Source organism: Salvelinus namaycush, unplaced genomic scaffold, assembly GCF_016432855.1.
Source record: "Salvelinus namaycush isolate Seneca unplaced genomic scaffold, SaNama_1.0 Scaffold364, whole genome shotgun sequence".
In the NCBI taxonomy this organism is placed as follows: domain Eukaryota; kingdom Metazoa; phylum Chordata; class Actinopteri; order Salmoniformes; family Salmonidae; genus Salvelinus; species Salvelinus namaycush.
Window position 1 is genome coordinate 4,185 of NW_024060608.1, and position 72,089 is coordinate 76,273.

At 40.7% G+C, this 72,089-nt stretch overlaps 2 protein-coding genes across 4 annotated transcripts; one reads left to right on the forward strand and one right to left on the reverse strand.

Annotated features, from left to right (window-relative positions):
• Window positions 1–12,613: 12,613 nt before the first annotated feature.
• Window positions 12,614–30,518, reverse strand: LOC120040576 (gastrula zinc finger protein XlCGF7.1-like). Of its 3 annotated transcripts, none has more exons than XM_038985670.1 (3): window positions 30,348–30,518; window positions 29,825–29,930; window positions 12,614–13,493 (listed from the first exon to the last, which is right to left on the reverse strand). In XM_038985670.1, exons 1-3 carry the CDS (start codon window positions 30,510–30,512, stop codon window positions 12,808–12,810), a joined length of 957 nt encoding a protein of 318 aa, XP_038841598.1. In that variant the 5' UTR covers window positions 30,513–30,518; the 3' UTR covers window positions 12,614–12,807. The 3 variants fall into 3 exon arrangements, with proteins under 3 accessions (XP_038841598.1, XP_038841596.1, XP_038841597.1); XM_038985668.1 differs by having other exon boundaries at window positions 29,825–30,170; window positions 30,417–30,478; XM_038985669.1 differs by lacking the exon at window positions 30,348–30,518 and having other exon boundaries at window positions 29,825–30,230.
• Window positions 30,519–30,861: 343 nt separating this feature from the next.
• LOC120040579 (zinc finger protein 658B-like) lies at window positions 30,862–56,860 on the forward strand (the record flags this gene model as incomplete). Its single annotated transcript, XM_038985672.1, has 3 exons — window positions 30,862–30,910; window positions 55,443–55,922; window positions 56,025–56,860. Coding segments are annotated over exons 1-3 (1,365 nt in total), but the record flags the coding sequence as incomplete, so codon positions are not given.
• Window positions 56,861–72,089: the final 15,229 nt, after the last annotated feature.

The window sequence follows — 72,089 nt, forward strand, 5'->3', positions numbered from 1 at the left end:
CGGAGCCTTATTCTACTATAATGTATTAGCTACCATGGTGCCTTATTATAATGTATTAGCTACCACGGAGCCTTATTCTACTATAATGTATTAGCTACCATGGTGCCTTATTCTATTCTAATGTTTTAGCTACCATGGAGCCTTATTCTATTATAATGTATTAGCTACCATGGTGCCTTATTCTAATGTATTAGCTACCATGGTGCCTTATTCTACTCTAACGTATTAGCTACCATGGAGCCTTATTCTATTCTAATGTATTAGCTACCATGGTGCCTTATTCTACTCTAACGTATTAGCTACCATGGAGCCTTATTCTATTCTAATGTATTAGCTACCATGGAGCCTTATTCTATTCTGAGATATTATCTACCATGGAGCCTTATTCTAATGTATTAGCTACCATGGAGCCTTATTCTATTCTAATGTATTAGCTACCATGGAGCCTTATTATGTTACAATGTATTAGCTACCATGGAGCCTTATTCTATTCTAATGTATTAGCTACCATGGAGCCTTATTCTATTATAATGTATTAGCTACCATGGAGCCTTATTCTATTATAATGTATTAGCTACCATGGAGCCTAATTCTATTCTAATGTATTAGCTACCATGGAGCCTTATTCTAATGTATTAGCTACCATGGAGCCTTATTCTATTATAATGTATGAGCTACCATGGAGCCTTATTCTATTATAATGTATTAGCTACCATGGTGTCTAATTATATTCTAATGTTTTATCTACCATGGTGCCTTATTCTATTCTAATGTTTTAGCTACCATGGAGCCTTATTCTATTATAATGTATTAGCTACCATGGTGCCTTATTCTAATGTATTAGCTACCATGTTGCCTTATTATAATGTATTAGCTACTATGGAGTCCTATTCTATTATAATGTATTAGCTACCATGGAGCCCTATTCTATTATAATGTATTAGCTACCATGGAGCCTTATTTTAATGTATTAGCTACCATGGTGCCTTATTCTAATGTATTAGCCACCATGGAGCCTTATTCTATTATAATGTATTAGCTACCATGGTGCCTTATTCTATTCTAATGTATTAGCTACCATGGAGCCTTATTCTATTATAATGTATTAGCTACCATGGAGCCTTATTCTATTATAATGTATTAGCTACCATGGAGCCTTATTCTATTATAATGTATTAGCTACCATGGAGCCTTATTCTATTATAATGTATTAGCTACCATGGTGCCTTATTCTATTATAATGTATTAGCTACCATGGTGCCTTATTCTATTATAATGTATTAGCTACCATGGAGCCTAATTCTATTCTAATGTGTTAGTTACCATGGAGCCTTATTCTAATGTATTAGCTACCATGGAGCCTTATTCTATTATAATGTATGAGCTACCATGGAGCCTTATTCTATTATAATGTATTAGCTACCATGGTGTCTAATTATATTCTAATGTTTTATCTACCATGGTGCCTTATTCTATTCTAATGTTTTAGCTACAATGGAGCCTTATTCTATTATAATGTATTAGCTACCATGGTGCCTTATTCTAATGTATTAGCTACCATGGTGCCTTATTATAATGTATTAGCTACTATGGAGTCCTATTCTATTATAATGTATTAGCTACCATGGAGCCCTATTCTATTATAATGTATTAGCTACCATGGAGCCTTATTTTAATGTATTAGCTACCATGGTGCCTTATTCTAATGTATTAGCCACCATGGAGCCTTATTCTATTATAATGTATTAGCTACCTCTGTGCCTTATTCTATTCTAATGTATTAGCTACCATGGAGCCTTATTCTATTATAATGTATTAGCTACCATGGAGCCTTATTCTATTATAATGTATTAGCTACCATGGAGCCTTATTCTATTATAATGTATTAGCTACCATGGTGCCTTATTCTATTATAATGTATTAGCTACCATGGTGCCTTATTCTATTATAATGTATTAGCTACCATGGAGCCTTATTCTATTATAATGTATTAGCTACCATGGTGCCTTATTATATTATAATGTAGTAGCTACCATTGAGCCTTATTCTATTATAATGTATTATCTACCATGGTGCCTTATTATATTATAATGTATTAGCTACCATGGTGCCTTATTCTATTCTAATGTATTAGCTACCATGGAGCCTTATTATATTCTAATGTAGTAGCTACCATGGTCCCTTATTCTATTATAATGTATCAGCTACCATGGAGCCTTATTCTATTATAATGTATTAGCTACCATGGTGCCTTATTCTATTCTAATGTATTAGCTACCATGGAGCCTTATTCTAATGTATTAGCTACCATGGAGCCTTATTCTATTATAATGTATTAGCTACCATGGTGCCTTATTCTACTCTACTGTATTAGCTACCATGGTGCCTTATTCTATTATAATGTATTAGCTACCATGGAGCCTTATTATATTATAATGTATTAGCTACCATTGAGCCTTATTCTATTCTAATGTATTAGCTACCATGGTGCCTTATTCTACTCTAATGTATTAGCTACCATGGAGCCTTATTCTATTCTAATGTATTAGCTACCATGGAGCCTTATTATATTCTGATGTATTATCTACCATGGAGCCTTATTCTATTATAATGTATTAGTTACCATGGAGCCTTATTCTATTATAATGTATTAGCTACCATGGAGCCTTATTATATTCTGATGTATTATCTACCATGGAGCCTTATTCTAATGTTTTAGCTACTATGGAGCCTTATTCTATTCTAATGTATTAGCTACCATGGAGCCTTATTATGGTACAATGTATTAGCTACCATGGAGCCTTATTCTATTCTAATGTATTAGCTACCACGGCGCCTTATTCTATTATAATGTATTAGCTACCACGGAGCCTTATTCTACTATAATGTATTAGCTACCATGGTGCCTTATTATAATGTATTAGCTACCACGGAGCCTTATTCTACTATAATGTATTAGCTACCATGGTGCCTTATTCTATTCTAATGTTTTAGCTACCATGGAGCCTTATTCTATTATAATGTATTAGCTACCATGGTGCCTTATTCTAATGTATTAGCTACCATGGTGCCTTATTCTACTCTAACGTATTAGCTACCATGGAGCCTTATTCTATTCTAATGTATTAGCTACCATGGTGCCTTATTCTACTCTAACGTATTAGCTACCATGGAGCCTTATTCTATTCTAATGTATTAGCTACCATGGAGCCTTATTCTATTCTGAGATATTATCTACCATGGAGCCTTATTCTAATGTATTAGCTACCATGGAGCCTTATTCTATTCTAATGTATTAGCTACCATGGAGCCTTATTATGTTACAATGTATTAGCTACCATGGAGCCTTATTCTATTCTAATGTATTAGCTACCATGGAGCCTTATTCTATTATAATGTATTAGCTACCATGGAGCCTTATTCTATTATAATGTATTAGCTACCATGGAGCCTAATTCTATTCTAATGTATTAGCTACCATGGAGCCTTATTCTAATGTATTAGCTACCATGGAGCCTTATTCTATTATAATGTATGAGCTACCATGGAGCCTTATTCTATTATAATGTATTAGCTACCATGGTGTCTAATTATATTCTAATGTTTTATCTACCATGGTGCCTTATTCTATTCTAATGTTTTAGCTACCATGGAGCCTTATTCTATTATAATGTATTAGCTACCATGGTGCCTTATTCTAATGTATTAGCTACCATGTTGCCTTATTATAATGTATTAGCTACTATGGAGTCCTATTCTATTATAATGTATTAGCTACCATGGAGCCCTATTCTATTATAATGTATTAGCTACCATGGAGCCTTATTTTAATGTATTAGCTACCATGGTGCCTTATTCTAATGTATTAGCCACCATGGAGCCTTATTCTATTATAATGTATTAGCTACCATGGTGCCTTATTCTATTCTAATGTATTAGCTACCATGGAGCCTTATTCTATTATAATGTATTAGCTACCATGGAGCCTTATTCTATTATAATGTATTAGCTACCATGGAGCCTTATTCTATTATAATGTATTAGCTACCATGGAGCCTTATTCTATTATAATGTATTAGCTACCATGGTGCCTTATTCTATTATAATGTATTAGCTACCATGGTGCCTTATTCTATTATAATGTATTAGCTACCATGGAGCCTAATTCTATTCTAATGTGTTAGTTACCATGGAGCCTTATTCTAATGTATTAGCTACCATGGAGCCTTATTCTATTATAATGTATGAGCTACCATGGAGCCTTATTCTATTATAATGTATTAGCTACCATGGTGTCTAATTATATTCTAATGTTTTATCTACCATGGTGCCTTATTCTATTCTAATGTTTTAGCTACAATGGAGCCTTATTCTATTATAATGTATTAGCTACCATGGTGCCTTATTCTAATGTATTAGCTACCATGGTGCCTTATTATAATGTATTAGCTACTATGGAGTCCTATTCTATTATAATGTATTAGCTACCATGGAGCCCTATTCTATTATAATGTATTAGCTACCATGGAGCCTTATTTTAATGTATTAGCTACCATGGTGCCTTATTCTAATGTATTAGCCACCATGGAGCCTTATTCTATTATAATGTATTAGCTACCTCTGTGCCTTATTCTATTCTAATGTATTAGCTACCATGGAGCCTTATTCTATTATAATGTATTAGCTACCATGGAGCCTTATTCTATTATAATGTATTAGCTACCATGGAGCCTTATTCTATTATAATGTATTAGCTACCATGGTGCCTTATTCTATTATAATGTATTAGCTACCATGGTGCCTTATTCTATTATAATGTATTAGCTACCATGGAGCCTTATTCTATTATAATGTATTAGCTACCATGGTGCCTTATTATATTATAATGTAGTAGCTACCATTGAGCCTTATTCTATTATAATGTATTATCTACCATGGTGCCTTATTATATTATAATGTATTAGCTACCATGGTGCCTTATTCTATTCTAATGTATTAGCTACCATGGTGCCTTATTCTATTATAATGTAGTAGCTACCATGGAGCCTTATTCTATTATAATGTAGTAGCTACCATGGAGCCTTATTCTATTATAATGTATTAGCTACCATGGTGCCTTATTCTATTATAATGTATTAGCTACCATGGAGCCTTATTATATTATAATGTATTAGCTACCATGGTGCCTTATTCTATTCTAATGTATTAGCTACCATGGAGCCTTATTATATTCTAATGTATTAGCTACCATGGTCCCTTATTCTATTATAATGTATCAGCTACCATGGAGCCTTATTCTATTATAATGTATTAGCTACCATGGTGCCTTATTCTATTCTAATGTATTAGCTACCATGGAGCCTTATTCTAATGTATTAGCTACCATGGAGCCTTATTCTATTATAATGTATTAGCTACCATGGTGCCTTATTCTACTCTACTGTATTAGCTACCATGGAGCCTTATTATATTATAATGTATTAGCTACCATTGAGCCTTATTCTATTCTAATGTATTAGCTACCATGGTGCCTTATTCTACTCTAATGTATTAGCTACCATGGAGCCTTATTCTATTCTAATGTATTAGCTACCATGGAGCCTTATTATATTCTGATGTATTATCTACCATGGAGCCTTATTCTATTATAATGTATTAGTTACCATGGAGCCTTATTCTATTATAATGTATTAGCTACCATGGAGCCTTATTATATTCTGATGTATTATCTACCATGGAGCCTTATTCTAATGTTTTAGCTACTATGGAGCCTTATTCTATTCTAATGTATTAGCTACCATGGAGCCTTATTATGGTACAATGTATTAGCTACCATGGAGCCTTATTCTATTCTAATGTATTAGCTACCACGGCGCCTTATTCTATTATAATGTATTAGCTACCACGGAGCCTTATTCTACTATAATGTATTAGCTACCATGGTGCCTTATTATAATGTATTAGCTACCACGGAGCCTTATTCTACTATAATGTATTAGCTACCATGGTGCCTTATTATAATGTATTAGCTACCATGGAGCCTTATTCTACTCTAATGTATTAGCTACCATGGAGCCTTATTCTATTCTAATGTATTAGCTACCATGGTGCCTTATTCTACTCTAACGTATTAGCTACCATGGAGCCTTATTCTATTCTAATGTATTAGCTACCATGGTGCCTTATTCTACTCTAACGTATTAGCTACCATGGAGCCTTATTCTATTCTAATGTATTAGCTACCATGGAGCCTTATTCTATTCTGATGTATTATCTACCATGGAGCCTTATTCTAATGTATTAGCTACCATGGAGCCTTATTCTATTCTAATGTATTAGCTACCATGGAGCCTTATTATGTTACAATGTATTAGCTACCATGGAGCCTTATTCTATTCTAATGTATTAGCTACCATGGAGCCTTATTCTATTATAATGTATTAGCTACCATGGAGCCTTATTCTATTATAATGTATTAGCTACCATGGAGCCTAATTCTATTCTAATGTATTAGCTACCATGGAGCCTTATTCTAATGTATTAGCTACCATGGAGCCTTATTCTATTATAATGTATGAGCTACCATGGAGCCTTATTCTATTATAATGTATTAGCTACAATGGTGTCTAATTATATTCTAATGTTTTATCTACCATGGTGCCTTATTCTATTCTAATGTTTTAGCTAACATGGAACCTTATTCTATTATAATGTATTAGCTACCATGGTGCCTTATTCTAATGTATTAGCTACCATGGTGCCTTATTATAATGTATTAGCTACTATGGAGTCCTATTCTATTATAATGTATTAGCTACCATGGAGCCCTATTCTATTATAATGTATTAGCTACCATGGAGCCTTATTTTAATGTATTAGCCACCATGGAGCCTTATTCTATTATAATGTATTAGCTACCATGGAGCCTTATTCTAATATAATGTATTAGCTACCATGGAGCCTTATTCTATTATAATGTATTAGCTACCATGGAGCCTTATTCTATTATAATGTATTAGCTACCATGGAGCCTTATTCTAATGTATTAGCTACCATGGAGCCTTATTCTATTGTATTAGCTACCATGGAGCCTTATTCTATTCTAATGTATTAGCTACCATGGAGCCTTATTCTAATGTATTAGCTACCATGGAGCCTTATTCTATTATAATGTATTAGCTACCATGGAGCCTTATTCTATTATAATGTATTAGCTACCATGGAGCCTTTATTATAATGTATTAGCTACCATGGAGCCTATTCTATATAATGTATTAGCTACCATGGAGCCTTATTCTATTATAATGTATTAGCTACCATGGGCCTATTCTATTATAATGTATTAGCTACCATGGAGCCTTATTCTATTATAATGTATTAGCTACCATGGAGCCTTATTCTATTATAATGTATTAGCTACCATGGAGCCTTATTCTATTATAATGTATTAGCTACCATGGAGCCTTATTCTATTATAATGTATTAGCTACCATGGTGCCTTATTCTATTATAATGTATTAGCTACCATGGAGCCTTATTCTATTATAATGTATTAGCTACCATGGAGCCTTATTCTATTATAATGTATTAGCTACCATGGAGCCTTATTCTATTATAATGTATTAGCTACCATGGAGCCTTATTCTATTATAATGTATTAGCTACCATGGTGCCTTATTCTATTATAATGTATTAGCTACCATGGTGCCTTATTCTATTATAATGTATTAGCTACCATGGTGCTTTATTCTATTATAATGTAGTAGCTACCATGGAGCCTTATTCTATTATAATGTAGTAGCTACCATGGAGCCTTATTCTATTATAATGTATTAGCTACCATGGTGCCTTATTCTATTATAATGTATTAGCTACCATGGTGCCTTATTCTATTCTAATGTATTAGCTACCATGGAGCCTTATTATATTCCAATGTATTAGCTACCATGGTCCCTTATTCTATTATAATGTATCAGCTACCATGGAGCCTTATTCTATTATAATGTATTAGCTACCATGGTGCCTTATTCTATTCTAATGTATTAGCTACCATGGAGCCTTATTCTAATGTATTAGCTACCATGGAGCCTTATTCTATTATAATGTATTAGCTACCATGGTGCCTTATTCTACTCTACTGTATTAGCTACCATGGTGCCTTATTCTATTATAATGTATTAGCTACCATTGAGCCTTATTCTATTCTAATGTATTAGCTACCATGGTGCCTTATTCTACTCTAATGTATTAGCTACCATGGAGCCTTATTCTATTCTAATGTATTAGCTACCATGGTGCCTTATTCTATTATAATGTATCAGCTACCATGGTGCCTTATTCTATTGTAATGTATTAGCTACCATGGAGCCTTATTATATTCTGATGTATTATCTACAGTGGAGCCTTATTCTAATGTATTAGCTACTATGGAGCCTTATTCTATTCTAATGTATTAGCTACCATGGAGCCTTATTATGTTACAATGTATTAGCTACCATGGAGCCTTATTCTATTCTAATGTATTAGCTACGACGGCGCCTTATTCTATTATAATGTATTAGCTACCACGGAGCCTTATTCTACTATAATGTATTAGCTACCATGGTGCCTTATTATAATGTATTAGCTACCACGGAGCCTTATTCTACTATAATGTATTAGCTACCATGGTGCCTTATTATAATGTATTAGCTACCATGGAGCCTTATTCTACTCTAATGTATTAGCTACCATGGAGCCTTATTCTATTCTAATGTATTAGCTACCATGGTGCCTTATTCTACTCGAATGTATTATCTACCATGGAGCCTTATTCTAATGTATTAGCTACCATGGAGCCTTATTCTATTCTAATGTATTAGCTACCATGGAGCCTTATTATGTTACAATGTATTAGCTACCATGGAGCCTTATTCTATTCTAATGTATTAGCTACCATGGAGCCTTATTCTATTATAATGTATTAGCTACCATGGAGCCTTATTCTATTATAATGTATTAGCTACCATGGAGCCTAATTCTATTCTAATGTATTAGCTACCATGGAGCCTTATTCTAATGTATTAGCTACCATGGAGCCTTATTCTATTATAATGTATGAGCTACCATGGAGCCTTATTCTATTATAATGTATTAGCTACCATGGTGTCTAATTATATTCTAATGTTTTAGCTACCATGGTGCCTTATTCTAATGTATTAGCTACCATGGTGCCTTATTATAATGTATTAGCTACCATGGAGTCCTATTCTATTATAATGTATTAGCTACCATGGAGCCCTATTCTATTATAATGTATTAGCTACCATGGAGCCTTATTTTAATGTATTAGCTACCATGGTGCCTTATTCTAATGTATTAGCCACCATGGAGCCTTATTCTATTATAATGTATTAGCTACCATGGAGCCTTATTCTATTATAATGTATTAGCTACCATGGAGCATTATTCTATTATAATGTATTAGCTACCATGGAGCCTTATTCTATTATAATGTATTAGCTACCATGGTGCCTTATTCTAATGTATTAGCTACCATGGTGCCTTATTCTATTGTATTAGCTACCATGGAGCCTTATTCTATTCTAATGTATAAGCTACCATGGAGCCTTATTCTAATGTATTAGCTACCATGGAGCCCTATTCTATTATAATGTATTAGCTACCATGGAGCCTTATTCTATTATAATGTATTAGCTACCATTGAGCCTTATTCTATTATAATGTATTAGCTACCATGGAGCCTTATTCTATTATAATGTATTAGCTACCATGGAGCCTTATTCTATTATAATGTATTAGCTACCATGGTGCCTTATTCTATTCTAATGTATTAGCTACCATGGAGCCTTATTCTATTATAATGTATTAGCTACCATGGAGCCTTATTCTATTATAATGTATTAGCTACCATGGAGCCTTATTCTATTATAATGTAGTAGCTACCATGGAGCCTTATTCTATTATAATGTATTAGCTACCATGGTGCCTTATTCTATTATAATGTATTAGCTACCATGGTGCCTTATTATATTATAATGTATTAGCTACCATGGTGCCTTATTATATTCTAATGTATTAGCTACGATGGAGCCTTATTATATTCTAATGTATTAGCTACCATGGTGCCTTATTCTATTATAATGTATCAGCTACCATGGAGCCTTATTCTATTATAATGTATTAGCTACCATGGTGCCTTATTCTATTATAATGTATTAGCTACCATGGAGCCTAATTCTATTCTAATGTATTAGCTACCATGGAGCCTTATTCTAATGTATTAGCTACCATGGTGCCTTATTCTATTCTAATGTATTAGCTACCATGGAGCCTTATTATATTCTAATGTATTAGCTACCATGGTGCCTTATTCTATTATAATGTATCAGCTACCATGGAGCCTTATTCTATTATAATGTATTAGCTACCATGGTGCCTTATTCTATTCTAATGTATTAGCTACCATGGAGCCTTATTCTAATGTATTAGCTACCATGGAGCCTTATTCTATTATAATGTATTAGCTACCATGGAGCCTTATTAGATTCTAATGTATTAGCTACCATGGTGCCTTATTCTATTCTAATGTATTAGCTACCATGGTGCCTTATTCTATTATAATGTATTAGCTACCATGGAGCCTTATTCTAATGTATTAGCTCCCATGGAGCCTTATTCTATTATAATGTATTAGCTACCATGGAGCCTTATTCTATTATAATGTATTAGCTACCATGGTGCCTTATTCTATTATAATGTATTAGCTACCATGGAGCCTTATTCTACTCTAATGTATTAGCTACCATGGAGCCTTATTCTACTGTATTAGCTACCATGGAGCCTTATTATATTATAATGTATTGTCTACCATGGTGCCTTATTCTATTATAATGTATTAGCTACCATGGAGCCTTATTCTACTCTACTGTATTAGTTACTACGGAGCCTTATTCTACTTTTTATTTTTCATTTCTTTCAAAAGTTTAATATTATATTGAGACTGACAAAGACACGTTTTTGCTGATCGATTAGTGAGAATTTAAAATAAACTTCACATCTACTACACATCTGTATTCAATGCAAATTCTGATTCATTCAGTCAACAGATAATATCAAAATAAACAGCTGGCTCTATACTGCTTCTACATAGTGGAATAACATTGATGGGAACACTCATGTTTTTCATGTCAACCACTTTATTATAAAAACACCACCACATTTTCATAGTCCTTTAGCTTGACGACTAATACACAAATTAACTCAATGAAACAAAACGACTAAATTCAAGAAATGCACATTCTATTAATCTATTCAATATCTAAATCATGTATTCAAATTCATTTAGCGAAAAGCCAGATCAAATGAAATTCAAGAGGATAAACGTTAAAATCAAGAAATCCAAAACTCTATATAGTAATTAACATTTAGCAATATCCCAAATATATAATGAACAATATTAGAGGGTTTATACTTGTATGCAATGAATTAAAGTTCATAATCAAAACACATTGTATATTATTGTTATTATATTATTATTTTACACTGGGAACATTGCAGTGGTGGGCCGTCAGGGCCAGCAAGGCCTTCTCTGCTGGCCTAAACATCATCAGAATATAATTTTTTTTAAAATATATTTTCCCCCAAATATGTATTAAATTATTCCCCAGAGTAAGAGTTATACTCTTCATTTCATAGCTTTCCTCTTGGTTGCACTGCTTCCAGCCCCAGGTTGAGTTTTGGAGGGCTGGTCTTTATGTTAGATCTTTTATCCAATCATATTCAGCCATCATGTGTTGCCAGGGGTCTAAAATCTGCCCTCAGGCCTTCAGAATCAACAGTGCGGGCGCTTGTAGCTTAAAGTGAATGGAAATGAAAATTTTGTGTCAACCAATCAGCTTTAGAGTTGGCTATTGTACGCCTGCTGGCTGGCTCCAGTGTTACACAGGAGCCAGCTAGCAGGCGTAGTGCGTGCACGTCTTTTGATTGGATTACCAATATTGAGAGGCAGGTCCTATGGGCAGGTCTATGCAGAACTTCAGAACTAGGAAACTGAATTTGATAAACAAATTAATTTGCGTACTACTAAGCTGTTTTTTCAATCCACAATGGCGGAAGGAGGAGAAGATATCGATTTGGTCGAGGATATAATTATAACGCCATTCTCAAGACGAACTTTTCTAGAAAAGTTAGACATTGTAAGGAGAGGTCACCTGACGCCGACGCTACAAAGCCTGTCACAGGCGGGAAAGGGGTTCGTTCGCCACTTTCAAAGTTCCAACTACGAGCGCTATCAATGGCTCACAGGCTCCTTACAAGCAATGGTGCTTTTGAAAACTTTTGGGGACACCCGAGTGGATCTACAGCTCAACGAACAAGCGCGCAGGGCAACGGAGCTGCACAATGAAAAGGTGAAGAAAAATAGGGAAATATTGAAAAGACTCATTGATTGTGTTCTTGCCTATTAGTTGAACTGTACTGTATTGTACTCTTCCCCTGCAATTCTCTGAATAAAAATGTCAATTTCAAGGTGACGCAACGCCTGGTTATACTGCGTTTCTGTCTAAATGTACAGTGTCTAGAGCCATGGCATCATAATGATGGTAATAAGAGGTGGATTAATTCGGGTGGGACTGTGTAGGACCTCACTGAAGGCCCAGGCCCCAGGCCCACGGCACGCCACTGGAACATTGTATATTATTTATCATCTCCAGATGAAAACTAAAACAAAAGTAGGTCTAGTTTGTTAATGATTTCATATAAACTATATGATTTCATTTGGCATGAACAAAAACCTAAATTCTCAGGTCAAAAACATAAGTCAGAACACAGCCTCTCTATTCTCTCATGTGATTTCAGGTCCTCTGACTGGGAAAATGTCTTTCCACACTGAGAGCAGTGGTAAGTCTTCTCCTTCTGTGTATGTATTCTTGCGTGCTTATTCAGATGTCTTAAATTGATAAAACTCTTTCCACACTGGGAGCATTGGTAGAGCTTTTCTTGTGCGTGTGTTGTCTCATGCTCTTTTAGGGTCCCTAACTGGGTAAAACGCTTTCCACACTGGGAACATTGGAAAGGCTTTTCCCCTGTGTGTATCCTCTCATGCTCCTCCAGACTCCTTAAGCGGGCAAAATGCTTTCCACACTGGGAACATTGGAAAGGCTTTTCCCCTGTGTGTATCCTCTCATGCTGCTTTAGGCTCCCTGACCAGGCGAAACACTTTCCACACTGGGAACAGTTGTACGGTTTCTCTCCCGAGTGTATTCTCTTATGCTCCCTCAGGTTTCCTAACAAAGTAAAACTCTTTCCACACTGGGAACATTGGAAAGGCCTTTCTCCTGTGTGTGTCCTCTCATGCCGTTTTAGGGCCCATGATAGGGAAAATCTCTTTTCACATTGGGAGCAGTGGTGTTGTCTCGCTGGTTTGGGTGTCACTGGGTCTGGTCCCCCTGAAGGACTCTTTCCGCTGTCAGAGTGAGAGTCTGGTCCCTCTCCTGCCAAAGACAAACAGATTATTTAGTTAAATACTTAATAGAGACCTGAATAAAACTTCTACATGATAAAACTGGCTCCATGTTAGAGGAGGAGCCTGGTGAAGAGCTCCGGTCTGAGTAACTGACTGACGCTGCTCCCCTCTGTGACATCGCTGCTCCCCTCTGTGACATCGCTGCCCCCTCCTTTTAAACTACTGCCCAGCCTTTCTGAACTGCCTGGCTGAACAACACCTTATCATCTGAAGCTGTGGTAGACCATCACCAAGACCTGCCAGATCGCTACATGTGTTTTGTTAGTTTTGACAGTTTTTAGTCTGAGATTGTCTTTGTAATGAAAAGTGTTGTATAAAATACATCATTATTATTATTACTACTATTGTTATACTATCAGGTTTAGTCCCCCAATCACATCATGAATTTAAAGTATTACTCTGCCATTTTTTTATTCATGCCCCCCTTCAGTCCTTGATTTTCCCTCAAGTCTAAATAATGATCTATATACACTGCTCAAAAAAATAAAGGGAACACTTAAACAACACAATGTAACTCCAAGTCAATCACACTTCTGTGAAATCAAACTGTCCACTTAGGAAGCAACACTGATTGACAATACATTTCACATGCTGTTGTGCAAATGGAATAGACAACAGGTGGAAATTATAGGCAATTAGCAAGACACCCCCAATAAAGGAGTGGTTCTGCAGGTGGTGACCACAGACCACTTCTCAGTTCCTATGCTTCCTGGCTGATGTTTTGGTCACTTTTGAATGCTGGCGGTGCTTTCACTCTAGTGGTAGCATGAGACGGAGTCTACAACCCACACAAGTGGCTCAGGTAGTGCAGTTCATCCAGGATGGCACATCAATGCGAGCTGTGGCAAAAAGGTTTGCTGTGTCTGTCAGCGTAGTGTCCAGAGCATGGAGGCGCTACCAGGAGACAGGCCAGTACATCAGGAGACGTTGCCCTCCTACGGCCTCCTCCACAACTCAGCAGCAGGACCGCTACCTCCGCCTTTGTGCAAGGAGGTGCACTGCCAGAGCCCTGCAAAATGACCTCCAGCAGGCCACAATGTGCATGTGTCTGCTCAAACGGTCAGAAACAGACTCCATGAGGGTGGTATGAGGGCCCGACGTCCACAGGTGGGGGTTGTGCTTACAGCCCAACACTGTGCAGGACGTTTGGCATTTGCCAGAGAACACCAAGATTGGCAAATTCGCCACTGGCGCCCTCTGCTCTTCACAGATGAAAGCAGGTTCACACTGAGCACATGTGACAGACGTGACAGAGTCTGGAGACGTCGTGGAGAACGTTCTGCTGCCTGCAACATCCTCCAGCATGACCGGTTTGGCGGTGGGTCAGTCATGGTGTGGGGTGGCATTTCTTTGGGGGGCCGCACAGCCCTCCATGTGCTCGCCAGAGGTAGCCTGACTGCCATTAGGTACCGAGATGAGATCCTCAGACCCCTTGTGAGACCATATGCTGGTGCGGTTGGCCCTGGGTTCCTCCTAATGCAAGACAATGCTAGACCTCATGTGGCTGGAGTGTGTCAGCAGTTCCTGCAAGAGGAAGGCATTGATGGAATGGACTGGCCCGCCCGTTCCCCAGACCTGAATCCAATTGAGCACATCTGGGACATCATGTCTCGCTCCATCCACCAACGCCATGTTGCACCACAGACTGTCCAGGAGTTGGCGGATGCTTTAGTCCAGGTCTGGGAGGAGATCCCTCAGGAGACCATCCGCCACCTCATCAGGAGCATGCCCAGGCGTTGTAGGGAGGTCATACAGGCACGTGGAGGCCACACGCACTACTGAGCCTCATTTTGACTTGTTTTAAGGACATTACATCAAAGTTGGATCAGCCTGTAGTGTGGTTTTCCACTTTCATTTTGAGTGTGACTCCAAATCCAGACCTCCATGGGTTGATACATTTGATTTCCATTGATATTTTTTGTGTGATTTTGTTGTCAGCACATTCAACTATGTAAAGAAAAAAGTATTTAATAAGAATATTTCATTCATTCAGATCTAGGATGTGTTATTTTAGTGTTCCCTTTATTTTTTTGAGCAGTGTATAATTGAGATAAACTTTTGTTATTGACCAAATACTTATTTTCCACCATAATTTGCAAATAAATTCATTAAAAATCCTACAATGTGATTTTCTGGATTTTTTTTCTAATTTTGTCTGTCATAGTTGAAGTGTACCTATGATGAAAATTACAGGCCTCTCTCATCTTTTTACGTGGGAGAACTTGCACAATTGGTGGCTGACTAAATACTTTTTTGCCCCACTGTATATATATATATATATATAAATAATGGACTGTCATTGTTACAATCTTAATTTCACCTACAGGACTGACGTTACCTACTTTTAGGAGGGCATGTCATTTTATTGAATGGTTTCCCCCCCTGCCGTCTCCCGACAAATAGGGCCTGCTCCGCTACTTCTCCTGACAGGTTAAAACTTCTTTAGGGATAGGGGGTTTGGATGACTGAGGTGCCCAAAGTAAACTGCCTGTTACTCAGGCCCAGAAGCTAGGATATGCATATGCATGGTAGTATTGGATAGAAAAGTTTCTAAAACTGTTAAAATAATGTCTGTGAGTATAACAGAACTGATTTGGCAGGCGAAACCCCGAGGACAATCCATTCAGGAAATCTTTTTTTGAGGTCATTGTTTTTTCCAATGCTTTTCTATGGGAAGCCAAATTATTAGGACCCAGATTGCAGTTCCTATGGCTTCCACTAGATGTCAACAGTCTTTAGCAATTGTTCGATGTTGTCTTTTTGAAAAATGAAGAAGTAGTCGTATTCTTTCCAAGTGTCATTCAGGTGGACTCTAGTCTTTTGGTGCGCGTGAATGAGAGCGCACTCCGTTTCGTTTTTCACCGGTATTGGAAACAGTTTATTCCGTCTTAAATTTGATTGATTATTTACATTTTAGGGTACCTGAGGTTGGATTAGAAACATTGTTTGAAATGTTTGGACCAAGTTAACATGTAACTTATTAGATCCTTTGTAGGCATGTTGGGCGAGTTGGAACCGGTGTATTTCTGAATCAAACGCGCCAAATAAACAGACATTTTTGGGATAAAAAGAAGAACTTTATCAAACAAAACGACCATTCATTGTGTAACTGAGACCTTTGGGATTGCAAAAAGATGAAGATCTTCAAAGGTAAGCGATTTATTTCATCGCTATTTCTGACTTTCGTGATGCATCGGTTTGGTTGGAAAATGTTTTTCATGCTTTTGTAAGCGGGGCGCTGTCCTCAGATAATCGCATGGTATGTTTACGCCGTAAAGCCTTTTTGAAATCTGACAAAGCGACTGGATTAACAAGAAGTTAATCTTTAAACCAATGTATAACACTTGTATTTTTTATGAATGTTTATTATGACTCTTTATGTATTTTGAATTTGGCGCTCTGCAATTTCCCAGGATGTTGTCGAGGTGGGTCGCTAGCGGAACGCCTACGCCAGAAAGGTTAAAGTGCCATTTCGTCCATTAGAGGTTTCTGTTATTCAGATAGTACTCACTGGTGGTAATCAGATCTACCTACTCTTCCTCCTCCTCTTTCACTTTGAACTCCTTCCTCTTCTTTCACGGTAACAGCCTCGCCCTCTACTTATTTTGTTACTGTGATATCCTCCTTTTCATTCTCTTCTTCACGACAATGTTCAGCCCCAGACCCTCTTTCTCCGTCCAGCAGACCTGCTCTTCTTTAGCAGGGGAGTAGCTTAGTCGGGGATGTTAGCTAGCTAGTATTAGCCACTAACCTAGTGCTAGGCTAACTTATCAAGCCAGCTAGCTGAGTAACAATATAAATATAACATTAAATATGGTAAATAGCTATACAACAAAAATGTGTTTAAAACACAGAGGCACATATACACAGTCTAAAGAGCTTCAATGTTTCGGCTATGTTGACGAGCAAGCTACCGAGGTGACCGACTAGCTGTTGTTGTTGAAGAAACGTCCCGTCCACTAGATTATACGTCACACTGGCAGCATCACCTGAAAGACGCTCATCGCCATCTGCTGACTGGAGTTGGTAACGCAGTTGAGAGAAAAGTGCATTTTATTTCATTTAAAACATACTTTCCATCTGCTACATATCTGCCTGCATTTAAGGCGATGTCATATTAATTCAGTCAAACAAACGCTCTGCAGCCTCGTTTAACAGTGATCTACGTTCTATGAAAGCGTCTGGGAGCAAACTGGAGAATAGCTTGAGGAAAACAAAGCTAACTGCATCCCCAGGCCCTGGCGTATCACCAGACTGCATACAAAGAGGCACTGAACACTGCACACAAGTTATACTTTACCAATCTCATTGCAACTGTTGAGGGAAACCCCATAATTCTATTTTCTGTTGTAAAGAAATGAGTTGATCCACCAGATAGGTCCTCCCACTCCATTAAGTAAAGAAATGAGTTGATCCACCAGATAGCTCCTCCCACTCCATTAAGTAAAGAAATGAGTTCAACCACCAGATAGCTCCTCCTACTCCATTAAGTAAAGAAATGAGTTCAACCACCAGATAGCTCCTCCCACTCCATTAAGTAAAGAAATGAGTTGAACCACCAGATAGCTCCTCCCACTCCATTAAGTAAAGAAATGAGTTCAACCACCAGATAGCTCCTCCTACTCCATTAAGTAAAGAATGAGTTGATCCACCAGATAGCTCCTCCCACTCCATTAAGTAAAGAAATGAGTTGAACCACCAGATAGCTCCTCCCACTCCATTAAGTAAAGAAATGAGTTGATCCACCAGATAGCTCCTCCCACTCCATTAAGTAAAGAAATGAGTTCAACCACCAGATAGCTCCTCCCACTCCATTGAATACAGTAAAAGCCAATGGCCAGTATACAGTATCCCTTCTCTATGTTTGACAAGTTGTAGCTGTGGCTTGGAGTGTTAATTATTCATTATTAATATATCATTAATACAATGTAGTCACAGTGAATTTGGTGGTGTTTTTTCTCTCCAGATCATTTAGAAGTCGCTTGCATTTCCCCCCATAAATAAGTGTGAAAGTACCCAGTTTTGCCCTCTAGATGCCGCTGTTCCTGCTATTGCCACACAGTTTTTTAAAAATCAATTTTGCTGATGTGTTTATTAAATGGATGATAACAATTTCTTTCCAACTTTGGGTAGAAAACCAATAGCTTTTTTCTCACGATGAAAATATATTGTCCTCCGATTCAGTCCTCCATGAAAGCAATTCAGTCCTTCTCTTGGTCCCGTGTGGCTCAGTTGGTAGAGCATGGCGCTTGCAACGCCAGGGTTGTGGGTTCAATTCCCACGGGGGGACCAGGGTTCAATTCCCACGGGGGGACCAGGATGAATATGTATGAACTTTCCAATTTGTAAGTCGCTCTGGATAAGAGCGTCTGCTAAATGACTTAAATGTAAAATGTAAATGTTAGGCTTAATCTGTGTCCAGGAAATGGCGTGTGGTTTATTCCCTTCAAAGAAGGGATCTGGATTAGTTAAGACCATTCCTGGTCGGTGGGGGGTCCATGGGAAGCTTTTGACCATTTTATTGGATTCCTCATGTCTTACTCAAGTGTTGGAAGAAGTTTGATCCCAATCGGATGTTGGATACTATATTATATATATATACACTATATTTATTGAATATTATGAATCAAAAGGGCCAATTTGGGTGCAACCAATTAGCTTCATTTCTCAGATCAAATTAAATGTCAACAACATAATGTTGCTGAAATGACATGGAACGACTCAGCTGTTTTTCCATCCCTGTGATTGGGTAGGGTAACTCCTACAGGTTAGTAAAGAGGTCAGGTAATATGGGAGTGTTCCATGCCTGTGATTGGGTAGGGTAACTCCTACAGGTTAGTAAAGAGGTCAGGTAATATGGGAGTGTTCCATCCCTGTGATTGGGTAGGGTAACTCCTACAGGTTAGTAAAGAGGTCAGGTAATATGGGAGTGTTCCTTCCCTGTGATTGGGTAGGGTAACTCCTACAGGTTAGTAAAGAGGTCAGGTAATATGGGAGTGTTCCATCCCTGTGATTGGGTAGGGTAACTCCTACAGGTTAGTAAAGAGGTCAGGTAATATGGGAGTGTTCCATCCCTGTGATTGGGTAGGGTAACTCCTACAGGTTAGTAAAAAGGTCAGGTAATATGGGAGTGTTCCATCCCTGTGATTGGGTAGGGTAACTCCTACAGGTTAGTAAAGAGGTCAGGTAATATGGGAGTGTTCCATCCCTGTGATTGGGTAGGGTAACTCCTACAGGTTAGTAAAGAGGTCAGGTAATATGGGAGTGTTCCATCCTTGTGATTGGGTAGGGTAACTCCTACAGGTTAGTAAAGAGGTCAGGTAATATGGGAGTGTTCCATCCCTGTGATTGGGTAGGTAACTCCTACAGGTTAGTAAAGAGGTCAGGTAATATGGGAGTGTTCCATCCCTGTGATTGGGTAGGGTAACTCCTACAGGTTAGTAAAGAGGTCAGGTAATATGGGAGTGTTCCATCCCTGTGATTGGGTAGGGTAACTCCTACAGGTTAGTAAAGAGGTCAGGTAATATGGGAGTGTTCCATCCCTGTGATTGGGTAGGGTAACTCCTACAGGTTAGTAAAGAGGTCAGGTAATATGGGAGTGTTCCATCCCTGTGATTGGGTAGGGTAACTCCTACAGGTTAGTAAAGAGGTCAGGTAATTTGGGAGTGTTCCATCCTTGTGATTGGGTAGGGTAATTCCTACAGGTTAGTAAAGAGGTCAGGTAATATGGGAGTGTTCCATCCCTGTGATTGGGTAGGGTAACTCCTACAGGTTAGTAAAGAGGGCAGGTAATATGGGAGTGTTCCATCCCTGTGATTGGGTAGGGTAACTCCTACAGGTTAGTAAAGAGGTCAGGTAATATGGGAGTGTTCCATCCCTGTGATTGGGTAGGGTAACTCCTACAGGTTAGTAAAGAGGTCAGGTAATATGGGAGTGTTCCATCCCTGTGATTGGGTAGGGTAACTCCTACAGGTTAGTAAAAAGGTCAGGTAATATGGGAGTGTTCCATCCTTGTGATTGGGTAGGGTAACTCCTACAGGTTAGTAAAGAGGTCAGGTAATATGGGAGTGTTCCATCCCTGTGATTGGGTAGGGTAACTCCTACAGGTTAGTAAAGAGGTCAGGTAATATGGGAGTGTTCCATCCCTGTGATTGGGTAGGGTAACTCCTACAGGTTAGTAAAGAGGTCAGGTAATATGGGAGTGTTCCATCCCTGTGATTGGGTAGGGTAACTCCTACAGGTTAGTAAAGAGGTCAGTTAATATGGGAGTGTTCCATCCCTGTGATTGGGTAGGGTACCTCCTACAGGTTAGTAAAAAGGTCAGGTAATATGGGAGTGTTCCATCCCTGTGATTGGGTAGGTAACTCCTACAGGTTAGTAAAGAGGTCAGGTAATATGGGAGTGTTCCATCCCTGTGATTGGGTAGGGTAACTCCTACAGGTTAGTAAAGAGGTCAGGTAATATGGGAGTGTTCCATCCCTGTGATTGGGTAGGGTAACTCCTACAGGTTAGTAAAGAGGTCAGTTAATATGGGAGTGCTCCTTCCCTGTGATTGGGTAGGGTAACTCCTACAGGTTAGTAAAGAGGTCAGGTAATATGGGAGTGTTCCATCCCTGTGATTGGGTAGGGTAACTCCTACAGGTTAGTAAAGAGGTCAGGTAATATGGGAGTGTTCCATCCCTGTGATTGGGTAGGGTAACTCCTACAGGTTAGTAAAGAGGTCTGGTAATATGGGAGTGTTCCATCCCTGTGATTGGGTAGGGTAACTCCTACAGGTTAGTAAAGAGGTCAGGTAATATGGGAGTGTTCCATCCCTGTGATTGGGTAGGGTAACTCCTACAGGTTAGTAAAGAGGTCAGGTAATATGGGAGTGTTCCATCCCTGTGATTGGGTAGGGTACCTCCTACAGGTTAGTAAAAAGGTCAGGTAATATGGGAGTGTTCCATCCCTGTGATTGGGTAGGGTAACTCCTACAGGTTAGTAAAGATGTCAGGTAATATGGGAGTGTTCCATCCCTGTGATTGGGTAGGGTAACTCCTACAGGTTAGTAAAGAGGTCAGGTAATATGGGAGTGTTCCATCCCTGTGATTGGGTAGGGTAACTCCTACAGGTTAGTAAAGAGGTCAGGTAATATGGGAGTTTTTGCAATAGGGTTTTATAAGTGAATAAAATTCAGTGTGTTTCGACCTACGTGAGGTCAGAGGTCATCCTACTTCCTGATAGAGCAGTGGAGTGCACAACCTTTCACCCGATGAAACAAAGAGCGCTGTGATGAACTGCATCTAACGGCTTCAATGAAGTGGAAGCTGCATTCATGTAGATCAGGTTGTCATACCTGTGGTATACGGGCCTTATTGCTTAAATAAACTATATATACTCCCCTACGTATTTACTCAGACAGGGAAGATAACAGTTTAATGTGACTCTGTACTCCCCTACGTATTTACTCAGACAGGGAAGATAACAGTTTAATGTGACTCTGTATTCCCCTACGTATTTATCTGGACAGGGAAGATAACAGTTTAATGTGACTCTGTACCCCCCTACGTATTCATCTGGACAGGGAAGATAACAGTTTAATGTGTCTCTGTACTCCCCTACGTATTTACTCAGACAGGGAAGATAACAGTTTAATGTGGCTCTGTACTCCCCTACGTATTCATCTGGACAGGGAAGATAACAGTTTAATGTGACTGTACTCCCCTACGTATTTATCTGGACAGGGAAGATAACAGTTTAATGTGGCTCTGTACTCCCCTACGTATTTATCTGGACAGGGAAGATAACAGTTTAATGTGACTCTGTATTCCCCTACGTATTTATCTGGACAGGGAAGATAACAGTTTAATGTGACTCTGTACTCCCCTACGTATTTACTCAGACAGGGAAGATAACAGTTTAATGTGACTCTGTACTCCCCTACGTATTCATCTGGACAGGGAAGATAACAGTTTAATGTGGCTCTGTATACCCCTACGTATTTACTCAGACAGGGAAGATAACAGTTTAATGTGACTCTGTATTCCCCTACGTATTTACTCAGACAGGGAAGATAACAGTTTAATGTGACTCTGTACCCCCCTACGTATTTACTCAGACAGGGAAGATAACAGTTTAATGTGACTCTGTACTCCCCTACGTATTTATCTGGACAGGGAAGATAACAGTTTAATGTGACTCTGTACTCCCCTACGTATTTATCTGGACAGGGAAGATAACAGTTTAATGTGACTCTGTATTCCCCTACGTATTTACTCAGACAGGGAAGATAACAGTTTAATGTGACTCTGTACCCCCCTACGTATTTACTCAGACAGGGAAGATAACAGTTTAATGTGACTCTGTACTCCCCTACGTATTTATCTGGACAGGGAAGATAACAGTTTAATGTGACTCTGTACTCCCCTACGTATTTATCTGGACAGGGAAGATAACAGTTTAATGTGACTCTGTACTCCCCTACGTATTTACTCAGACAGGGAAGATAACAGTTTAATGTGACTCTGTACTCCCCTACGTATTTATCTGGACAGGGAAGATAACAGTTTAATGTGACTCTGTACTCCCCTACGTATTCATCTGGACAGGGAAGATAACAGTTTAATGTGACTCTGTACCCCCCTACGTATTTACTCAGACAGGGAAGATAACAGTTTAATGTGGCTCTGTACTCCCCTACGTATTTACTCAGACAGGGAAGATAACAGTTTAATGTGACTCTGTATTCCCCTACGTATTTATCTGGACAGGGAAGATAACAGTTTAATGTGACTCTGTACTCTCCTACGTATTTATCTGGACAGGGAAGATAACAGTTTAATGTGACTCTGTACTCCCCTACGTATTTACTCAGACAGGGAAGATAACAGTTTAATGTGACTCTGTATTCCCCTACGTATTTATCTGGACAGGGAAGATAACAGTTTAATGTGACTCTGTACCCCCTACGTATTCATCTGGACAGGGAAGATAACAGTTTAATGTGACTCTGTACTCCCCTACGTATTTACTCAGACAGGGAAGATAACAGTTTAATGTGGCTCTGTACTCCCCTACGTATTTACTCAGACAGGGAAGATAACAGTTTAATGTGACTCTGTATTCCCCTACGTATTTATCTGGACAGGGAAGATAACAGTTTAATGTGACTCTGTACTCCCCTACGTATTTATCTGGACAGGGAAGATAACAGTTTGATGTGGCTCTGAACTCCCCTACGTATTTATCTGAACAGGGTAGATAACAGTTTAATGTGGCTCTGTACTCCCCTACGTATTTATCTGGACAGGGAAGATAACAGTTTAATGTGGCTATGTACACCCCTACGTATTTATCTGGACAGGGAAGATAACAGTTTAATGTGACTCTGTATTCCCCTACGTATTTATCTGGACAGGGAAGATAACAGTTTAATGTGACTCTGTATCCCCCTACGTATTCATCTGGACAGGGAAGATAACAGTTTAATGTGACTCTGTATTCCCCTACGTATTTACTCAGACAGGGTAGATAACAGTTTAATGTCGCTCTGTACTCCCCTACGTATTCATCTGGACAGGGTAGATAACAGTTTAATGTGACTCTGTACTCCCCTACGTATTTATCTGGACAGGGAAGATAACAGTTTAATGTGACTCTGTACTCCCCTACGTATTTATCTGGACAGGGTAGATAACAGTTTAATGTGACTCTGTACTCCCCTACGTATTCATCTGGACAGGGAAGATAACAGTTTAATGTGACTCTGTACTCCCCTACGTATTTACTCAGACAGGGTAGATAACAGTTTAATGTGACTCTGTACTCCCCTACGTATTTATCTGGACAGGGAAGATAACAGTTTAATGTGACTCTGTACTCCCCTACGTATTTATCTGGACAGGGAAGATAACAGTTTAATATGGCTCTGTACCCCCCTACGTATTTACTCAGACAGGGAAGATAACAGTTTAATGTGACTCTGTACCCCCCTACGTATTCATCTGGACAGGGTAGATAACAGTTTAATGTGACTCTGTACTCCCCTACGTATTTATCTGGACAGGGAAGATAACAGTTTAATGTGACTCTGTACTCCAGCATTTTAGATTTGAGATCAAATGTTTCATATGAGACAAAGGAACAGAATGTCACCTTTTATTTGAGGGTATTTTCAGGGTATCTGTTCTACCATTTAGAAATAAAATCACTTCATGTATCTAGTCCCCCCATTTGAATGCGTCATAAGTATTTGGACAAATTCACTTACAGTGGGGCAAAAAAGTATTTAGTCAGCCACCAATTGTGCAAGTTCTCCCACTTAAAAAGATGAGAGAGGCCTGTAATTTTCATCATAGGTACACTTCAACTATGACAGACAAAATGAGAAAAAGAAATCCAGAAAATCACATTGTAGGATTTTTTATGAATTTATTTGCAAATTATGGTGGAAAATAAGTATTTGGTCAATAACAAAAGTTTATCTCAATACTTTGTTATATACCCTTTGTTGGCAATGACAGAGGTCAAACGTTTTCTGTAAGTCTTCACAAGGTTTTCACACACTGTTGCTGGTATTTTGGCCCATTCCTCCATGCAGATCTCCTCTAGAGCAGTGATGTGGGAGAACTTGCACAATTGGTGGCTGACTAAATACTTTTTTGCCCCACTGTATACGTGTATTAAAGTATTTGGTCCCATATTCCTAGAACGTAATAACTACATCAAGCCTGTGACTCTACAAACGTGTTGGATGCATTTTCAGTTTGTTTTGGTTGTGTTTCAGAGGATGTTGTACCCAATATAAATGAACGGTGTTGGGTTCTGAGAATATGAAATATACTTATTCATGAACATGAGGGAGATAATGAGGGGTAATGTATAACGTTTACATTATATCAGGGATCCTATTGAAAGCGATCACATGTGGCAGGCATTGATAAGGGGAGAGAGCCATGGATTAGTGATGACGGGGGGGTTGAGGTCAGGCATTGATAAAGGGGAGATCCATGGATTAGTGATGACGGGGGGGTTGAGGTCAGGCATTGATAAGGGGAGAGAGCCATGGATTAGTGATGAAGGGGGGGTCGAGGTCAGGTCAGGCATTGATAAGGGGAGAGAGCCATGGATTAGTGATGAAGGGGGGTTGAGGTCAGGGCAGGCATTGATAAGGGGAGAGAGCCATGGATTAGTGATGAAGGGGGGGTCGAGGTCAGGGCAGGCATTGATAAGGGGAGAGAGCCATGGATTAGTGATGAAGGGGGGTCGAGGTCAGGGCAGGCATTGATAAGGGGAGAGAGCCATGGATTAGTGATGAAGGGGGGTTGAGGTCAGGCATTGATAAGGGGAGAGAGCCATGGATTAGTGATGAAGGGGGGTCGAGGTCAGGTCAGGCATTGATAAGGGGAGAGAGCCATGGATTAGTGATGAAGGGGGGTTGAGGTCAGGCATTGATAAGTGGAGAGAGCCATGGATTAGTGATGAAGGGGGGTTGAGGTCAGGCATTGATAAGTGGAGAGAGCCATGGATTAGTGATGAAGGGGGGTCGAGGTCAGGCATTGATAAGGGGAGAGAGCCATGGATTAGTGATGAAGGGGGGTTGAGGTCAGGCATTGATAAGGGGAGAGAGCCATGGATTAGTGATGAAGGGGGGTTGAGGTCAGGCATTGATAAGGGGAGAGAGCCATGGATTAGTGATGAAGGGGGGTCGAGGTCAGGCATTGATAAGGGGAGAGAGCCATGGATTAGTGATGAAGGGGGGTCGAGGTCAGGTCAGGCATTGATAAGGGGAGAGAGCCATGGATTAGTGATGAAGGGGGGTTGAGGTCAGGCATTGATAAGGGGAGAGAGCCATGGATTAGTGATGAAGGGGGGTCGAGGTCAGGTCAGGCATTGATAAGGGGAGAGAGCCATGGATTAGTGATGAAGGGGGGTCGAGGTCAGGCATTGATAAGGGGAGAGAGCCATGGATTAGTGATGAAGGGGGGTTGAGGTCAGGGCAGGCATTGATAAGGGGAGAGAGCCATGGATTAGTGATGAAGGGGGGGTCGAGGTCAGGTCAGGCATTGATAAGGGGAGAGAGCCATGGATTAGTGATGAAGGGGGGTTGAGGTCAGGTCAGGCATTGATAAGGGGAGAGAGCCATGGATTAGTGATGACGGGGGGTCGAGGTCAGGTCAGGCATTGATAAGGGGAGAGAGCCATGGATTAGTGATGAAGGGGGGGTCGAGGTCAGGTCAGGCATTGATAAGGGGAGAGAGCCATGGATTAGTGATGAAGGGGGGTTGAGGTCAGGCATTGATAAGGGGAGAGAGCCATGGATTAGTGATGAAGGGGGGTCGAGGTCAGGCATTGATAAGGGGAGAGAGCCATGGATTAGTGATGACGGGGGGTCGAGGTCAGGCATTGATAAGGGGAGAGAGCCATGGATTAGTGATGAAGGGGGGTTGAGGTCAGGCATTGATAAGGGGAGAGAGCCATGGATTAGTGATGAAGGGGGGTCGAGGTCAGGTCAGGCATTGATAAGGGGAGAGAGCCATGGATTAGTGATGAAGAGGGGTCGAGGTCAGGGCAGGCATTGATAAGGGGAGAGAGCCATGGATTAGTGATGAAGGGGGGTTGAGGTCAGGGCAGGCATTGATAAGGGGAGAGAGCCATGGATTAGTGATGAAGGGGGGTTGAGGTCAGGCATTGATAAGAGGAGAGAGCCATGGATTAGTGATGAAGGGGGGGGTCGAGGTCAGGTCAGGCATTGATAAGGGGAGAGAGCCATGGATTAGTGATGAAGGGGGGTTGAGGTCAGGCATTGATAAGAGGAGAGAGCCATGGATTAGTGATGAAGGGGGGTTGAGGTCAGGTCTAGCATTGATAAGGGGAGAGAGCCATGGATTAGTGATGAAGGGGGGGTCGAGGTCAGGCATTGATAAAGGGAGAAAGCCATGGATTAGTGATGAAGGGGGGTTGAGGTCAGGCATTGATAAGGGGAGAGAGCCATGGATTAGTGATGAAGGGGGGTCGAGGTCAGGCATTGATAAGGGGAGAGAGCCATGGATTAGTGATGACGGGGGGGTTGAGGTCAGGCATTGATAAGGGGAGAGAGCCATGGATTAGTGATGAAGGGGGGGTCGAGGTCAGGCATTGATAAGGGGAGAGAGCCATGGATTAGTGATGACGGGGGGGTTGAGGTCAGGGCAGGCATTGATAAGGGAGAGAGCCATGGATTAGTGATGAAGGGGGGGTCGAGGTCAGGTCAGGCATTGATAAGGGGAGAGAGCCATGGATTAGTGATGAAGGGGGGGTCGAGGTCAGGCATTGATAAAGGGAGAGAGCCATGGATTAGTGATGAAGGGGGGGTCGAGGTCAGGCATTGATAAGGGGAGAGAGCCATGGATTAGTGATGAAGGGGGGTCGAGGTCAGGCATTGATAAGGGGAGAGAGCCATGGATTAGTGATGAAGGGGGGTCGAGGTCACGTCACGTTAACTTCTACTTCATCACAATCCCGGATCCGGGAGCACCCCCATCAGTAAAAAAGCTGACTAGCATAGCCTAGCATAGCGTCACAAGTAAATACTAGCATCTAAATATCATTAAATCACAAGTCCAAGACACCAGATGAAAGATACACATCTTGTGAATCCAGCCATCATTTCTGATTTTTAAAATGTTTTACAGGGAAGACACAATATGTATTTCTATTAGCTAACCACGATAGCAAAAGACACAACTTTTTTTTCTCCACCATTTTTTTCCTGCATAGATAGCTATCACAATTTCGACCAAATAAAGATATAAATAGTCACTAACCAAGAAACAACTTCATCAGATGACAGTCTGATAACATATTTATTGTATAGCATATGTTTTGTTAGAAAAATGTGCATATTTCAGGTATAAATCATAGTTTTACATTGCAGCCACCATCACAACTCTCACCAAAGCAACTAGAATAACTACAGAGACCAACGTGAATTACCTAAATACTCATCATAAAACATTTATGAAAAATACACAGCGTACAGCAAATGAAAGACAAAGATCTTGTGAATCCAGCCAATATTTCAGATTTTTTAAGTGTTTTACAGCGAAAACACAATATAGCATTATATTAGCTTACTACAATAGCCAACCACACAACAGCATTGATTCAAGCCAACAAAAGCGATAACGAATAAACCAGCAAAAGATATTAATTTTTTCACTAACCTTCTCAAACTTCTTCAGATGACAGTCCTATAACATCATATTACACAATACATATAGAGTTTGTTCGAAAATGTGCATATTTAGCGGCACAAATCGTGGTTATACAATATGAATAGTAGCCAAAATGCAAACAAAATGTCGGGAGAAATCTTGGGAGAGGCACCTAATCTAATCAGTAACTAATCATAAACTTGACTAAAAAATACAGGTTGGACAGCAAATGAAAGATACAGTGAGAATTGGAATGGGGTGTCTAGGTAGATCTGAGGCCGTATAAAAGCTCTTGGAACCGGGGATGCAGTCTTTTCAATGTTCGTCATGACGCGAGACAGACCTCAGGATCTGAAATTTCTGAAAAATCAGAAATGATGGCTGGATTCACAAGATGTGTATCTTTCATCTGGTGTCTTGGACTTGTGATTTCATGATATTTAGATGCTAGTATTTACTTGTGGCGCTATGCTAGGCTATGCTAAGTCAGCTTTTTTACTGATCAGGGTGCTCCCGGATCCGGGATTGTGACCAAGTAAAAGTTAACTGACTTGCCTGGTTAAATAAAATAATTTTGGGGGGGATAATCATGAATGGATCATGAATAATAATGAGTGAGAAAGGTAGAGCCATAAATATCATACCCCTTATTGGTAATTAAATGTTGTATATCTCCACTGTCCTAATGAACAGATAGGGGAGAGTAGCGGAGGGCTTGAAGGAATGGAACAACTCTAATTCAGTCTCCACTGTCCTAATGAACAGATAGGGGAGAGTAGCGGAGGGCTTGAAGGAATGGAACAACTCTAATTCAGTCTCCACTGTCCTAATGAACAGATAGGGGAGAGTAGCGGAGGGTCTGAACAAATGGAACAGCTCTAATTCATAGACAGAGCTGTGGATGCAAGGACCGACCATGAGATCAAAATGATTGTTTTAAACACGTTTTGAGTTAAATACAGTGTTTGTTTATATTTGCATTGTTTACACCCAACAGAGTTTTACAACTTATATTTGGGGTTCTGGTGAGGAGCACATTTCAGTGCAAATGCCCCTTTGGCTTTAACACCACACATTAGTTCAACAACTACAGAGTTTCTGGCTGTGTTTTTAAGACAGTACTCACTGGTGTTAATCAGATCTTCAGTCTCCTCATCCTCTCCTTCATCTCCCAAAACATCCTCCTCTTCTTTGTTCAATGTTACATCCTCCTCTTCTTTCGAGGTGATAGCCTCCTCTCCCATTCTGAAAGCTTCTACCTCCTCTTCTTCCACTATGACAGCCTCTATCCCCTCTTCCTCTTTCACTCTAAAATGTTCTTTCTCTTCTTTCACTGTAACATCCTTCTCTTCTTCTTTCAATGATATGGCCTCCTCTTCATCATTTTTCATTCTGAAAACTTCTATCCCCTCATCCTCTTTCACTCTAAAATGTTCCTTCTCTTCTTCTTTCAATGTTATGGCCTCCTCTTCCTCATTTTTCATTCTGAAAACTTCTATCCCCTCTTCCTCTTTCACTCTAAAATGTTCCTTCTCTTCTTCTTTCAATATTATGGCCTCCTCTTCCTCCTTTTTCATTCTGAAAACTTCTATCCCCTCTTCCTCTTTCACTCTAAAATGTTCCTTCTCTTCTTCTTTCAATGTTATGGCCTCCTCTTCCTCCTTTTTCATTCTGAAAGCGTCTACCTCTTCTTCCACTCTAAAATGTTCTTTCTCTTCTTCCAATGTGATACTGATAGCCTCCTCTTCCTCCTCTTTCATTCTGAAAGCTTCTTCCTCTCCTTTTACTGTAATATCCCCCTCCTCTTCTTTCATGACAATGTTCAGTGTCAGAGCTTCTTTCTCCGTCCAGCAGACCAGCTCTTCTTTAGAAGGAGGAGAGTAGCTTAGTGAGTTCATAGTCGGGCTAGCTAGCATTAGCGATAAGCTTGGTGCTAGACTCAGTATAATCAACACATTTGTACATTTAACAAGCAAATTACTTTAAGTTAAATAGTAGATACGTAAAGAGGATTGTGTTTAAAAACACCGAGATCAATATACACAAAAATGGTCCAAAGAGCTTGTTTTCGGTTGTATGTTGGCTACCAGGCTACGGAGGTGGTTGAATGAATCAGTATCCGTGTTGTTGAAACAGCTTCCGGTGTCGTGTGGTCCACTAGATATGACGTCACCATCTGAAGACGCATATCGCTGTCAGCTGACTGGAATGGGTAACGCAGTTTAGAAAAATGTATTTGTTTATTAATTTAAAGATGAGCAAATATGTTTTGTCTGACTTCTTACAGCCAATACTTTCGTCTATGCAGACCTGTAGTTACATGTGAACATGTACATTATGAATATATACTGGTAGAATAGTTTAATGCACACCTATAGCTACATGTGAATATGTACATTATGAATATATATTGGTAGAATAGTTTAATGCAGACCTATAGCTACATGTGAATATGTACATTATGAATATATACTGGTAGAATAGTTTAATGCAGACCTATAGCTACATGTGAATATGTACATTATGAATATATATTGGTAGAATAGTTCCGTGTAGCTCAGTTGGTAAAGCATGGCGCTTGCAACGCCAGGGTTGTTGGTTTGATACCCGCTACCAGTACGAAAATGTATGCACACACACATGTAAGTAGATCTGCGTCTGCTTTAATGAATAACATGTTAAACAAAATTAAGACCTAGTTAAGACTTAACTCCAGTCTTGACAACATAATAATGTCAGTTGCAAGCTACGGAGGTGGCTGACTAGCTGCTGTTGTTGAAGAAGCGTCCCGTCCTCTAGATTACACGTCACGCTGGTAGCGTCGCCTCAAAGAAGCACATCGTCATCTGCCGACTGGTGTCATACGTTTATTTTATTTTCAGAACTTTTTTATTTTCATCTATTTTATAAAATACTAATTTTATATTGACATGTATAAAGAGAAGCAAGCAGGTGTTGATTGATTAGACGTCATGACAATTTTAAAACATACTGTAGCGACCCGCACAGACATCTGTGTGTTATGTGTTAGGCTAGTAGGTGGTTGTGTTGTACTGACCAGTACCCAGTGTTCGCGGGGTCCGACATGTCAATCAACCTGCTATCTGCCAATCACGGGAATGCCTGGAATGTTCTGATGCCGGGCATCCTGGCCGTTGGCGGAGTGGCGTGGAGGGGGGTTGGGCAGGGGGATGGAGCATTGGAAGTTAAGACCAGGTTTCGCCTTTGTTCTCTCTCTTACGTCTGGGCTTCACAAGAGAAGGTCACGATTGGCTTGTGGGTTATTTGTCATTTATTTGGCGTGTGCTACGGCCCAAACCGTAGCCTGTGTAAAGTTGGTTTAATAAACCGTCAATTCGCAAACTCAAGCCTCTGTCTGGACAATTGTTCATTTATGATCTAGTCAGGTCATTACAATACTATCCTACTATTTTGTCATTCAGTGAAACGAACAGATAATTGTTTATTAGTTTATTAAGTAAAGCTGCGAAATGGAGAGTTGAAAGTAAAGAGAAGGGAGGGTCACAAAAGTGACGTTTGGGAAAGATTTGCTCAAGTGCTGAAAGAGCAAGATGATAGCTACGTCATGTGTGATGAATGTGAGGCACGATACAACTTTGCTCCCATTGGAAACAACGCCAATGATACATCTGGGGTTAGTTATCAGTACGCTGCATTCATAACCAAGTGGGAATTTACCACATACGACTGGTAAAACTCCACATGATCGGCCATCCAACTGGTATTTTACGACTTTACAACTGGAAAATCCCGACCTCCCACTTGGTTACGAACACAGCATTATTGGTTGCCACACCTCAGGTAACCTCATTCACCTGAAAGGGGTGGGGCTATCTCTTTAAATGCCCCCACCTGCAGTCTTTGGCTGTGTTCCTCTGCTCAGACGTTACTGACACCTGACAGAGCTTACAATGCCTGGAGAGGTATTTGCACATGTTATAGCAATGGGCTTGTACAAGTGGATCACTGTTGTCAAGTCACCGCCTTTCAAAGTGTGATGCATTTTGGGGATAAAAAGTGTCCTACATGTCGACTACATAAACTTTACAACAACCATTTGATCAAAGATCATGAAGTCGACTCGACTCCTAACCAGCTGTAACTTACAGCCATTGGCTGCATTGGGGAGGCTATATTGTCAACCAATCATCAGGGTGTTTCTGTTTTGACCCACACAAACAGGACCAATCATTTCAACATTTTGTTACTTTACAGCCTTATTCAAAAATATATTAAATTAAATTGTTCCTCATCTATCTTCACACAATACCCCATAATGACAAAAAAAGGTTTTTAGAAATGTTTGCAAATGGGTCAAAAATAAAATTAAAAAAAACACCTTATTTACATAAGTATACAAACCCTTTGTTATGAGAATCGAAATTAAGCTCAGGTACTTTGTTTTTACACGGCCGCTACTCGCTGTTAATTATCTATGCATAGTCACTTTACCCCTACCTACATGCACAAATTACCTGGACTAACTTGTACCCCTACCTACATGCACAAATTACCTGGACTAACCTGTACCCCTACCTACATGCACAAATTACCTGGACTAACCTGTACCCCTGCACGTTGACTAGGTACTGGTACCCCCTGTATATAGCCTCCACACATTGACTAGGTACCGGTACCCCCTGTATATAGCTTCCTCACATTGACTAGGTACCGGTACCCCCTGTATATAGCCTCCTCACATTGACTCTGTACCGGTACCCCCTGTATATAGCCTCCTCACATTGCCTCTGTACCAGTACCCCCTGTATATAGCCTCCTCACATTGACTCTGTACTTGTACCCCCTGTACAATATCATATTACACAAGGACCTTAAGGGACATAAACACAGTTATCGTTCAAACAGGCAGAGTATTTAATTGTCTTAAAATACAGTTCAATTTCTTTTTGCAAGGTAATAAAATGTGGTGTTTTGTTTGTAAATTTACATTTGTGAATATGAAATTTGGTCAAAAGAATAATGAAATGAATTACATTAAATTGTTTCAACCTATTTCTATCGTAGGTAAAGAATCCAAGCAATACATCTCTCCATAATAGTGTAACATCTTCATAAATGTGTTCAATTATAAATCTACTGATGTCTTCCCACAGATTCCTTACATGAATACAAGGCAAAAGAAGATGCAACACTGTTTCTGGGTGGTCATTACAAAATGTACCATTTCAATGTATGTTTTTTAAAACTTCATGTAGTAGTTGGCAGGATAATATTTATGAATAATTTAAAAATAAACTTCCTGAATTTTGTTAATAAGTAGGTATGTGTGTGGCAACATCCAAACTTTTTCCAACAGATGTTATCAATGAAACCATTCCAATAATGCATGACATGAGGTATAGACACAACATCCTGTTGAAAGAAGGTTCATATAGATCTATTGTTGTTGAATGGACCAACATGACATGAGGAATAGATACAACATCCTGTTGAAACAAGGCTCCTATTGATCTATTGTTGTTGAATGGACCAACATGACATGAGGTATAGATATATTGTTGTTGAATGGACCAACATGACATGAGGAATAGATACAACATCCTGTTGAAACAAGGCTCCTATTGATCTATTGTTGTTGAATGGACCAACATGACATGAGGTATAGATATATTGTTGTTGAATGGACCAACATGACATGAGGTATAGATATATTGTTGTTGAATGGACCAACATGACATGAGGTATAGATATATTGTTGTTGAATGGACCAACATGACAAGGCAGAGACACAACATCCTGTTGAAACAAGGTTCCTATTGATCTATTGTTGTTGAATGGACCAAAAGAGAAACAAATCTTTCCTACTGATGAGTCAACAGGGGTAATCGTAGGTATGTTCTGAGGGTCTTGACACGTTCCTGAATAATAAAGCAACGTCTGAGGGAATGACATCTAAAATGATTGTAACATGTTTAGGTGTTACAGGGACCTTGTGAAGTGATCAGACTTCCTTATAACTGAGTAAAAGACCCTCTGCATGTACCAGTTGTCTCACCAATAGGATATTATTTAGGAACCAATATTCTAAAAACAAAGAAGTATTTTCATACAACATGTCCCTATTATTTCATATATAATATATATAATATACATATATAAAATGATGCTTATAAATTAAGGTCCGTAACAGGAAAAGCTGCCGATGAAAACCTGAGAGTTTCACAGGAACTCGTAGTACAGAGTAGATCCATATGCCGTTCGAACATATTGCATTGTAGGTAGTTTGGAAGATATCCGGAAATAAGTAAATAAATATGTAATAACGGATAAACATAACTGTTTGTAAAAACTCAATCTTCCTAACCTTCAACGTGTTGTCAGAAAATAAAATATGCATTTTACTCAACTGCGTTTACCCACTCCAGTTAGCAAAAAGCAATGTGGGACTTTAAGGTAATGCTGCTAGTGTGACGTATAAACTAGTGGACGGAACGCTTCTTTCAACAGCAACAATAGTCAGCCAGACACCTCGGTAGCTTGCTGGACACAATAGACGAACCAATAAAGCTCTTTAGACGCTTTAGTGTATATTAGCCACTGTGTTTTAAACCCACTTCTGTCGTCTAGTTAGTTATCCGATTTAATTTCATATTTACGCTGTTATTAGTCAGCTAGAGGGCTGATTAAGTTAGCATTAGCCTAGCTAGCTAACATCTCCGACCATGAGGCCACTAAGCTACTCTCCTCCTGATAAAGAAGAGGGGATCTGCTGGACGGAGAAAGAGGTTCTCGTGAAAGAGGAAGAGGAGGCTGTTACAATACAAGTAGAGGGTGAGGCTGTTACCGTGAAAGAAGAAGAGAAAGACGTTACAGTGAAAGAAGAGGAAGACGCGTTCAGAGTGAAAGAAGAGGAGGGAGAGAAAGAGGAGGATACCGTTTTTGGAGTGAAAGAGGAGGAAGGGGAGATGACTGTTACGTCGAAAAAGGAGGAGGAGGAGGAAGAAGAGGGGGAAACTGGATATCTGGGCCCCGTTTCCCAAAGTTATCTTAAGGCATCCAATGGTTCTAACGATGAAGTTAGCTGTGAGATGCTTTTGGGAAACCGGGCCCTGATTAACACTAGTAAGTACTGTCTTAAAAACAGAAGCATAAACTCTGCAGTTGTTGAACTGATGTTTGGTGTTAAAGGGAAATCTGAAGTTGCTTTTAAATGATTTATAAATAGCCATTGATTCTTGAAGATTTTAAACTGTGTGGTTCCAGCCCTGAATGCTGATTGGCTGACAGCCATGGTATATCAGACCGTATACCACGGGTATGACAAAACATTTTATTTTTACTGTTCTAATGACGTTGGTAACCAGTTTATAATAGCAATAAGGCATGTCAAGGGTTTGTGGTATATGTAAACCAACACTGTATAGCCTCAAAACGTGGTTTAAACTAGAATGTTGATATCGTGGATGGAATTTGAGAGTAGTTACATTTCTCCATCCATCATCTTATTACCAAAACAGTAGCGGAATGACATCTTTGTTATGGTTTGAACTGCAGATTGGTTGGTTGGTTGGTTGATTGGTTGGTTGGTTGATTGTGGCTTTTTTTTTTTTTACTTCTACAGGATCAGTGTCCCGAAATCTGGACAGTTGCTGCTCTGAAGGTAAATAATGTACTTCTATTCTGTAATCTTGCTCTGATTTGTCATCTTGAGGATCTGAGATAAAATGTAGATCGAATTGTTTGATAAAATCCGTTTTTATATCCTAACACGATCCGTTTTTGTATACAGTGTTTTGCATGAATTCCAGACTCTTTCAACTTGCAACAAAATAATATATGAAATCTAATCGGCAAAACGTAGTTTAACCCGGTCAAGTTTGGTTTCTGTGCAATCCGCAGACACTCTAGAAGACAACCAAACTTGTTTCATCATTCTACATTATGTATTGGCTACGCAACACGTCAATTATACCATGAAGGTCAGCCATCATTAAGCACCAATGAGACGAGCGGTGTTCACTTGATTGACAGTGTCCTGGTCCAATGACCACCTATCCTTTTGAAATATAACTAGCTAGATAGCCAATGAGCTGGGCTTTCCAGCAGTATGTGAACGCCGTTTGTAGGACAAACAGCCATCATGCTAGAGCTGTGTGCAACAGAGTTCATTCTCTGGTTAAAGTAAACAGGATGCACGGTAGTTTACCTTACGCACTGGTTCCTTCTATATATTCCAAGAATATTCCTGAATTTAAACCGTTTTGTAAAGAGGAATGCTCCAAAATTCCTCCTGACCGTTGTGCAGGTCTGATCCACAACTACAGAAAATGTTTGGTTGAGGTTATTGCTGCCAAAGGAGCGTCAACCAGTTATTAAATCCAAGAGTTCACATACTTTTCCCACCCTGCACTGTGAATGTTTACACTTTCTGTTCAATAAAGACATGGACACTTATAATTGTTTGTTTGTTGTTAGTTTAAGCAGACTGTGTTTGTCTATTATTGTGACTTAGATGAAGATCAGATCAAATGTATGACCAATTTAAGCAGAAATCCTGGTAATTCCAAAGGAATACAAAACACTCTTTTTCTTGCCACTGGATGTATATATATATATCACACACTACCGTATATATATATATACACTGCTCAAAAAAATAAAGGGAACACTTAAACAACACAATGTAACTCCAAGTCAATCACACTTCTGTGAAATCAAACTGTCCACTTAGGAAGCAACACTGATTGACAATAAATTTCACATGCTGTTGTGCAAATGGAATAGACAAAAGGTGGAAATTATAGGAAATTAGCAAGACACCCCCAATAAAGGAGTGATTCTGCAGGTGGTGACCACAGACCACTTCTCAGTTCCTATGCTTCCTGGCTGATGTTTTGGTCACTTTTGAATGCTGGTGGTGCTCTCACTCTAGTGGTAGCATGAGACGGAGTCTACAACCCACACAAGTGGCTCAGGTAGTGCAGCTCATCCAGGATGGCACATCAATGCGAGTTGTGGCAAGAAGGTTTGCTGTGTCTGTCAGCGTAGTGTCCAGAGTATGGAGGCGCTACCAGGAGACAGGCCAGTACATCAGGAGACGTGGAGGAGGCCGTAGGAGGGCAACAACCCAGCAGCAGGACCGCTACCTCCGCCTTTGAGCAGAAGGAGCAATGCCAGAGCCCTGCAAAATGACCTCCAGCAGGCCACAAATGTGCATGTGTCTGCTCAAATGGTCAGAAACAGACTCCATGAGGGTGGTATGAGGGCCCGACGTCCACAGGTGGGGGTTGTGCTTACAGCCCAACACCGTGCAGGACGTTTGGCATTTGCCAGAGAACACCAAGATTGGCAAATTCGCCACTGGCGCCCTGTGCTCTTCACAGATTAAAGCAGGTTCACACTGAGCACATGAGCACATGTGACAGACGTGACAGAGTCTGGAGATGCCGTGGTGAACGTTCTGCTGCCTGCAACATCCTCCAGCATGACCGGTTTGGCGATGGGTCAGTCATGGTGTGGGGTGGCATTTCTTTGTGGGGCCGCACAGCCCTCCATGTGCTCGCCAGAGGTAGCCTGACTGCCATTAGGTACCGAGATGAGATCCTCAGAGCCCTTGTGAGACCATATGCTGACACATGCACATTTGTGGCCTGCTGGAGGTCATTTTGCAGGGCTCTGGCATTGCTCCTTCTGCTCAAAGGCGTAGGTAGCGGTCCTGCTGCTGGGTTGTTGCCCTCCTACGGCCTCCTCCACGTCTCCTGATGTACTGGCCTGTCTCCTGGTAGCGCCTCCATACTCTGGACACTACGCTGACAGACACAGCAAACCTTCTTGCCACAACTCGCATTGATGTGCCATCCTGGATGAGCTGCACTACCTGAGCCACTTGTGTGGGTTGTAGACTCCGTCTCATGCTACCACTAGAGTGAGAGCACCGCCAGCATTCAAAAGTGACCAAAACATCAGCCAGGAAGCATAGGAACTGAGAAGTGGTCTGTGGTCACCACCTGCAGAATCACTCCTTTATTGGGGGTGTCTTGCTAATTTCCTATAATTTCCACCTTTTGTCTATTCCATTTGCACAACAGCATGTGAAATTTATTGTCAATCAGTGTTGCTTCCTAAGTGGACAGTTTGATTTCACAGAAGTGTGATTGACTTGGAGTTACATTGTGTTGTTTAAGTGTTCCCTTTATTTTTTTGAGCAGTGTATATATATATTATTTTTTTCACCTTTATATAACCAGGTAGGCTAGTTGAGAACAAGTTCTCATTTGCAACTGCGACCTGGCCAAGATAAAGCATAGCAGTGTGAACAGACAACAACACAGAGTTACACATGGAGTAAACAATAAACAAGTCAATAACATGGTAGAAAAAAAGAGAATCTATATACAATGTGTGCAAAAGGCATGAGGAGGTAGGCAATAAATCGAATAATTACAATTTAGCAGATTAACACTGGAGTGATAAATCATCAGATGATCATGTGCAAGTAGAGATACTGGTGTGCAAAAGAGCAGAAAAAGTAAATAAATAAAAGCAGTATGGGGGGTGAGGTAGGTAAATTGGGTGGGCTATATACCGATGGACTATGTACAGCTGCAGCGATCGGTTAGCTGCTCGGATAGCAGATGTTTAAAGTTGTTGAGGGAGATAAAAGTCTCCAACTTCAGAGATTTTTGCAATTCGTTCCAGTCGCAGGCAGCAGAGAACTGGAAGGAAAGGCGTCCAAATGAGGTTTTGGCTTTAGGGATGATCAGTGAGATACACCTGCTGGAGCGCGTGCTACGGGTGGGTGTAGCCATCGTGACCAGTGAACTGAGATAAGGCGGCACTTTACCTAGCATAGCCTTGTAGATGACCTGGAGCCAGTGGGTCTGACGACGAACATGTAGCGAGGGCCAGCCGACTAGGGCATACAGGTCGCAGTGGTGGGTCGTATAAGGTGCTTTAGTAACAAAACGGATGGCACTGTGATAAACTGCATCCAGTTTGCTGAGTAGAGTATTGGAAGCTATTTTGTAGATGACATCGCCGAAGTCGAGGATCGGTAGGATAGTCAGTTTTACTAGGGTAAGTTTGGCGGCGTGAGTGAAGGAGGCTTTGTTGCGAAATAGAAAGCCGACTCTAGATTTGATTTTGGATTGGAGATGTTTGATATGAGTCTGGAAGGAGAGTTTGCAGTCTAGCCAGACACCTAGGTACTTATAGATGTCCACATATTCTAGGTCGGAACCGTCCAGGGTGGTGATGCTAGTCGGGCGTGCGGGTGCAGGCAGCGAACGGTTGAAAAGCATGCATTTGGTTTTACTAGCGTTTAAGAGCAGTTGGAGGCCACGGAAGGAGTGTTGTATGGCATTGAAGCTCGTTTGGAGGTTAGATAACACAGTCTCCAAGGAAGGGCCAGAAGTATACAGAATGGTGTCGTCTGCGTAGAGGTGGATCAGGGAATCGCCCGCAGCAAGAGCAACATCATTGATATATACAGAGAAAAGAGTCGGCCCGAGAATTGAACCCTGTGGTACCCCCATAGAGACTGCCAGAGGACCGGACAACATGCCCTCCGATTTGACACACTGAACTCTGTCTGCAAAGTAGTTGGTGAACCAGGCAAGGCAGTCATTAGAAAAACCGAGGCTACTGAGTCTGCCGATAAGAATATGGTGATTGACAGAGTCGAAAGCCTTGGCCAGGTCGATGAAGACGGCTGCACAGTACTGTCTTTTATCGATGGCGGTTATGATATCGTTTAGTACCTTGAGCGTGGCTGAGGTGCACCCGTGACCGGCTCGGAAACCGGATTGCACAGCGGAGAAGGTACGGTGGGATTCGAGATGGTCAGTGATCTGTTTGTTGACTTGGCTTTCGAAGACCTTAGATAGGCAGGGCAGGATGGACATAGGTCTGTAACAGTTTGGGTCCAGGGTGTCTCCCCCTTTGAAGAGGGGGATGACCGCGGCAGCTTTCCAATCCTTGGGGATCTCAGATGATACGAAGGAGAGGTTGAACAGGCTGGTAATAGGGGGTGCGACAATGGCGGCGGACAGTTTCAGAAATAGGGGGTCCAGATTGTCAAGCCCAGCTGATTTGTATGGGTCCAGGTTTTCCAGCTCTTTCAGAACATCTGCTATCTGGATTTGGGTAAAGGAGAAGCTGGGGGGGCTTGGGCGAGCAACAGCGGGGGGGGGGGGGGCGGGGCTGTTGGCCAAGGTTGGAGTCGCCAGGAGGAAGGCATGGCCAGCCATTGAGAAATGCTTGTTGAAGTTTTCGATTATCACGGATTTATCGGTGGTGACCGTGTTACCTAGCCTCAGTGCAGTGGGCAGCTGGGAGGAGGTGCTCTTGTTCTCCATGGACTTTACAGTATCCCAGAACTTTTTGGAGTTAGAGCTACAGGATGCAAATTTCTGCTTGAAAAAGCTGGCCTTTGCTTTCCTGACTGACTTGGTATTGGTTCCTGACTTCCCTGAACAGTTGCATATCGCGGGGGCTCTTCGATGCTATTGCAGTTCGCCACAGGATGTTTTTGTGCTGGTCGAGGGCAGTCAGGTCTGGAGTGAACCAAGGGCTATATCTGTTCTTAGTTCTGCATTTTTTGAACGGAGCATGCTTGTCTAATATGGTGAGGAAGTAACTTTTAAAGAATGACCAGGCATCCTCAACTGACGGGATGAGGTCAATATCCTTCCAGGGTACCCGTGCCAGGTCGATTAGAAAGGCCTGCTCGCAGAAGTGTTTTAGGGAGCGTTTGACAGTGATGAGGGGTGGTCGTTTGACCGCGGACCCGTAGCGGATACAGGCAATGAGGCAGTGATCGCTGAGATCTTGATTGAAGACAGCAGAGGTGTATTTGGAGGGCAAGTTGGTCAGGATAATGTCTATTAGGGTGCCCATGTTTACGGGTTTAGGGTTGTACCTGGTGGGTTCCTTGATGATTTGTGTGAGATTGAGGGCATCTAGCTTAGATTGTAGGACTGCCGGGGTGTTAAGCATATCCCAGTTTAGGTCACCTAACAGAACAAACTCTGAAGCTAGATGGGGAGCGATCAATTCACAGATGGTGTCCAGGGCACAGCTGGGAGCTGAGGGGGGTCGGTAGCAGGCGGCAACAGTGAGAGACTTATTTCTGGAGAGATTAATTTTTAAAATTAGAAGTTCGAACTGTTTGGTCATAGACCTGGAAAGTATGACAGAACTTTGCAGGCTATCTCTGCAGTAGATTGCAACTCCTCCCCCTTTGGCAGTTATATCTTGACGGAAAGTGTTATAGTTGGGTATGGAAATCTGAGAATTTTTGGTGGCCTTCCTAAGCCAGGATTCAGACACGGCAAGGACATCAGGGTTGGCAGAGTGTGCTAAGGCTTTTTCGATCACAGAAGTCAACAAATGAGGGTGCCTGGGGACATGCAGGGCCTGGGTTTACCTCCACATCACCCGAGGAACAGAGGAGTAGTAGGATGAGGGTGTGGCTAAAGGCTATCAAAACTGGTCGCCTAGAGCGTTGGGGACAAGGAATAAAAGGAGCAGATTCATGGGCGTGGTAGAATAGATTCTGGGCATAATGTGCAGACAGGGGTATGGTGGGGCACGGGTACAGCGGAGGCAAGCCCAGGCACTGGGTGATGATAAGAGAGGTTGTATCTCTGGACATGCTGGTCTCAATGGGTGAGGTCACCGCATGTGTGGGAGGTGGGACAAAGGAGGTATCAGAGGTACGGAGAGTGGAACTACGGGGTCCATTGCAAACCAAAACAATGATAACTAGCCTGAACAACAGTATACAAGGCATATTGATATTTGAGAGAGACATACAGTAAGGCATAAAGTGATTGCAGGTCTTGATTGGGAGAGCTAGCTAAAACAACAGGTGAGATAACAGCAGCTTGTCAGCTAACACAGCAACAGCAGGTAAAAATGGCGACGACTAGGCAGAGAGGGTCGGATTAACTACACACAGAGCCTGAGTTAAAACACAGAGCCGACAGATAAAACACAAATAAACAGAATGGAGTACCGTGAATTAATGGACAGTCCGGCAGGCATCAGCTATGTAGCCAAGTGATCATAGTGTCCAGGGGGCAGCCGTAGATAGAGCAGGGAAGCCGCCACTAAGCTAGCACGTGGCGTTTAAAGTTAGTAGCCCGGGGGGGTGGTCTGCTCAGACGGAGGGGGTCTGCTCAGACGGAGGCCGGTTGAGGGCACAGCGGATGGGGTATTCGTCTGCAGACCAGACGTGGTCGTGTCGACAGAGAATCCAAGCCGGATGGCGATGGCGAAAGAGAGGTTGTGATTGTAGAATTGTGTTTGCTAACTGGTGCTAGCTTCGTGGCAGTGGCGCTAGCTGCGCTAGCTGCAAGCTAGCTGTGAGGATCAGAAGTAGTGGCCCAGGGATTACGGCAGGAATCCGGCGTTGTTGTCGAGAGACAGTCCGATGCTGGTAAATTGGTGAGTAATATCCAGGCTAATAACAGGGCTGGTGTCTGTGCAGAAGGTAAAAGCTGCTAGCAGCGGCTAAAAATGGCTAAATAGCTTGTAGCTGATTAGCTGGTTAGCTACTGGGGGTTCTTGAATGTGTTCCAAAGTTTAAAAAAATAATAGCGATTCCGTATCACATTGGGTGAGGTAGGTTACCGGAAGGTATAATCGAATTAAAAATCGAAAAGAGAGATTTATTTTTATTTTTAATATATACAAGAAATACGAAAAATACAAACGTACACGAGAGGACTAAACAAACACGTCTACACTGCTACGCCATCTTGTATATATCACACACTACCGTATATATATATATATCTCACACTACCGTATATATATATATATATATCACACACGACCGTATATATATATATCACACACTACCGTATATATATATATATATCACACACTACCGGTCAAAAGTTTTAGACCATATCAGAACTGTTTGGTTACAGACGCTACAGACGTCTACGTGAGAAGACAGATTTTCGGGACAAACACTGCTGGTCTGACAAACACCGTTGTAGCTCTGCCACCTTTTCGTCACTAATGCGGTATTAGTTCTAAATTAAAACGTTTTTTATTTGCGGTTGTCATAGGCAACCGTTGTTTTTTGTTTCGATTATTACTTGAACAGTCGCTAAGATATTTTTTATATTTGGTTGTGATATTTGCAAAATACTTATTTTTGATGCTGCCCTGATTAACATTAGTAAGTACTTTCTTAAAAACAGAGGCACAAACTCTGCAGTTGTTGAACTGATGTGTGTTGTTAAAAGGGAAATCTGCAGTTGCTTTTAAATGATTTATATTAGCTTGAATGCTAACACTCATTGATAGGCTGGTTGCAAAGCTAGCCAAAGAGCATTTTACTGTTTGAGGTATTTTTTAAAGTATAAAGCAGTTGATTTATGACTGACACAAACTTTATATTTTGCAGGACATTCTAACGAGCCTTACAATTATAATCCCAAAGTTAAATGCTCTCATAAGCAACCTGGAAATGGAGGCTAATTTTGCCGCCTACGATCTTGAGCTGATAATGTGTAGTAATATTCAGAATACATTGTGAAAAACTAAAATCTTCGCTCACCATTTTTGCTCCGGGCAGATATACTACATCCATAACTAGTGGTTTCCTCATTACCAGATATACTACATCCATAAATAGCGGTTTCCTCATTACCAGATATACTACATCCATAACTAGCGGTTTCCTCATTACCAGATATACTACATCCATAACTAGCGGTTTTCTCATTACCAGATATACTACATCCATAACTAGTGGTTTCCTCATTACCAGATATACTACATCCATAACTAGCGGTTTCCTCATTACCAGATATACTACATCCATAACTGGTGGTTTCCTCATTACCAGATATACTACATCCATAACTAGTGGTATCCTCATTACCAGATATACTACATCCATAACTAGTGGTTTCCTCATTAGCAGATATACTACATCCATAACTAGTGGTTTCCTCATTACCAGATATACTACATCCATAACTAGTGGTTTCCTCATTAGCAGATATACTACGTCCATAACTAGTGGTTTCCTCATTACCAGATATACTACATCCATAACTAGCGGTTTCCTCATTACCAGATATACTACATCCATAACTAGCGGTTTTCTCATTACCAGATATACTACATCCATAACTAGTGGTTTCCTCATTACCAGATATACTACATCCATAACTAGCGGTTTCCTCATTACCAGATATACTACATCCATAACTAGCGGTTTCCTCATTACCAGATATACTACATCCATAACTGGTGGTTTCCTCATTACCAGATATACTACATCCATAACTAGTGGTATCCTCATTACCAGATATACTACATCCATAACTAGTGGTTTCCTCATTAGCAGATATACTACATCCATAACTAGTGGTTTCCTCATTACCAGATATACTACATCCATAACTAGTGGTTTCCTCATTAGCAGATATACTACGTCCATAACTAGTGGTTTCCTCATTACCAGATATACTACATCCTTAACTAGTGGTTTCCTCATTACCAGAAATACTACATCCATAACTAGTGGTTTCCTCATTACCAGATATACTACATCCATAACTAGTGGTTTCCTCATTAGCAGATATACTACATCCATAACTAGTGGTTTCCTCATTACCAGATATTCTACATCCATAACTAGTGGTTTCCTCATTAGCAGGGAGGAGTTTCTACAACCAAATTGCATTTGCATCGCCCTCCTGCTGCAATTGTATCAAACACAGAAAGGGGCCTGTATTGGAGACCAAAAGTCGTCTGGCACACTGCTTAGAGTTTCAACAACATGAATAACTTATTTCAAGTCTACAAGCTTAGATGTTACTACTAATGTGAAAACAATACAACATATGATTGTTGCTAACTTGACTGTCGTAATTGTCAAATAATTTAAGACGCAATTGTTGTACAACTTCATGGGTATGCTCTGGGCATCACTTTTTAAGTTATGGGCCCTACAGTAGGACTATGTTGTTGTTAGGTGAAGTTATGGGTCCTACTGTAGGTCTATGTTATTGTTAGGTGAAGTTATGGGTCCTACAGTAGGTCTATGTTGTTGTTATGTGAAGTTATGGGTCCTACAGTAGGTCTATGTTGTTGTTAGGTGAAGTTATGGGTCCTACAGTAGGTCTATGTTGTTGTTATGTGAAGTTATAGGTCCTACAGTAGGTCTATGTTGTTGTTAGGTGAAGTTATGGGTCCTACAGTAGGTCTATGTTATTGTTAGGTGAAGTTATGGGTCCTACAGTAGGTCTATGTTGTTGTTAGGTGAAGTTATGGGTCCTACAGTAGGTCTATGTTATTGTTAGGTGAAGTTATGGGTCCTACAGTAGGTCTATGTTATTGTTAGGTGAAGTTATGGGTCCTACAGTAGGTCTATGTTATTGTTAGGTGAAGTTATGGGTCCTACAGTAGGTCTATGTTGTTGTTAGGTGAAGTTATGCGTCCTACAGTAGGTCTATGTTATTGTTAGGTAAAGATATGGGTCCTACAGTAGGTCTATGTTGTTGTTAGGTGAAGTTATGGGTCCTACAGTAGGTCTATGTTGTTGTTAGGTGAAGTTATGGGTCCTACAGTAGGTCTATGTTATTGTTAGGTGAAGTTATGGGTCCTACAGTAGGTCTATGTTATTGTTAGGTGAAGTTATGGGGCCTACAGTAGGTCTATGTTATTGTTAGGTGAAGTTATGGGTCCTACAGTAGGTCTATGTTGGGTGAAGTTATGGGTCCTACAGTAGGTCTATGTTATTGTTAGGGTAAGTTATGGGTCCTACAGTAGGTCTATGTTATTGTTAGGTGAAGTTATGGGTCCTACAGTAGGTCTATGTTGTTGTTAGGTGAAGTTATGGGTCCTACAGTAGGTCTATGTTGTTGTTAGGTGAAGTTATGGGTCCTACAGTAGGTCTATGTTGTTGTTAGGTGAAGTTATGGGTTCTACAGTAGGTCTATGTTGTTGTTAGGTGAAGTTATGGGTCCTACAGTAGGTCTATGTTGTTGTTAGGTGAAGTTATGGGTCCTACAGTATGTCTATGTTGTTGTTAGGTGAAGTTATGGGGCCTACAGTAGGGTCTATGTTGTTGTTAGGTGAAGTTATGGGTCCTACAGTAGGGTCTATGTTGTTGTTAGGTGAAGTCATGGGTCCTACAGTAGGTCTATGTTGTTGTTAGGTGAAGTTATGGGTCCTACAGTAGGTCTATGTTGTGGTTAGGTGAAGTTATGGGTCCTACAGTAGGTCTATGTTATTGTTAGGTGAAGTTATGGGGCCTACAGTAGGGTCTATGTTGTTGATAGGTGAAGTTATGGGTCCTACAGTAGGGTCTATGTTGTTGTTAGGTGAAGTCATGGGTCCTACAGTAGGTCTATGTTGTTGTTAGGTGAAGTTATGGGTCCTACAGTAGGTCTATGGTATTGTTAGGTGAAGTTATGGGTTCTACAGTAGGTCTATGTTATTGTTAGGTGAAGTTATGGGTTCTACAGTAGGTCTATGTTGTTGTTAGGTGAAGTTATGGGTCCTACAGTAGGTCTATGTTGTTGGTAGGTGAAGTTATGGGTCCTACAGTAGGTCTATGTTGTTGTTAGGTGAAGTTATGGGTCCTACAGTAGGTCTATGTTATTGTTAGGTGAAGATATGGGTCCTACAGTAGGTCTATGTTGTTGTTAGGTGAAGTTATGGGTCCTACAGTAGGTCTATGTTGTTGTTAGGTGAAGTTATGGGTCCTACAGTAGGTCTATGTTATTGTTAGGTGAAGTTATGGGTCCTCAGTAGGTCTATGTTATTGTTAGGTGAAGTTATGGGTCCTACAGTAGGTCTATGTTATTGTTAGGTGAAGTTATGGGTCCTACAGTAGGTCTATGTTGTTGTTAGGTGAAGTTATGGGTCCTACAGTATGTCTATGTTGTTGTTAGGTGAAGTTATGGGTCCTACAGTAGGGTCGATGTTATTGTTAGGTGAAGTTATGGGTCCTCAGTAGGTCTATGTTATTGTTAGGTGAAGTTATGGGTCCTACAGTAGGTATGTGTTATTGTTAGGTGAAGTTATGGGTCCTACAGTAGGTCTATGTTGTTGTTAGGTGAAGTTATGGGTCCTACAGTATGTCTATGTTGTTGTTAGGTGAAGTTATGGGTCCTACAGTAGGGTCTACGTTGTTGTTAGGTGAAGTTATGGGTCCTACAGTAGGGTCTATGTTGTTGTTAGGTGAAGTTATGGGTCATACAGTAGGTCAATGTTATTGTTAGGTGAAGTTATGGGTTCTACAGTAGGTCTATGTTGTTGTTAGGTGAAGTTATGGGTTCTACAGTAGGTCTATGTTGTTGTTAGGTGAAGTTATGGGTCCTACAGTAGGTCTATGTTGTTAGGTGAAGTTATGGGTCCTACAGTAGGTCTATGTTGTTGTTAGGTGAAGTTATGGGTTCTACAGTAGGTCTATGTTGTTGTTAGGTGAAGTTATGGGTTCTACAGTAGGTCTATGTTGTTGTTAGGTGAAGTTATGGGTCCTACAGTAGGTCTATGTTGTTAGGTGAAGTTATGGGTCCTACAGTAGGTCTATGTTGTTGTTAGGTGAAGTTATGGGTCCTACAGTAGGTCTATGTTATTGTTAGGTGAAGTTATGGGCCTACATTAGGTCTATGTTATTGTTAGGTGAAGTTATGGGTCCTACAGTAGGTCTATGTTGTTGTTAGGTGAAGTTATGGGTCCTACAGTAGGTCTATGTTATTGTTATGGGTCCCACAGTAGGTCTATGTTGTTGTTAGGTGAAGTTTTGGGTCCTACAGTAGGTCTATGTTGTTGTTAGGTGAAGTTATGGGTCCTACAGTAGGTCTATGTTATTGTTATGGGTCCTACAGTAGGTCTATGTTGTTGTTAGGTGAAGTTATGGGTCCTACAGTAGGTCTATGTTGTTGTTAGGTGAAGTTATGGGTCCTACAGTAGGTCTATGTTATTGTTATGGGTCCTATAGTAGGTCTATGTTGTTGTTAGGTGAAGTTATGGGTCCTACAGTAGGTCTATGTTATGGTTATGGGTTCTACAGTAGGTCTATGTTGTTGTTAGTTGAAGTTATGGGTCCTACAGTAGGTCTATGTTGTTGTTAGGTGGAGTTATTGGTCCTACAGTAGGTCTATGTTATTGTTATGGGTCCTACAGTAGGTCTATGTTGTTGTTAGGTGAAGTTATGGGTCCTACAGTAGGTCTATGTTGTTGTTAGGTGAAGTTATGGGTCCTACAGTAGGTCTATGTTGTTGTTAGGTAAAGGTATGGGTCCTACAGTAGGTCTATGTTATTGTTATGGGTCCTACAGTAGGTCTATGTTGTTGTTAGGTGAAGTTATGGGTTCTACAGTAGGTCTATGTTATTGTTATGGGTTCTACAGTAGGTCTATGTTGTTGTTAGGTGAAGTTATGGGTCCTACAGTAGGTCTATGTTATTGTTAGGTGAAGTTATGGGTCCTACAGTAGGGATATGTTGTTGTTAGGTGAAGTTATGGGTCATACAGTAGGTCTATGTTGTTAGGTGAAGTTATGGGTCCTACAGTAGGTCTATGTTGTTGTTAGGTGAAGTTATGGGTCCTACAGTAGGTCTATGTTATTGTTATGGGTCCTACAGTAGGTCTATGTTGTTGTTAGGTGAAGTTATGGGTCCTACAGTAGGTCTATGTTATTGTTAGGTGAAGTTATGGGTCCTACAGTAGGGATATGTTGTTGTTAGGTGAAGTTATGGGTCATACAGTAGGTCTATGTTGTTAGGTGAAGTTATGGGTCCTACAGTAGGTCTATGTTGTTGTTAGGTGAAGTTATGGGTCCTACAGTAGGTCTATGTTATTGTTATGGGTCCTACAGTAGGTCTATGTTGTTGTTAGGTGAAGATGTGTGTCCTACAGTAGGTCTATGTTATTGTTATGGGTTCTACAGTAGGTCTATGTTGTTGTTAGGTGAAGTTATGGGTCCTACAGTAGGTCTATGTTGTTGTTAGGTGGAGTTATGGGTCCTACAGTAGGTCTATGTTATTGTTAGGTGAAGTTATGGGTTCTACAGTAGGTCTATGTTGTTGTTAGGTGAAGTTATGGGTCCTACATTAGGTCTATGTTGTTAGGTGAAGTTATGGGTCCTACAGTAGGTCTATGTTGTTTTTAGGTGAAGTTATGGGTCCTACAGTAGGTATATGTTGTTAGGTGAAGTTATGGGTCCTACAGTAGGTCTATGTTGTTGTTAGGTGAAGTTATGGGTCCTACAGTAGGTCTATGTTGTTGTTAGGTGAAGTTATGGGTCCTACAGTAGGTCTATGTTATTGTTAGGTGAAGTTATGGGTCCTACAGTAGGTCTATGTTGGGTGAAGTTATGGGTCCTACCGTAGGTCTATGTTATTGTTAGGTGAAGTTATGGATCCTACAGTAGGTCTATGTTATTGTTAGGTGAAGTTATGGGTCCTACAGTAGGTCTATGTTGGGTGAAGTTATGGGTCCTACAGTAGGTCTATGGTATTGTTAGGTGAAGTTATGGGTCCTACAGTAGGTCTATGTTATTGTTAGGTGAAGTTATGGGTCCTACAGTAGATCTATGGTATTGTTAGGTGAAGTTATGGGTCCTACAGTAGGTCTATGTTGTTGTTAGGTGAAGTTATGGGTCCTACAGTAGGTCTATGTTGTTGTTAGGTGAAGTTATGGGTCCTACAGTAGGTCTATGTTATTGTTAGGTGAAGTTATGGGTCCTACAGTAGGTATATGTTGTTAGGTGAAGTTATGGGTCCTACAGTAGGTCTATGTTGTTGTTAGGTGAAGTTATGGGTCCTACAGTAGGTCTATGTTGTTGTTAGGTGAAGTTATGGGTCCTACAGTAGGTCTATGTTATTGTTAGGTGAAGTTATGGGTCCTACAGTAGGTCTATGTTGGGTGAAGTTATGGGTCCTACCGTAGGTCTATGTTATTGTTAGGTGAAGTTATGGATCCTACAGTAGGTCTATGTTATTGTTAGGTGAAGTTATGGGTCCTACAGTAGGTCTATGTTGGGTGAAGTTATGGGTCCTACAGTAGGTCTATGGTATTGTTAGGTGAAGTTATGGGTCCTACAGTAGGTCTATGTTATTGTTAGGTGAAGTTATGGGTCCTACAGTAGATCTATGGTATTGTTAGGTGAAGTTATGGGTCCTACAGTAGGTCTATGTTGTTGTTAGGTGAAGTTATGGGTCCTACAGTAGGTCTATGTTATTGTTAGGTGAAGTTATGGGTCCTACAGTAGGTCTATGTTGTTGTTAGGTGAAGTTATGGGTCCTACAGTAGGTCTATGTTATTGTTAGGTGAAGTTATGGGTTCTACAGTAGGTCTATGTTGTTGTTAGGTGAAGTTATGGGTCCTACAGTAGGTCTATGTTGTTGTTAGGTGAAGTTATGGGTCCTACAGTAGGTCTATGTTGTTGTTAGGTGAAGTTATGGGTCCTACAGTAGGTCTATGTTGGGTGAAGTTATGGGTCCTACAGTAGGTCTATGTTGGGTGAAGTTATGGGTCCTACAGTAGGTCTATGTTGGGTGAAGTTATGGGTCCTACAGTAGGTCTATGGTATTGTTAGGTGAAGTTATGGGTCCTACAGTAGGTCTATGGTATTGTTAGGTGAAGTTATGGGTCCTACAGTAGGTCTATGTTGTTGTTAGGTGAAGTTATGGGTCCTACAGTAGGTCTATGTTATTGTTAGGTGAAGTTATGAGTCCTACAGTAGGTCTATGTTATTGTTAGGTGAAGTTATGGGTCATACAGTAGGTCAATGTTATTGTTAGGTGAAGTTATGGGTCCTACAGTAGGTCTATGTTGTTGTTAGGTGAAGTTATGGGTCCTACAGTAGGTCTATGTTGTTGTTAGGTGAAGTTATGGGTCCTACAGTAGGTCTATGTTGTTGTTAGGTGAAGTTATGGGTCCTACAGTAGGTCTATGTTATTGTTATGGGTCCTACAGTAGGTCTATGTTGTTGTTAGGTGAAGTTATGGGTCCTACAGTAGGTCTATGTTGTTGTTAGGTGAAGTTATGGGTCCTACAGTAGGTCTATGTTGGGTGAAGTTATGGGTCCTACAGTAGGTCTATGTTTGGTGAAGTTATGGGTCCTACAGTAGGTCTATGGTATTGTTAGGTGAAGTTATGGGTCCTACAGTAGGTCTATGTTATTGTTAGGTGAAGTTATGGGTCCTACAGTAGGTCTATGTTGTTGTTAGGTGAAGTTATGGGTCCTACAGTAGGTCTATGTTGTTGTTAGGTGAAGTTATGGGTCCTACAGTAGGTCTATGTTATTGTTATGGGTCCTATAGTAGGTATATGTTGTTGTTAGGTGAAGTTATGGGTCCTACAGTAGGTCTATGTTATGGTTATGGGTTCTACAGTAGGTCTATGTTGTTGTTAGTTGAAGTTATGGGTCCTACAGTAGGTCTATGTTGTTGTTAGGTGGAGTTATGGGTCCTACAGTAGGTCTATGTTATTGTTAGGTGAAGTTATGGGTTCTACAGTAGGTCTATGTTGTTGTTAGGTGACGTTATGGGTCCTACAGTAGGTCTATGTTGTTAGGTGAAGTTATGGGTCCTACAGTAGGTCTATGTTGTTGTTAGGTGAAGTTATGGGTCCTACAGTAGGTCTATGTTGTTTTTAAGTGAAGTTATGGGTCCTACAGTAGGTATATGTTGTTAGGTGAAGTTATGGGTCCTACAGTAGGTCTATGTTGTTGTTAGGTGAAGTTATGGGTCCTACAGTAGGTCTATGTTATTGTTAGGTGAAGTTATGGGTCCTACAGTAGGTCTATGTTGGGTGAAGTTATGGGTCCTACAGTAGGTCTATGTTATTGTTAGGTGAAGTTATGGGTCCTACAGTAGGTCTATGTTGGGTGAAGTTATGGGTCCTACAGTAGGTCTATGTTGGGTGAAGTTATGGGTCCTACAGTAGGTCTATGGTATTGTTAGGTGAAGTTATGGGTCCTACAGTAGGTCTATGGTATTGTTAGGTGAAGTTATGGGTCCTACAGTAGGTCTATGGTATTGTTAGGTGAAGTTATGGGTCCTACAGTAGGTCTATGTTATTGTTAGGTGAAGTTATGGGTCATACAGTAGGTCAATGTTATTGTTAGGTGAAGTTATGGGTCCTACAGTAGGTCTATGTTGTTGTTAGGTGAAGTTATGGGTCCTACAGTAGGTCTATGTTGTTAGGTGAAGTTATGGGTCCTACAGTAGGTCTGTGTTGTTGTTAGGTGAAGTTATGGGTCCTACAGTAGGTCTATGTTATTGTTATGGGTCCTACAGTAGGTCTATGTTGTTGTTAGGTGAAGTTATGGGTCCTACAGTAGGTCTATGTTGTTGTTAGGTGAAGTTATGGGTCCTACAGTAGGTCTATGTTGTTGTTAGGTAAAGGTATGGGTCCTACAGTAGGTCTATGTTATTGTTATGGGTCCTACAGTAGGTCTATGTTGTTGTTAGGTGAAGTTATGGGTTCTACAGTAGGTCTATGTTATTGTTATGGGTTCTACAGTAGGTCTATGTTGTTGTTAGGTGAAGTTATGGGTCCTACAGTAGGTCTATGTTGTTGTTACGTGAAGTTATGGGTCCTACAGTAGGTCTATGTTGTTGTTAGGTGAAGTTATGGGTCCTACAGTAGGTCTATGTTATTGTTAGGTGAAGTTATGGGTCCTACAGTAGGGATATGTTGTTGTTAGGTGAAGTTATGGGTCATACAGTAGGTCTATGTTGTTAGGTGAAGTTATGGGTCCTACAGTAGGTCTATGTTGTTGTTAGGTGAAGTTATGGGTCCTACAGTAGGTCTATGTTATTGTTATGGGTCCTACAGTAGGTATATGTTGTTGTTAGGTGAAGATGTGTGTCCTACAGTAGGTCTATGTTATTGTTATGGGTTCTACAGTAGGTCTATGTTGTTGTTAGGTGAAGTTATGGGTCCTACAGTAGGTCTATGTTGTTGTTAGGTGGAGTTATGGGTCCTACAGTAGGTCTATGTTATTGTTAGGTGAAGTTATGGGTTCTACATTAGGTCTATGTTGTTGTTAGGTGAAGTTATGGGTCCTACATTAGGTCTATGTTGTTAGGTGAAGTTATGGGTCCTACAGTAGGTCTAGGTTGTTTTTAGGTGAAGTTATGGGCCCTACAGTAGGTATATGTTGTTAGGTGAAGTTATGGGTCCTACAGTAGGTCTATGTTGTTGTTAGGTGAAGTTATGGGTCCTACAGTAGGTCTATGTTATTGTTAGGTGAAGTTATGGGTCCTACAGTAGGTCTATGTTGGGTGAAGTTATGGGTCCTACCGTAGGTCTATGTTATTGTTAGGTGAAGTTATGGATCCTACAGTAGGTCTATGTTATTGTTAGGTGAAGTTATGGGTCCTACAGTAGGTCTATGTTGGGTGAAGTTATGGGTCCTACAGTAGGTCTATGGTATTGTTAGGTGAAGTTATGGGTTCTACAGTAGGTCTATGTTATTGTTAGGTGAAGTTATGGGTCCTACAGTAGGTCTATGTTATTGTTAGGTGAAGTTATGGGTCCTACAGTAGGTCTATGTTGTTGTTAGGTGAAGTTATGGGTCCTACAGTAGGTCTATGTTATTGTTAGGTGAAGTTATGGGTCCTACAGTAGGTCTATGTTGTTGTTAGGTGAAGTTATGGGTCCTACAGTAGGTCTATGTTATTGTTATGGGTCCTACAGTAGGTCTATGTTGTTGTTAGGTGAAGTTATGGGTCCTACAGTAGGTCTATGTTGTTGTTAGGTGAAGTTATGGGTCCTACAGTAGGTCTATGTTATTGTTATGGGTCCTACAGTAGGTCTATGTTGTTGTTAGGTGAAGTTATGGGTCCTACAGTAGGTCTATGTTGTTGTTAGGTGAAGTTATGGGTCCTACAGTAGGTCTATGTTGTTGTTAGGTGAAGGTATGGGTCCTACAGTAGGTCTATGTTATTGTTAGGTGAAGTTATGGGTCCTACAGTAGGTCTATGTTATTGTTAGGTGAAGTTATGGGTCCTACAGTAGGTCTATGTTGGGTGAAGTTATGGGTCCTACAGTAGGTCTATGGTATTGCTAGGTGAAGTTATGGGTCCTACAGTAGGTCTATGTTATTGTTATGGGTCCTACAGTAGGTCTATGTTGTTGTTAGGTGAAGGTATGGGTCCTACAGTAGGTCTATGTTATTGTTAGGTGAAGTTATGGGTCCTACAGTAGGTCTATGTTGTTGTTAGGTGAAGTTATGGGTCCTACAGTAGGTCTATGTTTTTGTTAGGTGAAGTTATGGGTCCTACAGTAGGTCTATGTTATTGTTATGGGTCCTACAGTAGGTCTATGTTGTTGTTAGGTGAAGTTATGGGTCCTACAGTAGGTCTATGTTGTTGTTAGGTGAAGTTATGGGTCCTAAAGTAGGTCTATGTTGTTGTTAGGTGAAGTTATGGTTCCTACAGTAGGTCTATATTATTGTTATGGGTCCTACAGTAGGTCTATGTTGTTGTTAGGTGAAGTTATGGGTCCTACAGTAGGTCTATGTTATTGTTATGGGTTCTACAGTAGGTCTATGTTATTGTTATGGGTTCTACAGTAGGTCTATGTTATTGTTAGGTGAAGTTATGGGTCCTACAGTAGGTCTATGTTGTTGTTAGGTCTATGTTGTTGTTGACAGATGTAAATTGTTGTACAACATCATGGGCATCACCTTTCAGCTAAAAATAAACAGTGTGTTTCTGCTGTTGTGAGCCTTTAACCATCTGTCTGACTTTTGTTGTTCACACAGGAGAGAGACGGGACTATCGTGGATCCTCTGGGGAGCCTCAACAACATCATGAAGCTGCTGAGGCAGAGAAGAGTCTCTACACATCAGAACGTCTCAAAAAACACAGACTCACAGGGAAGAAACCTCACCGCTGCTCTGACTGTGGGAAGAGTTACTCAAGATCAGATTCACTACAACTTCACCTGAGAATTCACACAGGAGGGAATTCTCACCGCTGCTCTGACTGTGGGAAGAGATTCACCTCTTCAGCAGACCTTAAAAAACATTTGAGAATCCATACAGGAGAGAAACCTTATAGCTGTGATCAATGTGGGAAGAGTTTTACTCGTACAAGTAATCTGAAAGCACACCAGAGAATACACACCGCAGAGAAACCCTATAGCTGTGATCAATGTGGGAAGAGTTTTACTCAGTCAAGTAATCTGAAAGCACACCAGAGAATACACACCGCAGAGAAACCCTATAGCTGTGATCAATGTGGGAAGAGCTGTCTTTCAACATCAGAACACCTGAAGAAACACCAGCGGAAACCCACAGGGAAGAAATCTAACCGCTGCTCTGACTGTGGGAAAAGTTATTTAAGATCAGATTCACAAAAAATACACCAGAGAATACAAACTGGAGAGAAATCTTACAGACCTTATAACTGTTATCAGTGTGGGAAGAGTTTTACTTCATCTAGCCATCTGACTGTACACCAGAGAACACACACAGGAGAGAAACCTTATAGCTGTTATCAGTGTGGGAAGAATTTTACAACATCTTGCCATCTGACCGCACACCAGAGAATACACACAGGAGAGAAACCTTACCACTGCTCTGACTGTGGAAAGAGTTTTGTTGTCCCAGGAAATTTAACATCACACCAGAGAACACACACAGGAGAGAAGCCTTATAGCTGCAATCAATGTGGGAAGAATTTTTCTCACTCAAGCAACCTGATAGCACACCTGAGAATACACACTGGAGAGAAACCTCATTGCTGCTCTGACTGTGGGAAAAGATTCATCTTTTTAGCAAGTCTTAAAACACATCAGAGAATCCATACAGGAGAAAAACCTTACCACTGCTCTGACTGTGGAAAGAGTTTTGTTTCATCAAGACAGTTAAAAGCACACCAGAGAACACACACAGGAGAGAAGCCTTATAGCTGTGATCAATGTGGGAAGAGTTTTGGTCAATCTGGCAGCCTGAAAACACACCAGAGAACACACACAGGAGAGAAACCTTATAGCTGTGATCATTGTGAGAAGAGTTTTCCTACATATGGCAGCCTGAAAACACACCAGAGAACACACACAGGAGAGAAACCTTATAGCTGTGATCATTGTGAGAAGAGTTTTCCTACAAATGGCAGCCTGAAAAAACACCAGAGAACACACACAGGAGAGAAACCTTTTAGCTGTGATCAATGTGGCAAGAGATACTCTGATAAAAGATATCTGATCAAACATCAGAAAATGCATACATGAAGAAGTTGTTTCATGATATCAATGAAATGATGTCACAATGTAGAATGTTTTAACATTGTAGTAGGAGTATTTTAATGATGTCACAATGTAGAATGTTTTAACATTGTAGAAGGAGTATTTTAATGATGTCACAATGTAGATTGTTTTAACATTGTAGTAGGAGTATTTTAATGATGTCACAATGTAGAGTGTTTTAACGTTGTAGAAGGAGTATTTTAATGATGTTCTACCTTATCCTTTGCCCTGTTCAATTGATTGCAGCATGATATGGATATTACCCTCAGGGGAATATCCATGCTCTGAATTGAAAGAGTATTATTTAACAAAAAGTGACTAACAAAAAAATAGCTGTGTTACACTTACTGCGTTGGTGACCCCCTTTAATCAAAATGCAGCACTTCAAAATGTAGCTAGCTGTTTTCTACAAGTTGAAAAAGCTGCTTGTTTAAAAAAATACATGTAATATGATAATTGTTGCAGATGTTTGTGTATATACACACATGAAAGCAGTATAATCAATTGGTCGACAATCAATTTTATTAACAATCTGACATCACTCCAGTATTTCTTTGCAACATTCAAGTGCTAATTGTCTTTATTCCACTACTGAAGAAGCATGACTCAAATCACCTCATATTTCAAACATTCAGCCTGACAAAAGATACATGTTTTATTATTCCATGCCTCACCATTAAGTGAAGTATTGCGAAGCGAAGGGGTGTACATTCTGTTTTGATATTTCAGCATATTTACAATTCATGTAAAATTTATTAAATAAATATTTTTGCCACCAACTGAATTTTTTTTGGTACAATTATGTTGTTTACGAACAATGTAGTAAAACAAGCTTATATTTCTGGTTGGATATTACATTCTATTCTTACTATTTTAATCAATGTAATTTCCTTAGAATGCGCACTAGTCTTTCAGTTTGTTATTCTTTAGTATTTTATCCTCTTATGTTTGTTGTGTAGTAAATATGAAAGTTTTTATTTTCATAGTGTTTATTAGTTTTCCTTGTGAAGCGCATTGCGTTGCGTCTATGTCTGAAATGTGCTGTATAAATAAAGCTTGATTTGATTTGAACATATTGCAAAAACAAATTAACCCAATGACCGACCAATCAACAGACCTCTTGCAAAACCAATGAATAAACATGTGCAAAGGCAACAACACATCTTGGTCTTTAGTGTGAATAACAGTATTAATGCAGTCACTGTTAAAAACATCTTGGTCTTTAGTGTGAATAACAGTATTAATGCAGTCACTGTTAAAAACATCTTGGTCTTTAGTGTGAATAACAGTATTAATGCAGTCACTGTTAAAAACATCTTGGTCTTTAGTGTGAATAACAGTATTAATGCAGTCACTGTTAAAAACATCTTGGTCTTTAGTGTGAATAACAGTATTAATGCAGTCACTGTTAAAAACATCTTGGTCTTTAGTGTGAATAACAGTATTAATGCAGTCACTGGTAAAAACATCTTGGTCTTTAGTGTGAATAACAGTATTAATGCAGTCACTGTTAAAAACATGTAAGTTTAGTATCAATTTTTGTTGAAAATGAAAAATCAATAATATGTCAAAGGACTCAACTACTGAAAACTGAAACAAACAAATGGATCAAACAGATCAATCCCACTTTTCCAGCCTGCTGAAGGCGTGGTGGAGTGGTAAACACCACCCCCGGCTCTACCAGGGGCTTGAGGTGGTCTCCCACAGTTCTGCTTATGTCATGTTCTGTGGCCTTGCTGTTCTATTTCTTGACTGCCCCTGAAACACAGAAAGAAACACATTTAGTCATATTATACTGAACAAAATATAAAAGACCCAGAAATGTTCCATATGTAGAAAAAAGCTTATTTCTCTCAAATTTTGGGCTCAAATTTGTTTACATCCCTGTTAGTGAGCATTTCTCATTTGCAATGGTAATCAAATCCACCTAACAGTTGTGGTATATCAAGAATCTGATTAAACAGCATTATCATTACACAGGTGTACCTTGTGCTGGGGACAATATAAGGCCACTCTGAAATGTGCAGTTTTGCCACACAACACAATGCCATAGATGTCTCATATTTTGAGGGAGTGTGCAATTGGCATGGGATATCCACCAGAGCTGTTGTCAGAGAATTGAATGTTAATTTCTCTACCATAAGCCGCCTCCAACATAGTTTTAGAGAATTTGGCAGTACGTCCAATGGTGTCGTTTGGGGTTTTGGTATGGGCAGGCACAAGCTACGAAGACAATTGCATTTTATTGATGGCAATTTGAACACCGTGACGAGAACCTGAGTTCTATTGTTGTGACATACATCCTATTGTTGTGACATACGTCCTATTGTTGTGACATACGTCCTATTGTTGTGACATACGTCCTATTGTTGTGACATACATCCTATTGTTGTGACATACATCCTATTGTTGTGACATACGTCCGCCTCTATCACCTCGTGTTTCAGCATGATATCGCACAGCCCCATGTCGCAAGGATCTGGACACAATTCCTGGAAGCTGAACATGTCCCGGTTCTTCCATGGCCTGCAGACTCACCAGACATGTCACCCATTGAATATATTTGGGATGCTCTGGATCGACATGTACGACAGCGTATTCCAGTTCCCGCCAATATCCATCAACTTCGCACAGCCATTGAAAAGCAGTGGGACAATATTCAACAGGCCACAATCAACAGCCTGATCCTTTCACAGCATTTTAAGGCTGCACTGAGACAAGGACTTATCAATGACCCAAGCCCAGTTCTGTTTATCTCTACCATTGTGTAGAGATAATGCTGTGTTGTATTTCCAAGTATCCAAGTATTTAAATCCCTAATACAGTCTAAGAATTTATCTGTGGAGCTAAAATCCTCTGGTGACACAGAAATGTAAAGTTGTGTATCGTCTGTGCGTAGCAGTGAAAATCTATGCTGTGCAATCTGATAACGCTACCAATGAGTAACGTACATATATACCTGTCAAAAGAATACCTACTCATTCAAGGGTTTTTATTTATTTATTTATTTACTATTTTCTATATTGTAGAATAACAGTGAGGAAATCAAAGGGCCCCAGGATCAATGGAAGCAAAATAGCCCCCTAACATCAAATATCCAGCATCAATTTACAGCAGGTACGGACGGGGTTCTTTTGCGCTCATGCATTCTCATTTAGACTCTAAACCCGCCAAGGAGCTCTATTTTAATCTATCACTTAGCAACAGATGTAAAGTTTGTTTTGAATTATCACTCATTAAAAATCTGAACTAATCAATCAACACATGCTTTTATTTGTAAAAGTGTTGTTAATATATATCTATAATTGTATTTAATAGACAAAAATTAAACATTCCCTCAACTTCGTTTACTCACTCCAGTCAGCAGATGGCGATATGTGTCTTTTCGGTGATGTTTCTAGTGTGACGTATAATCTAGTGGACGGAACGCTTCTTCAACAACTGCAGCCACCTCCGTAGCTCGCTAGCCAACAAAGTCGGAACATTCAAGTTCTTTAGACAATTTCGTGGTTTATTTGCCACTATGATTTCAACATACTTATGTGGAAACAACTAGCTACCCCATTTAATTTCATATTGACGTTGTTGTCAGTCAGCTAGCTGGCTAGTTTAGTTGGCACTAGTTTAGCTAGCATCCCCAACCATGAGTTTACCAAGCTACTCTCTTCCTGTTAAAGAAGATGTTTGGTGGACGGAGAAAGGAACTCCCGCGAAAGATGAGAAGGAAGAGGAGGCTGTTACCGTTAAAAAAGAAGTTAAGGGCGAGGCTGTTACGGTGAAAGAAGAGGAAGACACGTTCAGAGTGAAAGAGGAGGCTGTTAGAGTGAAAGAAGAGGAGAAAGAGGACGAGGTTACTGTCACAGTGAAAGAAGAGGAAGACGTTTTTGGCGTGAAGGGGATAACTGTCACATTGGAGGAGGATGAAGGAGAACACAAGACTGGAGATCTGATTAACACCAGTAAATACAGTGAGTACTATCTTAATTAAACAGGGACACAAACTCTGCAGTTGTTTAACTAATGTGTGATTTTTAAAAGGGCATTCTACACTTGGATATGTTTTTCTGTACTGTAGGAATTGATAAAGACGTCCTCTCATTCCTCTGGGAAGATATGTCATCAGCTAGCTCTCGAGAACTCTAGGCGGGATTCTGCATTCTCCCTACAGATTTCAGCCATTAGTTTGCATTTACTATGTTACGTCTAGTTTATGAGACCAGGCTGTGGTCAATCATTGCTGACGATATGGCTTTTGAAGCAGCGAGAAAGAATCCTTCAAATTAAAAAGATACACTTACTGTAGCAGTTACAGATCCATACAGCTATGGAGCCTCCATCCTACTAAACTACACTGTAGCAGTAACAGATCCATACAGCTATGGAGCCTCCATCCTACTAAACTACACTGTAGCAGTAACAGATCCATACAGCTATGGAGCCTCCATCCTACTAAACTACACTGTAGCAGTTACAGATCCATACAGCTATGGAGCCTCCATCCTACTAAACTACACTGTAGCAGTAACAGATCCATACAGCTATGGAGCCTCCATCCTACTAAACTACACTGTAGCAGTTACAGATCCATACAGCTATGGAGCCTCCATCCTACTAAACTACACTGTAGCAGTAACAGATCCATACAGCTATGGAGCCTCCATCCTACTAAACTACACTGTAGCAGTTACAGATCCATACAGCTATGGAGCCTCCATCCTACTAAACTACACTGTAGCAGTAACAGATCCATACAGCTATGGAGCCTCCAGCCTACTGAACTACACTGTAGCAGTTACAGATCCATACAGCTATGGAGCCTCCATCCTACTAAACTACACTGTAGCAGTTACAGATCCATACAGCTATGGAGCCTCCATCCTACTAAACTACACTGTAGCAGTTACAGATCCATATAGGTATGGAGACCCATCCTACTAAACTACACTGTAGCAGTTACAGATCCATACAGCTATGGAGCCTCCATCCTACTAAACTACACTGTAGCAGTTACAGATCCATACAGCTATGGAGCCTCCATCCTACTAAACTACACTGTAGCAGTTACAGATCCATACAGCTATGGAGCCTCCATCCTACTAAACTACACTGTAGCAGTTACAGATCCATACAGCTATGGAGCCTCCATCCTACTGAACTACACTGTAGCAGTTACAGATCCATACAGCTATGGAGCCTCCATCCTACTAAACTACACTGTAGCAGTTACAGATCCATACAGCTATGGAGCCTCCATCCTACTAAACTACACTGTAGCAGTTACAGATCCATACAGCTATGGAGCCTCCATCCTACTAAACTAGTCTTCGCTACACCTCCTGAGTTAGACTTAGGCAGGTGGTCGCCTCTTGTCTTCCATTGGGGTCCTGTAAACACTGTAACATGGCCCTGTGGGAACACTAAACCTATAAAAGGTGGTCGTGCTGTAACATGGCCCTGTGGGAACACTAAACCTATAAAAGGTGGTCGTGCTGTAACATGGCCCTGTGGGAACTACACTAAACCTATAAAAGGTGGTCGTGCTGTAACATGGCCCTGTGGGAACTATACTAAACCTATAAAAGGTGGTCGTGCTGTAACATGGCCCTGTGGGAACACTAAACCTATAAAAGGTGGTCGTGCTGTAACATGGCCCTGTGGGAACTATACTAACCCACATAAAAGGTGGTCGTGCTGTAACATGACCCTGTGGGAACTATACTAACCCACATAAAAGGTGTGTATCTTTTTAATACATTTTTCTTGCAGATATGAAAGATAAAGGCCTTATTGCTTCCAGAAATCCCAGGGGGGCTTTCCTTGGCTCATCGCGTTCTAGCAACTCCTTGTGGCGGTCCACCTGCAAGCTGACTTCGGTCATCACGTTGGTGCTTCCAGGTTAATAAGAGAACAGTGTGTTCAGAAGCAGAAGTTTCGGAGAATACTTGTCTAGACCTTGTCTAGAACTTCACCTCTCTCAAGCCCGTTGGGGAGTTGCAGCGATGAGACGATTGTAACTACCAATTGGATATCACACTAAGAAAATCAAGAAATAAAATAACCCCCCCCCCCCCCCCCCCCCCGCGCCACAGACTCAATGAGCCGTCCATCCACACGGAGAGCCGTCCATCCACACACGGAGAGCCGTCCATCCACACGGAGCGCCACAGACACCATCCAACGACCATCCATCCACACAGAGAGCCCGTGCAGACAGCCCGTGGCTCCCAAAACTTAACTTATGTGGAAAAGCTCCAGAAAAAAAACTTCCCCATTAAGAAAAAAATCCACAATCTAAAGAGAACTTGGCTCAATAAAACAAAATGTTTTCTGAACACTTCTAAATGAATCCTCATAATGCCATGATTTACGAAATCATTGATGACTGAGAATCTTAGAGACTGCTACAAAACATGTACTATCTTCTCCCATGTCATTGGTAATGGTGACCCAATGGAGACTATATTAGCGTTGTTGTAGCTTCTGTAAGCTTCTCACTAATCATTATTCATCATTCAGGAAGGAAGGAGACGCATTCTGTCTCCTAGAGACAATACTTATTTTCCACCATAATTTGCAACTAAATTCATTAAAAATCCGACAATGTGATTTTCTGGATTTTTTTTTTCTCATTTTGTCTGTCATAGTTGAATTGTACCTATGATGAAAATTACAGGCCTCTCTCATCTTTTTAAGTGGGAGAACTTGCACAATTGGTGGCTGACTAAATACTTTTCCCCCCCACTGTATTTGGCTAAGGTGTATATGTAAACTTCCGACTTCAACTGTAGATGAATCTGATCACATTTTTAGGTCAAATTCATGCAGAAATACAGAAAACTCTAAAGCAGGTGTCTCCAACCCCGTTGTCCTGGAGCGCTAACCAACTGTAGGGTTTTTCCGCTCCGACCCCCATTTTGAAATAACCTGGTTGATCTTATCAACCAGCTGATTATTAGAATCAGGTGTTCTAGATTAGAGGACGAACACGTTTTACTGCCCTACCAATCAGGTGTTCTAGATTAGAGGACGAACACGTTTTACTGCCCTATACCAATCAGGTGTTCTAGATTAGAGGACGAACACGTTTTACTGCCCTGCCAATCAGGTGTTCTAGATTAGAGGACGAACACGTTTTACTGCCCTATACCAATCAGGTGTTCTAGATTAGAGGACGAACACGTTTTACTGCCCTACCAATCAGGTGTTCTAGATTAGAGGACGAACACGTTTTACTGCCCTACCAATCAGGTGTTCTAGATTAGAGGACGAACACGTTTTACTGCCCTACCAATCAGGTGTTCTAGATTAGAGGACGAACACGTTTTACTGCCCTACCAATCAGGTGTTCTAGATTAGATGACGAACACGTTTTACTGCCCTACCAATCAGGTGTTCTCGATTAGAGGACGAACACGTTTTACTGCCCTACCAATCAGGTGTTCTAGATTAGAGGATGAACACGTTTTACTGCCCTACCAATCAGGTGTTCTAGTTTAGAGGACAAACACGTTTTACCAATCAGGTGTTCTAGATTAGAGGATGAACACGTTTTACTGCCCTACCAATCAGGTGTTCTAGATTAGAGGACAAACACGTTTTACCAATCAGGTGTTCTAGATTAGAGGATGAACACGTTTTACTGCCTTATACCAAGAAACAACAAAAAAAGGCAGTAACTGCTCATTTGGTCAAAAATGTGTTAATGTTATTTTTGCTACATTAAATACATGCTGAATCATGTGGACACGTTTTCTGCCTCTATTGTGTTTTGGAGAAAATGGGGGTCATGTTAGCAGTAACTGCATAAAGTTACTGTGAAACCAAGGTAAATAAAAGCAATTTTTCTCAGTTCCACGCTATGAGCAGTTAGTGCCTTTTTTGCTTTGTAGGGCAGTATAGGACAGTAGCTCTCCAGGAACAGGTAGTTACTACCTTTGTGCTTGGTAGGGCAGTATAGGACAGTAGCTCTCCAGGAACAGGTAGTTACTACCTTTTTGCTTTGTAGGGCAGTATAGGACAGTAGCTCTCCAGGAACAGGTAGTTACTACCTTTTTGCTTTGTAGGGCAGTATAGGACAGTAGCTCTCCAGGAACAGGTAGTTACTACCTTTGTGCTTGGTAGGGCAGTATAGGACAGTAGCTCTCCAGGAACAGGTAGTTACTACCTTTTTGCTTTGTAGGGCAGTATAGGACAGTAGCTCTCCAGGAACAGGTAGTTACTACCTTTGTGCTTGGTAGGGCAGTATAGGACAGTAGCTCTCCAGGAACAGGTAGTTACTACCTTTTTGCTTTGTAGGGCAGTATAGGACAGTAGCTCTCCAGGAACAGGTAGTTACTACCTTTTTGCTTGGTAGGGCAGTATAGGACAGTAGCTCTCCAGGAACAGGTAGTTACTACCTTTTTGCTTGGTAGGGCAGTATAGGACAGTAGCTCTCCAGGAATAGGGTTCACTAACTTTCTCTCAGCACTGTAGAAGGTTCTACAGAAAGTCAACACCCTATGTACATTGTATTCGGAAAGTATTCAGACTTCTGGAAGGTTCTTCTATCTCCACAGAGGAACTCTGGAGCTCTGTCAGAGTGACCATCGGGTTCTTGGTCACTTCCCTGACCAATGCCCTTCTCCCCCCGATTGCTCAGTTTGGCCGGGCGACCAGCTTTAGGAAAAGTCTTGGTGGTTTCAAACTTCTTCCATTTTAGAATGATGGATGCCACTGTGTTCTTGGGGACCTTCAATGCTGCAGACATTTTTTGGTACCTTTCCCAGGATCACAATCCTTCAACCTCATGGTTTTTGCTCTGACATGCACTGTCAACTGTGGGACCTTATATAGACAGGCGTGTGCCTTTCCAAATCATGTCCAATCAATTGAATTTACCTCAGGTGGACTCCAATCAAGTTGTAGAAACATCTCAATGATGATCAATAGAAACAGGATGCACCTGAGCTCAATTTCGAGTCTCATGTCAAAGGGTCTGAATACTTATGTAAATAAGATACATATTTTTTTAAATAAATTTGCAGAAATGTCTAAACCTGTTTTCACTTTGTCATTATGGGGTATTGTGTGCTGATGAGAGGAAAAAATAATTGAATCAATTTTAGAATAATGTAACGTAACAAAATGTGGGAAAAGGGAAGGGGGTCTGAATACTTTCGAAATGCACTGTACAAAGATCAGTAAAACTATCTTCCAATAGACTCCTATCACCTGTTCTAATCGCTATCTCTCATTCAGGTCTCTCTGTTTAACTAAATACTACGTTTGTCTTTGGCAGGAGAGAGACCAGACTCTCACTCTGACAGACGGAAGAAGAGTCCTTCAGGGGAATCAGACCCAGAGACGCCCAAACCAGCGAGACAACACCACTGCTCCAAGTGTAATAAGAGTTTTAAGTGGTTATGGAAGCTTAAAGAGCATGAGAGAACACACACAGGAGAAAAGCCCTTCCAATGCTCCCAGTGTGGGAAAAGTTATACCCAGTTAGTGAGCCTGAAAAGGCATAAAGGAATACACTCAGGAGAAAAGCCTTACCACTGCTCTCAGTGTGGAAAGAGTTTTACCCAGTTAGGGAACCTGAACAAACATAAGAGAATACACTCTGGAGAGAAGCCTTACCCATGTTCCCATTGTGGAAAGAACTTTAGGTTGTCAGATAATCGGAAGGAGCATGAGAGGACACACACAGGAGAGATACCTTACCATTGCTCCATCTGTAGAAAGGCTTTTACCAAGTTAAGGAACCTAAAAGAGCATGAGAGGAAACACACAGGAGAAAAGCCTTACCAATGCTCCCAGTGTGGAAAGAGTTTTTCCCATATAGGGAACCTGAACAAACATAAGAGAATACACTCTGGAGAGAAGCCTTACCACTGTTCCCACTGTGGAAAGAATTTCAGGTTGTCGGATAACTTAAAGGAGCATGAGAGGACACACACAGGGGAGAAAACTTGCCGTTGCTCCCAGTGTGGAAAGAGTTTTTCTAATTTAGGGAACCTGAACAAACATAAGAGAATACACTCTGGAGAAAAGCCTTACCACTGCTCCCATTGTGGAAAGAGTTTTACCCAGTTAGGGAGCCTGAAAAGGCATGAGAACATACACACACAGGGGAAGATAAGCTCACAGTTTGGAAAGAGTTTTAGATAGGAACCTAATTGTGGAAGAAATTTTCTCAGACAGAGGACCTGAAATCACATGACAGAATAGACAGGCTGTGTTCTGACTGATGTTTGATTGTTGTTTTATGTCACATTAAGTCATATTGTTTATATGAAATCTTACTCAAAAATAGGCCCATTGTAATTATTTTTTCTCTTGAGACATGATCATGTCTAAAATCGAATTACAATTAAAACATTTCTCTTTTTTAAATTTTATTATGGATTTGGACTGATTGAATTCATCTATAAACCCTTAGATGTTCATTATATGATTTAGATATTTTACAATATAAATTATTAAATGGATGAATAATGGGTCCCTAAGCAACCATTTTAAATTTAAACATGTTCTCCAGCACAAAATGGGTATCAGCCAATTAAAATAGTTGATTTACTTGCAGTTGACAGAACACTAAATTGTACATGTTGTAACAACCTCATATATTTTTTTCCCCCCTCGAAGCACATGGATGTGTGTCAACCAGAAACAACAACATAGGATTTAGTCATACTGTATATACGTGACAATGTTGTCTAATGTTAGTAGTAGCTAGTAGTCTAGTCAAGGAACCATAAATGCAATATTGGTACACAACATTTTGGTACAGACCAATGAATTTGTAGGTTTAAAATATCCCTCTAGTAGCCAAAGTTGACCTATTTTAAGAAATGCCATTGGTTGGTTGACGTAAAGTCCAAAAGTCTTTGATAGGCTGATGAAGAATTTGTTCCGGTGAGCATAGGATTATCGTGCGCCATGTTATCCAATGGTACCAGCTACAATTTAGCGTTCTGTCAACTGCAAGTAAATAAACTAAAATAAATTGTGCCAGCGAACCTGTTTTAAATTTAAACGGTTGCTTATGTTCGCAACTATGGACTCAGTGTATTTCTGGACTCTAACCTCATGAATTTAGTCTTTTGGTTTCATTGAATTAATTTGTGTACTAAGACTCTAGTCAGTCTGTACAGCTGAAGCGTTACAGATCCCGCTATAGAAATGTTAAAGGTAATTTCGGATTGTGCCGACATAAACAGGGTTTACCTTGATTGCGGTCTCCGCTAAAGCGGTAATGTTGCCTTTAAATTTCATTCACGCTGTAAAGCTGAACTTCCGCGATGCGGATTGAATAGAACCCTTTGTCTTCAAGCTGAAGGTTAATGTGATGATGTTGTTCTGATTACGTTGTTGAAATGAACAACATTCACTACCCGATGAATGTTCCCATCAGTATTATTCCCCGTATTACAGAACAACATTCACTACCTGATGAATGTTCCCATCAGTATTATTCCCCGTATTACAGAACAACATTCACTACCTGATGAATGTTCCCATCAGTATTATTCCCCGTATTACAGAACAACATTCACTACCAGATGAATGTTCCCATCAGTATTATTCCCCGTATTACAGAACAACATTCACTACCAGATGAATGTTCCCATCAGTATTATTCCCCGTATTACAGAACAACATTCACTACCTGATGAATGTTCCCATCAGTATTATTCCCCGTATTACAGAACAACATTCACTACCTGATGAATGTTCCCATTAGTATTATTCCCCGTATTACAGAACTATTTCTTGTTGTACAGTGCAGAACGTATTAATATTATTTATTGCAACATATTATCTGAATAAAAATGTGAATGAATATTAAACTATGTTAGCCACTAGTGGACATGAATTCATTGTACTTACAGAAATGAGCTCTTCTGAGTGGTTGAATGGATGGCTGGAAGGTGGACAACACAACATGTCTGTCAGAACATCAGGAGAGGTCTCTTCTGAGTGGGTGAATGGATGGCTGGGAGGTATATAACACAACGTGTCAGTCATAACATCAGGATAGCTCTTCTGAGTGGGTGAATGGATGGCTGGAAGGTGGACAACACAACGTGTCAGTCAGAATACCAATCACTTAGATCAGGGTTTCCCAAACTCGGTCCTGGGAACCCCTCATGGGTGCGTGTTTTGGTTTTTGCCCTCTAGCACTACACAGCCTTTTCAAATAATCAAAGCTTGATGATGAGTTGGTTATTTGAATCAGCTGTGTAGAACTCAGGGGGGTGTCCCAGGACCGAGTTTGGGAACCGTGACTGAGATCACATCACTTCAGGATCGCACACTCTTCATTCTCTCTTCCGTGGCAGTCGTAAAAGAAACACAGACGAACATGTGACGCAATGGATTGTGGTCATTGTAGTTAATTACAACGTTTTAGGCGCTAAACTCTGTAGAATAGTGGCCTGTTGGAAACTACAACTCGCTACTACATCACACAGTTCAGTCTGGATCTGATTTATCTCTAGAGAAACTACAACTCCCTACAACATCACACAGTTCAGTCTGGATCTGATTTATCTCTAGAGAAACTACAACTCCCTACTACATCACACAGTTCAGTCTGGATCTGATTTATCTCTAGAGAAACTACAACTCTCTACTACATCACACAGTTCAGGCTGGATCTGATTTATCTCTAGAGAAACTACAACTCCTTACTACATCACACAGTTCAGGCTGGGTCTGAACAAAATGGTATTGAAATAATTGCAACTTCGGTCAATTAGTGTGGTTTGTGTAGCTTAAAGCAAGGAGTTATACATTAAGGGCAACAGTGCATTTTCAAACCCAATAGTTTTTTCAACTAGTCGCTCAGTACAGCACCTTTCCCTTTTAATTCAACGTTCCACTACTGTTGCATGTTATTCATTCAGGTTTGTGTTTTGGTGATACTCAGGCTGAGAAAAGTTGGGGATTGAGGTAATTTGACGATATAAAATGGCCACCTCTATGGCGACATGGGCACCAGAGGATATGACCTATATGGGCACCAGAGGATATGACCTATATGGGCACCAGAGGATATGACCTATATGACCTATATGGGCACCAGTGGATATGACCTATATTACCTATATGGGCACCAGTGGATATGACCTATATTACCTATATGGGCACCAGTGGATATGACCTATATGGGCACCAGAGGATATGACCTATATGGGCACCAGAGGATATGACCTATATGACCTATATGGGCACCAGAGGATATGACCTATATGGGCACCAGAGGATATGACCTATATGGGCACCAGAGGATATGACCTATATGACCTATATGGACACCAGAGGATATGACCTATATGGACACCAGTGGATATGACCTATATGGGCACCAGAGGATATGACCTATATGGGCACCAGAGGATATGACCTATATGGGCACCAGAGGATATGACCTATATGGGCACCAGAGGATATGACCTATATGGGCACCAGAGGATATGACCTATATGGGCACCAGAGGATATGACCTATATGGGCACCAGAGGATATGACCTATATGGGCACCAGAAGATATGACCTATATGACCTATATGGGCACCAGAGGATATGACCTATATGGGCACCAGAGGATATGACCTGTATGGGCACCAGAGGATATGACCTATATGGGCACCAGAGGATATGACCTATATGGGCACCAGAGGATATGACCTATATGGCCTATATGGGCACCAGAGGATATGACCTATATGGGCACCAGAGGATATGACCTATATGGGCACCAGAGGATATGACCTATATGGGCACCAGAGGATATGACCTATATGACCTATATGGGCACCAGAGGATATGACCTATATGGGCACCAGAGGATATGACCTATATGGCCTATATGGGCACCAGTGGATATGACCTATATGGGCAACAGAGGATATGACCTATATGGGCACCAGAGGATATGACCTATGTGACCTATATGGGCACCAGAGGATATGACCTATATGGGCACCAGAGGATATGACCTATATGGACACCAGAGGATATGACCTATATGGGCACCAGAGGATATGACCTATATGGGCACCAGAGGATATGACCTATATGACCTATATGGGCACCAGTGGATATGACCTATATGGGCACCAGAGGATATGGCCTATATGGACACCAGAGGATATGACCTATATGGCCTATATGGGCACCAGAGGATATGACCTATGTGACCTATATGGGCACCAGAGGATATGACCTATATGGGCACCAGAGGATATGACCTATATGGCCTATATGGGCACCAGAGGATATGGCCTATATGGGCACCAGAGGATATGACCTATATGGCCTATATGGGCACCAGAGGATATGGCCTATATGGGCACCAGAGGATATGACCTATATGGGCACCAGAGGATATGACCTATATGGACACCAGAGGATATGACCTATATGGACACCAGAGGATATGAACTATATGGGCACCAGAGGATATGAACTGTATGACCTATATGGGCACCAGAGGATATGACCTATATGACCTATATGGGCACCAGAGGATATGACCTATATGGGCACCAGAGGATATGACCTATATGGGCACCAGAGGATATGACATATAGGGACACCAAAGGATATGACCTATATGACCTATATGGACACCAGAGGATATGACCTATATGGGCACCAGAGGATATGACTTATATGGGCACCAGAGGATATGGCCTATATGGACACCAGAGGATATGACCTATATGGGCACCAGAGGATATGACCTATATGGACACCAGAGGATATGACCTATATGGACACCAGAGGATATGACCTATATGGGCACCAGAGGATATGGCCTATATGGGCACCAGAGGATATGACTTATATGGGCACCAGAGGATATGACCTATATGGGCACCAGAGGATATGACCTATATGGGCACCAGAGGATATGACCTATATGGGCACCAGAGGATATGGCCTATATGGGCACCAGAGGATATGACCTATATGGGCACCAGAGGATATGACCTATATGGACACCAGAGGATATGGCCTATATGGGCACCAGAGGATATGACCTATATGGGCACCAGAGGATATGACCTATATGACCTATATGGGCACCAGAGGATATGGCCTATATGGGCACCAGGGGATATGACCTATATGGGCACCAGAGGATATGACCTATATGGACACCAGAGGATATGGC

What these genes read in the sequence shown, in the direction of transcription:
- LOC120040576 (XM_038985668.1), bottom strand. Translation starts at nt 30,458, where the DNA reads ATGAAAGAGGAGGAAGAGGAGGCTATCAGTATCACATTGGAA. An exon ending in CTATCAGTATCACATTGGAA is followed by an intron (nt 30,171 to 30,416) that starts GAAGAGAAAGAA and finishes ATGAAAAATGAG; the next exon opens with GAAGAGGAGGCCATAACATT. An exon ending in TGAAGATCTGATTAACACCA is followed by an intron (nt 13,494 to 29,824) that starts GTGAGTACTGTC and finishes TGTCTTTGGCAG; the next exon opens with GAGAGGGACCAGACTCTCAC.